Source organism: Loxodonta africana, chromosome 11 (genome assembly GCF_030014295.1).
Source record: "Loxodonta africana isolate mLoxAfr1 chromosome 11, mLoxAfr1.hap2, whole genome shotgun sequence".
In the NCBI taxonomy this organism is placed as follows: domain Eukaryota; kingdom Metazoa; phylum Chordata; class Mammalia; order Proboscidea; family Elephantidae; genus Loxodonta; species Loxodonta africana.
Genome location: NC_087352.1, coordinates 22809847 through 22879947, shown reverse-complemented (window position 1 = coordinate 22879947; position 70101 = coordinate 22809847). Strand labels below are relative to the sequence as shown.

Below are 70101 nucleotides of genomic sequence, written 5' to 3'. Positions count from 1 at the left end.
CTGAGATACGCTTTAAGCCTTAAACTGAAATTATCCCTTAAGGTCACCTTGTAGCTAAACGACAGATTGGCTCATAAAATAAAGAATATCACCCACGAGTAATGAGCACATTTAAGAAATCATCTATGGTCAAAAATTACTCTAAAACAAAGACAAGAAGGTGAGGGGGCAGGGAAACTAGAGTATTGGAAATGGTACAACCAGAACGGAATGAATGAGAATGACGACACATTGTGAAAAATGTAACCAATAACACTGAATAATTTGTGGAGACATTGTTGAATGGAAACCTAAACTGCTGTGTAAACTTTCACCAAAAACACAGTACTAAAAAAAAAAAAAAAAAAACAGTTCACAAGAAAACACAGGGATTAGAGAAACATATGGAGTCCCTGGGTGGTGCAAAAGATTAAGGAACTTGGCTGCTAACTGAAAGCCTGGAGCTTTGCGGCCACCTAGAGGTGCCTCAGAAGAAAGGCCTGGCAATCTACTTCTAAAAAAAATCAGCCATTAGAAATCCCCGTGTTTAGGAAGCAGTGAGTTTTTATTTATGGTTATGGGAAATTCAGCAACAATTACGGGTTATGGCTGCCCAACATGATCGCTGTCATTGATATCACTAAATTGTACACCTAAAAAATGTTGGACTGACAAATGTTGTGTTATACAGTAAAAACTTGTGAAAACCAGAACCTGTATAAGGCAGAAACCTGTCAGAGAAGGAAAACTCAAATGTTTTCCAGTTAAACAAGCAATAGAAAAGTGGTAAGATTGCACCCTGTCAAAGGCAGAAAACTTGTGAGACCCAGGAAAACAAGGCAGTCCTGTTGAGTTCTGGCTGTACTATATATATTTACAATAATGAAAATACATACACCTACCCCACACTGCACTGCACAGTGGTTAAAGTAATTGATTGCTAACCGAAAGGTCAGCAGTTCGAAACCACCAGCAGCATCCTGGAAGAAAGATGTAGCAGTTTGCTTCCAAAGAGATTTACAGCTTCGGAAACTCTATGGGGTCGTTATGAGCTGGAATCAACGGCAGCAGGTACTCCACACTGACTGACTATCTTATTGTCCAACATTTCACATTTGCAGCAATAGTAAAAAATCTACTATCTGACTGTTTTGTGCATTAACAACATACATCTGGAAGTACTAATGCCGAGGTGTAAGGTGGAAGTAATACTGGCTTTGATGGTTAAGGTTATGTGTCAGCTTGGCTAGACCATGATTCTCAGTGGTTTTACAGTTATGTAATGATGATGTAATTTGGCAGTTATGTAGTGATGTTGTCATTTTCCATTTTTCTGATCTGATGTAGTCATCCTCCATTTTCACATAATGCCGATTTTTGCAAAATGACCTGGTCTTTGGAACCTAACCGTGTCAGTAATTGAGGAGTGGGTGTTAAACCCAAAAACCTATGGAGCACAGTACTATTCTGAGACACACGGGGTCACCATGAGTCAGAGTCAACTCCATAGCAGCTAGTTTTTTATACAACCACAAAGAAGCCCTGGTGGCACAGTGGGTAAGCACTCAGCTGTTTACCAAAAGGTTGGAGGTTTGAACCCACCCAGTGGCTCCCCAAGAGAAAGACCTGGCAATCTGCTCTGCTCCTGTAAAGATTACAGCCTAGAAGAACCTATGGGGCAGTTCTGCTCTGTCACATAGGGTTGGTATGAGTCAAAATTGACTTGACAGCATCTAACAGCAACATTAAACCATAGCACAGAAATGGCACTAGGGAAATACAGAATGTGAAAATTCTACCAGACAAATGACCAAATTTCTTTACAAATAGATGGCAAGAAAAAAAATTTAAAAAGTAGAAGGAGAGGGGCCCTTACAGATTCAAAGAGGCTTAAGACATTTATCCACTAAACACATGTGTCGAATTTGGATCCTGATTTGCAACAAACTAACTGTAAAAAGGCATTTATGGGACAAGTGGGGGAAATCTCACCACTGCCTGGATATTAGGTGAGATTAAGCAATTTCTCTTAATTGTTTTGGCACGATAATGGCATGTGGTTATGTTAAATAAGAGTGCTGTTTAGCTTAACTAGTAAAGAATGTCTGCCTTGAGCATCGTGCTCTTTAAAGAACTATCTATATGGGATCAAGATGACAAAAGCAACTGGAAAGAGTAGACAGGAACCTTAGGGGGCAGTGAGTTTATGTTAATGGGGGAGGAACAACTCAGAGAAGGAGGGTGAAAACGCTTGCACGGCTCTAAGAATGTAATCAATGTCAATGAATTGTACATGTAGAAATTGCTGAATTGGTGTGTGTTCTGTTGTGTATATCCTCAGCCACAAAAAAATAAAATAAAAACTAAAACAAAATAAGTAAAAGAGTAGTTATTTCTCAGAGATACACTGAAATATTTGTGGATAAAGTGGTATGATGTTGGAGACTAGCTTTAATATAGTAAAATGGAGATGTTATAGGGTATGACTAAAAATGATTAGCTGTATGTTGATAATTGTTGAAACTGATTGATGGGTATATGGGATCTTATTATACTAGTCTATGTTTTTGTATGTTTATAAAATTTCATAATGAAAATGTATTTAATAAGTTCAGTGTGGTCAAAAAAAACTGGGGGAACTATTCCAGATGAAAAGAGACTCATTAACTAAATGCAATGCATGAACCTAGATTGAATCCTGATTATGGGGAAAAAGCAATAAAAGACATTCTTGAAACTGAAGCAATCTGAAAATGGACAAAAGTGTATTATGGAATTATTGTAAAATTTCTGGGTGTGATAATGGTGTTGTAGTTATGTAGACATCTGTCAGTTTGTTGCTGTGGTGGCTTGCATGTTGCTGTGATGCTAGAAGCTATGCCAACAGTATTCAAATACCAGCAGGGTCACCTGTGGTGGACAGGTTTCAATGGAGCTTCCAGACTAAGAAACACTAACAAGAAAGGCCTGGCAATCTACTTCCAAAAATTAACCAACGAAAACCTTATGAATAACAACAGAACGCTGACTTGCTTGCTTTGGACATGTCATCAGGAGGGATTAACTGCTAGAAGAGTACATCATGTTTGGTGAAGTAGAGGGCCAGCAAGGGTAAGGGAGACCCTCAGTGAGTTGGACAGTAGCTACAATGATGGACTCAAACATGCTGGTGATCATAAAGGTGATGCAGGACCAGGCAACGTTTTGTTCTGTTGTACATGAGTGGTGTTGACTCAACACCAGTTAACAAAAACAGTTATATAGAAGAATGTCCTCATTCTTAACAGATGCATACTGAAATTTTTAGAAATGGACTATCATGATACTTGCAACTTACTTTAAATGGCAAAGCCAAAAACCCTGTGTATGTGTGTGTGCACAGACAAAGACAGAGAGAAAGAAAATATGGCAAAACATTAACAAAATGTTCAGTCTTGGTGGAGGAAAATATACCTGGGTTCATTACACTATTCTGTGGGTTTGAACATTTTCTTTTAAAAAATTGGAGTGATTGAGATGGGATAAAATAATGACCCCCATCACTCTCCTTCCCTTTAACCTGCTATATTTTAATTCATAACCTTATTTCTATAACATTATATTTTCTATCTATTTGCTATTCTTTTTTATCATGCATCTTTCCCAACCCCCACCAGGGTATAGTCTCCATGATGCTACGACCATTTTGTCCCCTGTCTCGTTTCTAGCTTCAAATGCAATATCCAGCACATAGTAAATATTAATTGAATGGATGAATCGATGTAATATTTATAATAGCTGCAACAATGGGCTTAAACATACCAACTATTGTGAGGATGGCGCAGGACCGGGCAAAGTTTTGTTATGTTATACATAAGGTCGCCATGAGTCAGAACCACCTCAGCCTTAGGCCACAATAACAAACAACTGGAACTTCCAGAAAAGCTCATTGGCTGCTGTCTCCTTTTTAACCCACACTGAAGCTTACCATTCTTCCATCCCTTCTAAAAATTAATCTTTTCTTGCTCTGAACTTCTGTAGCACTTTTGACTTCTGGAATTCCATCATTTTGACACTCAAGAAAAGGGAGCCATGCTGGGAAGCCACCTGAGATGGGTCTTAAAGATGAGCAGGTTTATAGGAAAGGAATATTGAAGGAAGCCCAGAAACCATCACTCACTCAAATGCAGGAGAGTCACCTCTCTCTCTGTCTCTGTTTCTCTGTCTATTTCTCTCTCTCACCCATCATGGAGAATTAGCCACCAAGTCATGTCTATTTTGCTTCCTGAATCCCTCATAAATCTGAACCCCTTTTTGTATCCCCAATTGCCTTCCCCCAGCTAATTCCTTATTCTCTGTTCCATGGCCCCCAAATTCTTCCTGCTTCAGGTATTAGTTCTTTCTAGACTGTATCTCTCCCTGCTCAAAATTCTTCCTTGGCTCCTTGATGTCCACAGGAGAAAGTGTGTTTTTGTTGTTAATTGTTGTCACCTTGGCTCCAATTCATGTTGATCCCATGTAAAACAGAATGAAATGTTACCTGGTCCTGTGTCATCTTCATGATCATTGGTATGCTTGAGTGCATTGTTGCTGCCATTGTGTATTTTGAGTGCTTTCCAGTCCAGGCACTCATCTTCAGCATTATATCAGACAATATTCTGTTGTGATCTACATGGTTTTCACTGGCTAATTTTCAGAAGTAGATTGCCAGGCCTTTCTTCCTGGTCCATCTTAGTCTGGGGCTCCACTGAAATTCACCCACTATGGGGGGAACTTGCTGGTATTTGAAATACCAGTGGCATAGCTTCCAGCATCACAGCAACATTCAAGCCACCACAGTAACAACAAACTGACAGATGGTAGTGGGGAGAAAGTATACTTCTAGGCTTTATATGATCTAGTTCCTGCTGACATTTCCTGCCTCATCTTCCACCCCAACCCTAGACTTGAGTCCCACAATCACATTATTGGAGTTCTAAATAACAAACACACATTCTCCACAAGCAAAGTGTCAGGAGTGGTGGTTGATGAGAGGGAAACAAAGAAGGCAAAATGTTTTTTAGTAATTGCAAAATGCCAAAATGTAAGATCATTTCTCCTTCCTGGTCATTTAACAGTGGTTCAAATCAGAGCCTTATGGAGAAGTTCTACTCTGCACATATGGGGTCCTCATAAGTTGGAATCAAGTCAAAGGCAACTAGCAACAACAACTGGTTCTCCAAAAATAACCTTCTTTTTCTTTTTCCGTCTCATTCTTTTTCTCTGTCCCTCCCCCTTCCTTTCTTTGCAATCCAACTCTTCCTCCACCACCCCCACCCAACTACATCTGCTTCTGAATTCTTAGAGCACAGTAGGCAAGGATTACCTACATTCCAAACTGAATGGAAACAATCTGGCTCTAGAGCAATACGATTTCAGGACCATGGAGAGCTGCCCAGGCATCTACCTCCGTTTTAGACTCTTTCTAGGGCTTTAACACATGCTGTGAATTCCCCCTCCACACCAGGAGCCTTTCTTTCTTCACTTGAAAAATTCGCCCTCACCGTTTAAAGATCGACTTAGACATCAGCTCCACCTGGAAGCCTTCTCTGGTTGCTTCCACTCTCCCTACACCTCCCTACTATGTCTGATTAACATATCTTCCTTTACCCAAAATGCCCCGAGTTGTCCTTATCATTTCTCCATTCTACAAGTATTTCTTTAAATTGTTAAAAAGCAGAAATGTCACCTTGAGAACTAAGGTGTGCCTGACTTAAGCCATGGTATTTTTAATCACCTAAATTTTTTTTTTTAATATGCATGTGAAAATTGAAACATGAATAAGGAAGACCCAAGAAGAATTGATACATTTGAATTGTGGTGTTGGTGATGAGTATGAAATATACCATGGACTACCAGATAAGAATGAACAAGCCTGTCTTGGAAGAAGTGCAGTCAGAGGCTCCTTAGAAGTGAGGATGGCTAGACTTTGTCTCATGTACTCTGGACATGTTATCAGGAGGGGCCAGTCCCTGGAGAAGGATATCATGCTTGGTAAAGTAGATGGTCAGCAAAAAAGAGGAAGACCCTCAACGATATAGACCGACACAGTGGCTGCAACAATGGGCTCACACATAGCAACAATTGTGAGGATGGCGCAGGACCAGGCAGCATTTTGTTCTATTGTTCATAGGGTCACTATGAGTTGGAATTGACTCGATGACACCTAACAACAAGAATTTCAGCATGTAGTTTGTACCAACAATTACTTTAGACTCTACAGATACAAATGAGAGCTGGTTTGAAAAGATTCCTGTCACATTGGAGCTTATATCCTTGTAGAAGGGGTTGGAAGTTCAAGTCCACCCAGAGGTCCCTTGGAAGAAAACCCTGGCAATCTACTTCTGAAAAATCAGCCACTGAAAATGCTATGGAGCACATTTCTACTCTGACACACCTGGGGTCACCATAAGTTGGAACTGACTCAATGGCAACCGGTAGTGTGGCTGAAGTTATAAGCAATGGGCAGTGTAACACCTTAAGAGATGAACTCAGAGATCTGAGCAGCAGCCAAATCATGGGGAAGACGCTACAGGCCAGAGTGAGGAGCTTGGATGTATCCTAAGTGCAATGGGAATCCATCAAGGGAATTTAAAAATTGCAGGTGTGTGGCAAGCTTAGGAGCAGCAGTTAAGCACTCAGCTGCTAACTGAAAGGTTGGTGGTTTAAACCCACTAGTCACTCCATGGGAGAAAGGTGTGGCAGTCTGCTCCTGTAAAAATTACAGCCTAGGAAACCCTTTGGGGCAGTTCTACCCTGTCCTATAGGGTCGCTATGAGTTAGAATTGACTTGATGGCAACGGGTTTTGTGTCTCCAATGCCCAGCACAGGGTCTTCCATGAAGGATGTCCCCAGAAATGTCTGATGAGTGAATGAATAAGCAAATGCACACAGCAGCTTTGAGGATTAGGGCTTAATCTGGGTCATGGATGGGGAGAGTGCCTCTTATGGCCCCTGCCTGGGAAAAGAAAATCAATGTTACTCTAGCTTCTCCCCCGTCTGTCACCAATCATATCCACTCATCTGGGTCTATTGATTGTTCTGTCATTATCCCTCTCTCTCTCATCTGTCTCCATTTGCTTTATCCTCACAGCCCCAACCACTGCTCAGACCTTATCTGCTATTGCTTGGACCACTGCAGAAGCCTTCTCCTGGGTTTGCCAATTATCAATCTCTTTCCTTCTACTCCATCCCCAAAACTGATCCCTGGGGATGTGTAACACCTCCAGAACAAAACATCGCCTGGTCCCGCGCCATCTTCATGATCACTGGGATGTTTGAGTCCATTGTTGCTGCCTTTGTGTATTTTGAGTGCCTTCCAACCTAGGGGCTCATCTTTCAGCACTATATCAAGCAATATTCTATTGTGATCTATAAGTTGTTTTCTTTTTTAATTTTTATTGTGCTTTAAGTGAAAGTTTACAAATTAAGTCAGTCTCTCACACAAAAACTTACACACACCTTGCTACATACTCCCAGTTGCTCTCCCCTAATGAGACTGCCCACTCCCTCCCTCCACTCTCTCTTTTCATTTCTATTTCACCAGCTTCTAACCCTCTCTACCCACTCATCTCCCCTCCAGGCAGGAGATGCCAACATAGTCTTGAGTGTCCACCTGATGCAATCTACAGGGTTTTCATTGGCTAATTTTCAGAAGTAGGTTGCCTACAATGGTAGGAAGCCAAATGGACATGGCCTGGTGACCCTGTCCCTCCCATTTCTCCTCCCAGGGTGGAATGTCAGCTCTACTATTTTCCAGACCTCAGACAACTCCTGTCTCTTTCTGAGCCTTTGCATCTTCATTGGAAACATGGAGTGATTGGTCCACAGACCATTCCTTTTCCAGATCTAAAATATTGGTTCTATCTCTGTCCTTAATCCCTCTCTCTCTTTCTCTCTTTTTTAATCTCCTTCATTTTATGGTCTCTGGGTGGTGCAAATGGTTTGCACTTGACTACTAACCTAAAGGTTGGCAGTTCAAACCCACCCAGTGGCACCATGGAAGAAAAGTCCTGGCACTCTGCTTCTGTAAAGATAACAGCCAAGAATACCCTATGGAGCAGTTCTACTCTATAAAATATGGGGTCACCATGAGTTGGAATTGACTCCACAGCAATTTTTTAAAAAATAATTAAAAAAATTTGGTGGTACAATATACTGCCTTGATGAAGAACCTGGGTTAGAAACCTGTTTCCACTGCTGAGTGAGTTAACCTCGGAGTGCCTGTTTCCTCAGCTGTAAAATAAGGATAATAGTTGCACCTACCCTGGTGGCCTGGTGGTTAAGAGCTATGGCTGGTAACTAAAAGGTCAGCAGTTCGAATCCACCAGGCGGTCCTTGGAAACCCTACGGGGCAGTTCTATCCTGTCTTGTAGGGTCGCTATGAGTCAGAATTGACTCAACAGCAACAGGTCTTTTTTTTTTTTTTTTTTACCATACCAGATGAAGAAAAATAAATAATTTATGCGAGGCACTTAGAACTATTCCTGACCCCGTCACTTAACCAAATGTCCTTTACTACTATCATCATCATCATTATTACTGCTACTACTACTATTTCTTTGTTGTTGACGTTGTCATTGCCTGCCGTTGAGCTGGCCCCAACTTATGATGACCACATGCACGATGGGGTCAGACTATTACTATTACTTACTTACTTGCTTATTTATTTACAACTATCACTTATTGAACAAGGAGCCCTGGTGGCACAGTGGTTAAGCACTTAGCTGCTAACTACTTTCCCACAGTGGCTCTGTGGGAAAATGACCTGGTGATCTGCTTCTATAAAGATTACACCCTAGGAAACCCTATGGGGAAGTTCTACCCTGTCACATGGAGTCAGTATGAGTCAAAAATTGACTGGACAGCATCCAACAACAACAACAAATTGTTGAGCAGCTATTGTTATAGGCCAGGCATTGGGTTGGGCTCATGATCTAGATTAGGAGTTGGCAAAATTTGATTTGGCCTACTGTTTATTTTTGTATGGCTTGCAAGCTAAACATGGTTTTTACATTTTCTAATGGTTGAGAAAAATCTTTCAAGACACATGAAAATTACATGGAAATCAAATTTCAGTGTCCATAAATATTGGAACATAGCCACACCCATTCATATCATCAGTGGCTACTTTAGCACTACAATGGCAGAGCTGAGTAGTTGTATCAAGAACCCTATAACCCACCATAGACTCGGGGGACATCTACATCAATTGGCACGACATAGTTCATAAAGACAAAGTTCTACATCCTACTTCGGTGAGTAGCGTCTGGGGTTTTAAACACTTGCGAGTGGCCATAGAAGAAGCAACTATTGGCCTCTAACCATCCAGAGCAAAGGGGAGTGAAGAAAACCAAAGACTCATGGGAGTAATTAGTCCAAAGGACTAAGGGACCATGTGAACCACAGACTACATGATCTTGAGACCAGGAGATGTAGGTGGTGCTCGGCTACCACTACCAACCACTCTGACTGAGATCACAACAGAGGGTCCCAGATAGAATGGGAGAAAAATTGTAGAACAAAAAATCAAATTCACAAAAAAGACCAGACTTACTGGTCTGACAGAGACTGGAGGAACCCCGAGACTATGGCCCAAAGACACCCTTCTGAGCTGGAACTGAAGCCATTCCTGGAGACCACCTTTCAGCCAAACCATAGACAGGCTCGTAAAATAAACAATAATAGCCGAGAGGAACGTGCTCCTCAGAACAATGAATTATATGAGATCAAAAGGGCAACATCTGCATAAAAGCAAAGATGAGAAGGCAGGAAAGGGTAGAAAATCAGGATGAAAGGAAACGGGGAACCTAGGACGGAAATGGGGAGAGTCTAGAAAATGAAAAAAATATCATGCAACACTTTATGTACAAACTATCAGACGGGAAACGAATTTGCTCTGTAAACTTTCACCTAATGCACGTGAAAAAAAAAAGAGGACCTTATGATCCCATCTAAGATACAACTATTGGTCTCTACTTGTCTGGAACAAAGGAGAATGAGGGAAACCAAAGACTCAAAGAAGAAACTAGTCTACAGGGCTAATAGCCCACATGAACCATGGCCTCATCTAGCCTGAGACCAAAAGAACTAGATGGTTCCTGGCTACCACTATTGACCATTTTGACCAGGGACACAATAGAAGGTCCTGGATAGAAAGAGAGAAAAACATAGAACAAAACTCAAATTCCTAAAATAGACCAGACTTACTGGACTGATAGAGACTAGAGGAAGCCCCAAGGCTATCGCCCTAAGATACCCTTTGAACTTGGAACTGAAGCCACTCCTGATGGTCACCTTTCATCCAAATAATAGATTGGCTTATAAAATAAACAATATCACCTGTGAGCACTGTGCTTCCTTAAATATTCAACTGTATGAGACCAAAGAGTCAACATTTACCCTAAAACAAGGATGAAAGCTAAGGCAGGGCAGGAAAGCTAGATTAACGGAAATAGAACAAACAGAATGGAAATAATAAGAACGTTAATACAGTGTGAAAAATGTAACCAACGTCAGGGAAACCCATTGCCAAACCCATTGCTGTCAGTTCTGACTTTTAGCAACCCTATAGCACAGAGTAGAACAGCCCCATAGGGTTTCCGAGGAGCATCTGGTGAATTTGAACTTCTGACCTTTTTGGTTAGCAGCTGAGCTCTTAACCACTGCACCACCAGGACTCCCATATGATGGAGCAGTTTGTATAAAAATCATTAAATGGAAGAACAATTTGCTGTGTAAATTTTCACCGAAAACATAATTTTTTTTTTTTAAAAAGAACAAGAACCCTATGATTGCCAAGGCCTGAAATATTTACTGTCTAGCTCTATGTAGAAAAAGTGCAGCAACCCCTGACCAAGATTTGTCTTCCCAAAAATTCCACAAAGGAAGAATTTAGCCCCATTGGCTCACCCAGAGAATAAACGGTGCTGTTGTTGTTAGCTGCCATCAAATCAATTCCAACTCATGGCAACCTCATGTATGCAGAGTAGAACTGCTCCATAGGGTTTTCAGAGCTGCAGACCTTTCAGAAGCAGATCACCAGGCCTTACTTCTGATGTGCCTGTGGGTGGACTCGAACCTCCAACCTTTCAGTTAGTAGTTCAGCTTAACCATTTGTGCCACCCAGGGACCGGTAGTAAGTGGTAGTGGTAGGATTTGAACCCAGGTCTTTCTGAGTTCATAGGGATGAGCTCAGCCACAGCCTGCATCCACAACCCTGAAAGCACACAACTGAATACGTTGGGGTGGCACGCATAGATCGTAGTCTATGAAATGAACCCAAGGAAGAGGTTCTGGCAATAGGGTTCAATGCTAAAAAATTACTCTATTGTCACATGTGAGCTCTGACTTCCAGTCTTTATCACTGGTCATGTATCTTTGATCCTTGGCTTGAACTTGGACAGTCAGTTCCTGGTACAGTGGTATGAGCATAGCGTTTGGAATCAGAATACCCTCCATTCAAATCCCAGCTCTGCCACTGACTAGGTACGTCACCTTTTGAAACCCCTTGTTTCCACACCTGTAAACCACAAGCAATGGCGCTGTTATGCATTGAATTTTGTCCCCCAAAAACATGTGTTGTAAATCTTAGCCCCTGGTGATGCAATGGTTGAGCCCTCAGCTGCTAACTAAAAGGTCAGTTGTTTGAACCGTGAAGATTTATCTGTTGCCAATTCTGACTCATAGTGACCCTACAGGACAGAGTATAACTGGAAGGAGGCTGACACATCTTTCTCCCATGGAGCAGCTAGTGGGCTTGAACCACCAACCTTTCAGTTAGCATCCAATCGCTTAACCACCGCACTACTAGGGCTCAGCCTAGAAAGCCCTAGTTCTACTCTGTCCTGTAGAGTCACTATGAGTTGGAATCAACTCAACCTGCAAGGCTTTTAGTTTTACCTGAGTATGTAATCCCATTTGGGAATGGTTTTCTTTGTTATGTTAATGAGGCCGTAGTGGTGTAAGGTGTGTTTTAAACCAGTGACTTTTGAGATATAAAAGGTGCAGATTAGGCAGAGAAACAAGCCAACACAGATGGAAGACCAGTGTCTGAAGACCACGGAAGCAGGCCAGTCTACAAGGATTGCTGGCTAGAGAAGCTGAGACAAGGATTTTCCTCCAGAGGGAACAGAAAGAGAATCTTCCCCTAGAGCTGGTGCCCTGAATTCAGACTTCTAGCCTCCTAAACTGTGAGGAAGAAGCCCTGGTGGCACAATAGTTAAGCGCTCTACTGCTAACCGAAAGGTCTGTGGTTTGAACCCACCAGCTACTCCTCCGGAGAAAAGACCTGGCGATCTGCTCCTATAAAGATTACAGCTAGGAAACCTTAAGGGGCAGTTCTACTCTGTCCTACAGCATCACTATAAGTTAGAATTAACTCAATGGCAGACAACAACAAATCGTGAGAAAATAAGTTTCTGTTCATTAAAGCCATCTGCTTGTGGTATTTTTGTTACGGCAACCCTCCATAACTAAGAGAGGCACTTTCCTTACAATGTTGCAGGTAAAGTTGAATAATAGTCCCCATTCTGCCAATCCTTGCCCCACTTTCTCTCTCTAGGCCACTATTTTTCCTTCTGAAAACTGAAGAGAACTTTCAGCTCTGACAGTCTGGGATTGTGATATTCTACATGTCTTATTTTAGCTTGGCGTCTGGCTCCACACACCGTGATTCAAGTTTGCACGGAGATTGCACCCTGGTTTCCCTGGAAAAGGTCTCGTCAGGTTAGGTTGCAGGCACGGGGGAGGTTTAGCCTGGAGAAAGCTGGGTGAGGAGCAGGGAGGAGCCTGGGGGAGGGGATATTTGAAAATCCATCTTCATCTATTTGCACAGCCAGCTTGGGAGAGACAGAGCAGAGAGCGGCCCCCAAGAGACGGGATTGGGATGAGACACGCAGAAGGGTTTGCTTGTAAAATATCAACTGAAATAAAAGGGCTTGAATTGAGTTGAATTAAATTAAGTTGAATTAATTTGAACTGGACTGAAGAACTGAGTTAGTACCTTGTGAGGTTAGTTGTGCTGAACTGAGCTAAACATGTTTGAACAGAGGTGAGTTTGGGCTGTGCTGAGCTGAGGTGGACTGAATAGGAGCGGACTGAGTTGAGACTTCAGAGTCCCTGGGTGGTGCAAAGGGTTTATACACTCAGCTGCTACCTGAAAAGTTAGAGGTTCGAGTCCACGCAGGCGTGCTTTGAAAGAAAGGCCTGGCAATCTACTTCTGAAGAACCAGCCATTGAGAACCCTATGGAGCACAGTTCTACTCTGACACACGTGGGTTCACCACGAACTGAAGTCAATTCAAGGGCAACCGGTTAGTGCTCTAATGGAGAGTCCCTCAGTGATACAGTTAATGCACCTTACCTGCTACGTGAAATGGTGGTTCGAGTCCACCCAGAGGCACTTTGGAACAAAGTCCTGGGGATTTACTCCAGAAAAGTCAGCCACTGAAAACACTATGAGGCACAGTTCTACTCTGACACACATGGGGTTGCCATGAGTTGGAATTGACTTGACACCAAATGGTTTTAGCACTTCAGAAAGAACTCCACTCTGGGACCCTGGACACTGGCACAAGCTTACTCTAGTGTCTTGAACAATTTCCTGCTTTCCTCTGGGCCCATTTTTATCAAGTGAGTGGTAATAATAAATTCCTTGGCAGGGATGTTATGAGGAGGGAGTGTAATAACACATGCAAAAGAGCCTTGTACCTCAAAAGAAGAAGAAGGAAAAAAAAAAAACTGCAAACAAATATTGAAGCCTAGCTAATAACATGCATAGGGAAGTGTTCAGGGTGAAGTGTCCTGATTCCTGCAACTTACTCTGAAATGCATTAACAAGTAAGATAGATTGATGGATGATTAGACATACAGATAGATGGACAGATACAGGATAAAGTAAGTCTTAAAAAATAATAATAATACAGTTGCCATCGAGTTGATTCCTACTCAGAGTGGACCTGCACTCCACAGGGTTTTCGATGGCTGTAATCTGCTGGCACAACATTTAAGTGCTCAGCTTCAAACCGAAAGGTTGGCCGTTCAAACACACTTAGTGGCTCCATAGGAAAAAGACCTGGTGATCAGCTTCCCCAAAGATTAACCAAAAAACCCAAACCCATTGCCATCTAGTCGATTCCAACTCACAGAGACCCTATAGGACAGAGTAGAACTGCCCCATAGGGTTTCCAAGGCCTCAAACCCTTTACATCTTTCCCCCTTTGCTGCATCTTTCTCTTGGGTCCCTAGGAAACCCTATGGGGCAATTCTACTCTGTCACATGGGGTCGCTATGAGTCAGAATTGACTTGATGGCACCCAACAAGAACAATAATCTTACGGAAGTTGACCAGAAGTAAATCACTAGGCCTTTCTTCCACAGGGTGGATTTAAACCACCAGCCTTCTGGTTAGTAGCCGAGCACATACGTTTGTGCTACCCAGGAACCTTAAAGTAAGTCTAGTGATACGTTCATGGTTGACCCTAGGTGGTGGATATATGGATGTTTGCTACAAAATTCAGGTTTTCTGCACTTTTTTAAAAAAAGAATTTTTATAACAAAATGTTGCACAGAAAATTAAGAGCCTCGTACACCGGAAATTGCTAAAATATCAGTAATGGTTAAAAATATAGCCTCTGGAAGCGAAGTGGATGAAATTTGATTCTTAGCTCAGTCTCTCACTAGTTGTAGGGCCTTGAGCAAATGACTTCATCCCTCTGGAGTGTTTGTTTCCATATCTGTGAAATGGGCTATTAATAGTATTTACCTCACAGGGCTGTTGTGAGTATCTGAACAGAGCCTGGTCCATAATTAGCATGCAGTAAGCATTAGCTAATAGTTTGGTCCTCAGAACAAATTCTAAGATGGGCGTTGCTATCTCCATTTTACTGAGAGAACAAAAGTGGGTCTCAAACAAGTTGTGCAACCCCTCCAGCATCGCAAAACAAGGAAGTGGCCCACAGGGGCCCACGGGTTCTTGAAACTTGAAATAGCCCCCCAATCCATAAGTGCTTTCCTTGGGCTCACCCGACAGGATGAAAAAGATGCCAGAAACGAAGGCCAGAATGGTCCTCTGTGGGCGGATGTGGCCGATGTTGCTGATGACGAAGGCAGTGAACACAAGGAAGAGGCTGACCATGGGGAAGGGGGTAGCCGTGCGCACTGTCTCTGGAGGAGGAGGCGAGAAGAGGCAGGAGGTGAGAGGGAACCTAGGGTGGGGCATCTCCCCTTTCCTCTGACCTCTCCCCTTCCACAACTGCCTCCACTTCACTTGGTTCATCCCCTTTCCCACCGACTTCTCCCCTTTCATCTGATAAGTCCACCTCTGACCTCATAGCTTCACGAGGCCACACCCACTTTGATTTGACCCCACCTCTTTCCCCTCCAACCCCACCCTTTACCCAGGCCCCCGCCCTTTCAACCTAGCCCCACCTCCTTATCCAATGACTCTGTCTCCTTTAAAGCCTCCCTCCACTCCTACCTTTTAGCTCCATACTTTACCTACTGACTCCGCGCACCACTCAGGCCCCATCCTTTCAACCTGGCCCCTCCTCCTAATCCAATGACCCCGCCTCCTTTCAAGCCTCCACAACTTCCCTTCGACTCCACCCCTTCTCTAGCCCCGCCCTTTTCTCCAACCACCTGCCCTGTAATCCAGTCCCCTTGTTGCCCAGGCCCGGATTCCCCTCACTCAGAATATTCTCCGTGTTTTCCGTCACCAAATTGATCTCCGGTTCCAGGAAATATTCCGAGGCCACGCAGCGACCCTTCTCACGACCTGGGGAGAAGGTAATGAGGCAGGGCTGGGGGAGAGACTCCTAAGCCCCAGGGAAGTTGTCAGGAACAGGACGGACACTGGGGAGACCCCAGGATGAGGGCGGGAAGCTGAACCCAAAGCTTATGAACAGCACTACTCTTTGGGGTGGGGGAACGGGGTAGGCAGGATGTCTGGGAGCTCCTCCTGGGAGCTGCCCTATAGTCTCCTGTTTGGAGGAGGACAGGGTTGGAACTCAGAGTCCTAAACAAGAAGGGAGTATGGGCCAGGACTCCTGAGTCTTTATAGAAGATGAAGTCTGGGGCCCAAGATTCCTAGAAGGAGGCCCTTGGTGATTACTAAACCAAAACCAAACCAGCTGCCGTAGAGTCAATTCCACTTCATCGCGACCCCATGTGTGCAGAGAACTGAGCTCCATAGGGTTTCATTCATGGCTATGACCTTTTCTGGAAACAGATCACCAGGTCTGTCTTTCAAGGCACCTCTGGGTGGACTGGAACCTCCAGCCTCTCAGTTAGCAGCTGAGAACTTAATCATTTGCATCACCTAGGGACACCTTTGGTGATTACCAGGAGGTATGAATTCTTTTATCCTGCCCATTCTGCCTTGAAATTGTCCAGGGAACAAAGTTTGAACCTAGACTACTGGTTCTAAGGGAGGACTTCAGGGTTCCCCCAGGGAAGCAGGGGTTAGGAACCTGGAGATTTTTTTTGACATCGGGGCTCCTAGGTGCAGGGAATAAATGGCTAGAAATTTGGACTCCCGGTTCTGGAATTGTGTTAGCCACTGGGGTACAGGATCCTGAATCTGAATCTCCAGGAAAGAAACCGAATCAGTGTCTGGGTTTCTGGAATCAAGAAATGGGACTGTGGAAAAGGACTCTTGGGCTTCAGCTAAGGTGAGGACAGGTGAGCAGAGAGCAGGTGAGGTCTGTACCTGCAAAGAAGCAGACTCTCCAGAGGCCAGCGTGTAGTGCCATCTTGACCTCGGTGGTCTGGTTCTGTGGCAGCACTGTACCCTCCTCCATGTATAGCCAGTAGTCGGTGCTGACCGCAATGCCCACAAGGAGCAAGCCGCAGGCACCAAACACACTGCTCAGCAGGGTCAGGGCGCGGCTGCTACAGTGACTCATTCTTAGCGGCGGGGGGCGCCCTGCGGGGCCTGGCAGAGCAGAAGCTTCAGTGGAGAGCCCAGATAGGACCCACCAGAGCCCTCAACCCTATGCAACAACCTGGGTCATTGGACCCTGGCTTGAGAGTCCAACCCCAAAATGGCAATCTCCCAACTCTGACACCAGCTCTAAACCCTGACCAAAAGCTTCACTTCTAGAATGAGATCCCCTAATCTTGACCTCTGTTTTATGGCCCAGAACTCCAACACTGGACTCCAACCAGAGGCACCAACTGTCGACCCCCAGCAACAGAACTGAGCTACCCAATCCTGATGCCTGTTCTCTGACTCTGGACTATGGCCAGAGACACCATCTCCAGGCCCCCATTTCCAAGATAGGATTTTCAACCATGACCCTTGGCCCAGACCCAGAACTCCAACCTTGATTCCAATCATGTGACTGGAACTAGGTCCCAAATATCTTTGCTCTGATCAGAAACTCTAGTTCTAGATTAACCCCAAAACAAGGACTCCCAACCCTAGCCTCATGCCCTGACCTGAGACCCCCAACCTTGGACACCAGACCTCCCCCACAACCTTGAACCTGGGCCCCTTACTCAAAAACTATTACTTTGATCTGAGACCTCAACTCCAGGACCAGGCATCCTCCAACCCTGACTGTGCCCTGATCTAAGACCCAAGCCTTGGACATCGGATTCCAACAAGGGCCCCTAGCCTCGGCTCTGACCAGGACTTAGGTCCCTGAACTCTAGGTTTGGGGCCTTGAACACTGGATGCTGACTTGACCTGTCCAGAAACTCAGACTACCAAATTCTGACTCCATGCCCTGACCTCTTTCCTTTGGACTCTGTCTGTGGACTGAAGGCTCTGGTCAGAAATCCTCAAATTGGGTCACTAGCCAAGGACCCCTAACCCTATACCCTGATCCCAGACCCTTGATCACAGGCCCACCTAAGACCTTGAGACAAGACCTCTACCTAAGTTTAAACCCTTGGACTCTTATCTTGACCCTTAGCACCCAATTCTAACACCAAGAACTTGACCCATGAGCTTCTAACTCTGAACTGCGCCTTGACCTCAATTTGGGATCCCAGTCTGAGATCACAGCCCACAATCCAGATCCAAAATCCCAGAACCTTAACTTGCCCCTTTTCCCCCCAGATCCAGGCAGGCTTCTCATGCTGGAATAGTGGGAGCAAGAGACCTGGAGCTAGAATCTTGACTAGAGACTCCAGAATGTCAAAACCGTAACCTGGGACCCCTTCCCTCAATCCAGCATCTCAAACAAAGCACCCCAGTCAAACACGGGATCCCCCCTTCAAAACCAAGAGCTGGTGCTCTGGACTCTAAAGCCCCAATTAAGAAGTCCAAGACTCCCGTCTTCCACCACATGTTCCCCAAATCCCCCACCAGAGATTCTGGACCCCAATTTCCCATTCTAGGACTTCCAATCACAGACCCTCCTCAAACATACAACCTGGAACCCCAACCCTCCCACAACACTGGACCCTCAAAACAAGATATCTCCAGTTCACAGATGTGAAGTCCCAAATTACAATCAGGTACCCAGATATTACAACTAGAGAGCCCCTCAACTCACGACTCAACAACTACAAATCCCTTATCCACAGCCCTCACCTCCCACCCAGGAACTTTCTCCCAAAACACACAGTCTCATGATTTGAGGGGATCCAGCTCAGGATCCTCAACCTATCTCAATCAGAGGCCTCTAGATCACCAATATCCTTTTAATTATGAAGTTTGGGACCCCTCAACAGTCCCTCAACAACCAAGCCCAGACATGAAACTCCGCTGTCTTTAACCAGAATTCCTATAACCCTGAAAATCTGTCCCACGCTGGTAAGGACCCTGGAGCCTGAGACAACTCCCATCTTCACTCAGCATCCACCCAACTCCCTACCCCCCAGCCTTCTGGAGGACTCGAGGATCCAGTCCGGCAGAGCTCCTGCCAGCTTTTCTCCCATCCCCCGCCGGGTGGCTCCAGGGCTTGAACGCCAGCTGTCTGCTTCTCTTCCAGTCCACTCAGCTCGGAAACAAGCTCCCAAAACCCAGTGGCCTGACTGCCTTAGTCCCAGGTAGTTGACCTCAGCGTCACACATTTGCCCCTAGGATCCCCGGCTGCGACCCTCGAGCATTCTCACCCTTCTCACTTCCCCTTTCGAATCTACCCTATTCGTTCTAGTCCTTCTCTCTAAACCGCCTGCCCAGACCTCCTCATCCTCCTCCGGATCGGCGGCTCAGCCCTTCCTCCTTTGGGACCCGCCATCCAGCCCTGGAGCGCCCTCCTTCTTTTCCTTTTTTATCCCAGCTTCTCCTGGATTCTGGCATTCCGCGTCCCCCGGGTCCCCATTCTTCAAGCCCCAAGTCCTAACTCCATCGCCCTTCAATCTCTTGGGAGTTGGAACTCCCCCTTTCTGGGGACCTGCTCCCATACTGACGTCCTGCCCTTACCGGGCCTGGGCCCTCCACCCCATTCGGGACACCCAGCACCGCCTCCCTCAAGGCCCCGGCCTGGGCCCTCCCCAGATGTCTGAGATCCAGACCTCAAGAGTATAGTTTCCCGACTCCGGGACCCTCGGGTCTCCTTCTCCGGGAATCCCCAGGCCACAATGCCCCTCCATCCCCCATTTGCCTCCAGAGCTCGGGCGTCCTGACCGCCAGAATCCCACCTCCCGAGCCACTCAGGCCCTTTTGAGCCCCAACCGGGGCTCCCAGCCCCCTCCTGGGGCTCCCCCCTTCTTTCCAGGACCCTCCCGGGGCGCTCACCTCTCTCAGGGCTGGGCGGACGCTCCGGGCCGCGGGCCCCGCAGCCGCATGACCGGCCCCGCGGCTTCCCCCGGCCGCCGCCGCCGCCACCGGGGTCGCAGGTGCCCGCGCCCCCCGCCCCAGCCCCGGAGCCCGGCGTCCCGGCCCCCTCCCGGCCTCCCACCCCCCACCCCCCGCGCCCGCGGCCTCACTCGGCGGATGGAGCCGGGAGCAGGGCCCGGCGGCCGCTCATTGGTTGCTGCGGAGGAGGGGAGGGGCGGCGGGGGGGGGATGCAGGGAAGGGAGGGAGGGAGCTAGGCCTTGAGGATGGGGGAGACAGGGAGAGAGAGAATAGAAACCAAGGCAGAGAGCCCGAGAGGGGACAGGGCTCCCAGAGAAGCAGACAGACGGAGCGGACACGCAGAGTCACACCGAGACCTCGAGGCTGAGAAATTCCAGGACTCACAGGTCTGGGGACTGAAGGAGACACAGAGACTACCACAAAGAGACAGAGAGAAAAAAGGGGAGACAGGCGGAGTCTGAGCCCCTTCGAGGCTCAGAGATTGTAAAGCCCTGGGTAGGGAGGTCAGAGAGAGAGACAGAGAGAGAGAGACAGAGAGACGCTCAGAGGCCTTGGGCTGAGAGATGTTGAGGCCAGAGACCTTGAGCTTGGGGAGGAGACAAGAGAGAGAGACCCTGGAAAGAAGAGACAGCAGTGGGCAATCCTAGGGGTCCCCGGATGAGGACTAGGGCTCTGGCCTCGCCTGAGGCGGAGCCTGGGGTCTGGGCGGCCTGAGGAGAAGGAGGAGATGGGAGGGGGCGTCCCAGGCTGGGGTCCCCGAAGCAGCGGGCGGGCGCAGAGCGGAGCCGGGTCCTGCAGCCGCCGCGGAGCCGGGAGCCGGGCCAGTCCCCCCCCCCCCGCCGTGATGTCAGCGGGGCCACTCTTAAAGGGGCAGGCTTCCCGCCGAGGGTCGGAGGGGGTGCTGGGACCCGCGGGCACCGGACAGGGGCACTTCTGCTGTGCGGGGGGGAGATAGGGGCAGCCCTAGCATGAGGCTGGGCTGAGTGGCGGGAACCCAGGAGCCTGCAAGGACGTAGAGACGCCAGAGCCCCCGAGTGAGCCTGTGAAGCTTTGGGGCTCATCCCCTCCAAACACACAGACACGGACACACCGCTCTGCCTTCCTGCCGGGCGCTGGGGACTACATTTCCCACTGGCCGGGGCGGCGAGGGGCCACACTTGGAGGAAGGGTCCGCCGCGGTGTCTGCTGGGAAGTGTAGTCTACTTGGACGAGCCCCTCCACTCCCCCCTCCCGCCTTGGCCTACCCCGCCCCCCTCCCCACACGCACACGCAAGTGGGTCAGAGAGGAGACGCCGGAGAGCACCGTCGTCTGTCTGCTGCCGATCCCCGAGCTCAGGGGTTCTGGGGGTTTCTGTGGCAGCGGCGCTCTGATTGAGTCTCCAGGTCTCCCAATAGGAGAGACCTGCCTTTCATCTCCCCTCTCAGGGCTTCCTCCCAGTCCCCGGGTCTCGGTGTGTGTCCGCCTGTCTCTGGAAGCTGGTATGTGACTCGAGGGTGACTATGAGCGTGCTCTAAGTGCCCGTGGCCTCCACTTGACACTCTCTGTGGTCTGAGTGCACCTCTCTGCCTCATTGCGCGGTCCCCTTTGGTCCCCCCTCTGTGGCCCTGCACTGCTTCAGTTTGTGAACCTCTATCTCTTAAGCTCTGTGCTCTGTCTCTTTCCTTCTCTATTTTTGGGGTTCTAGTCTCCCATCCCTCTTTTCTATTCTCTCTTTGAGTCTCCTCTTTCTCCTTCTGTCAGAATTTCTGCTCTTTCACTCATGCTGTGGGTCTCTTTCTCTGGGTTCTTTTTCCTCTCTCCCCTCTTTGTTTCTCTGTTCTCTCTGTGTGTCTGCTCTCTTTCTCACTCTCTGGGTTTCAGTACTCTCTTTGAGTGTGTATGTGCCTGCTCTATCTCTCGGGGGGTACTTTTTCTCTCTTGCTCTCCCCTCTCTGTTTCTCTCTTTCCCTCCGTCTGCTCTCTATCTCTTTGGGGTCTTTTTTCTCTCTCTCTCTACATTTCTCTGCTCTCTATCTGGGTCTCTGCTCTCTCTCTGAGCCTCTGCTCTCTTTCTCTCTAGGTCTCTGCTTTCTCTGAGTTTCAATACTTTCTTCTTTTTCTCTCATCTCTGCCCTTTCACTCTGTCTCTGGGTCTCTGCTCGCACTGTCTCTCTTTCTGAGTCTCTGCTCTCTCTGAGTCTCTGCTGTCTATCTCTCTGAGTCTCTGCTCTCTCTCCCCCTGGGTTTCTATACTCTCTTCTCTCTCCCTCTGGGTTTCTATACTGTCTCCTCTCTCTCTCTCTGGGTCTCTGCTCTCTCATTCTCTCGCATGGATCTGCTCTTACTTTGTGAGTCTCTGTGCTTTCTCTCTGTCTGTCCCCCAGCCCCATCTCTGTTTGTTTCTATGTAAGTCATTGTCCCACCTCCACACCCCCTCCACTCTCCAAGCTTAGAAGAAAACATCCAAACACACTTCAGCATCAGCATCCCAGATTTATTCTTCAGCAGCTGTGGCCGGTGGGAAAGGCAGAGGGAAGAGGAGGAAGAGAGGAGAGTCCCAGAGAGTGGCAGGCATAGGGGCAGGGAGGTTCCGAGCAGGACAGGAGCCATGCACTGGCGAGCAGTGATGGGTTTAGGAGGGGGGAGTCTAGAACAAAAGCAGACTGAGAACAGTAGGGGGAAGAATCCTCCATATATCCCAGGAATCCCCAGGGCAGAGAAGAGGGGTCACTGGAGCTTGGGGGCACAGCCTCCCACTTACTCTAGAAATGGAGCAGAGGTGGGAGGGGCCTTGGAGGTGGGTTTGTTTTGGAATCCCAGTCTGGAACAGCCCACCCAATGAGACTATTTCCCAGGGTAGGTGGGAGGAGAGACATAGAACCTATCAAGGTGGAGTCTAGAACCCCGTGGAGTTGGGATAGTGGTGGTGGTAGTTCTGGAACCCATTGGAATAGAGTCCAGACTGCTGAGAAAGGATGGGGAAGAATCTAGGGTCCACATAGCACAATCTAGAACATGGGGAAGCTCTAGAACCTGTTTGGAGGCTAGAATGCCAGGAATGCTGCTGGGGGTGTGTCTAGCAGAGGCCAGAATGCTGGGCAGGAGGATCTAGAATGTGAAGGGGGTGGTAGTCAAGTGGGTGCGACAGCTAGTACGGCAGAGGGGGCAGTGGGGACACCTACTGGCAGATGGTGGGATTACATGACTTGCACGGGCACTGGGCTGGTGGGGCTGCGGGCATCTGGGTGCACGAAATCAGGGTTCACATAGGTGAAGCCCTGAAAGTCGGCCTGGTCGATGCTGGCCAGGACCAGGCGGTCTGGAGGGGTCAGCGCTGGCGCTGCCCGTGTGAAGAATTTGTCGAAGTTCTCACCACTGCGGCCGCACTGTGAAAAATGGGGAGATATGAGGTTCTTCCTACTCCTTGGGTCTTGTCTACGTTTCCCTGTAGGGAGTCCCTGGGTGGCGCAAACGGTCGAGCACTCAATTGCTATCAGAAGGGCTGGTGATCGAACCCACCCAGAGGCCCCTCAGAAGACAGGCCTGGAGATCTGCTTCTGAAACGTCACAGCCTTGAAAACCTTAAGGAGCACAGTTCTACTCTGCATACATGGGGTCACAACGAGTTAGAATCAACTCAACAACAACCACCCCTTTCCTGTCTCTTTCAGAATCTGTGCACACCCTTTGTGCTCTCTGTACACCCTTTAGGGGGTTCCCGAAGAGGCAGCCCCCATCCCACCTCCACACATAGGTAGGTATTGGCTCTTGTGGGTGTACCACCCCCTAAGGACCAAGGTTTTGTTCCTAGAGGGTGACTGACCGGGCGGGGTCTGAACGGAGGTGCAATCTCCAACCGCTCCAGCCGTTCCCAGTCGATCCAGCGGAAAAATCCATGAGCACGGATGGTGGGCTCCCCATCTGGCCCAGAGCCCAGGCGCTTCCCCGGGTGCTTGGTCAGGAACTGTGGGAAACACAGAGAGAGACAGACGGACAGACAGAGTCCCAGACAGGGAGACCAGGAGAATGAAGAGGAGGACAGAGAAACCAAAAGATACAGACAGATGCAGAGAGAGGATAACAAGTAGGGACAGAGATGGAAGAGGAAGGGAAAGAAGAAAGGGAGATAGAAAGAGAGAGGAGGGAGGTTAAATGAGAATAGATGAAATCCAGACCCAGAGACCCAGGGACAGATGGAGAGAGAGAAAGCAGGGCATGGGGGTAGGAGGAGCAGAGAAGCCCAGAGAGAGAGGAGGAGGGCAAGGGAAGAATCCCAGAAAGGGATGGGGAGAGAGAGAAAGAAAAAAGAAGGAGGGGGAAGGGAAGGGAAGGGAAAGAGATGGTAAAAAGAGGAGAAGAAGGGGCAAGAAGGGGGTGAAGGAGGAAGAGGAATGAGAAGGAGGAGAAGATGAAGGAGAAAAAGGAAAAGAAGGAAGAAAGGAAAAAAGAAGAGGCAGAGACCCAGAGAAAGAAACGGTTAGAGAGCCAAATACCCAGCGTTAAGAGAGAGACCCAGAGAAATGGGAGAATAGAGAGCCAAAGAGAGGGGAGGACAGAGACTCAGGGTGGGAGGGAGGGACACATGCCCAGAGAGAGGTGCAGAAACTCAGGGTGGTGGCAGATACCCAGAGACAGAGAAGGATAGAGGCCCAATAGACAAAATACCCAGAGAGACGGACAGAGGCCCAGTATGAGGGCAGAGACATGGAGAAGGGGGAAGACAGAGACCCAGAAACAGAGGATGAGAGAGATCCAGAAAGAAGGAGACAGAGATCCAGTATGTGTGAGTGGGGGGAAGAGGTAACAGAAATCCAAGGAGAGGTGGACGAAGACCCAGAGACGGAACAGAGATGCAAAGGGATGGATAGAGACCCAAAAGGTGACACAGAGAAAAAGTTGTTGTTGTCATTAGATGAGGTTGAGTTGCTTCCCAGGAAAAGCAGAGACACAGAAAGCCCCCATCATATGTAAACTGAGGCAGAGGTATGAGGCAGAAACCCAGAGAGAGACAGTCAGAACCCAACAGCTAAAAGCAGAAGTGCGCTAACATTTGTTGAAACCTGCTGCAGCCCAGGAACTTTCTCCTGCATTAACTCCATAACCCCAGAATAGGAGACTGAGGTTCAGAGTCTCGGTGAAAAGTGGCAGGAGTTAAGTTCACCTGACCCACCAGATTCTGGTGAGACAGGCTCTGGCTTTCAGTACTTCCTCAGTGAACTGAGGTGGGAGGCTACAGGAAAGGATAGGATACAGGTCACCCTTGGAATCGAAGTGGCGGCAATGCCATGAATTACCGTTCTAGCAAAATCTTTGTGTTATATAAACTTTTCCAGCAGATGGAAGTGAAGTGACTTGAGGAAGGGAAGCCTTTTTCTAATGTGTGCAAAGATGCTGTGTGGGCTAAGGGCAGCCCTGGGTGGTAGCAGCAGGGCATGGGTTGTGAGTCTGGAGAAGTTTGGGGTTAAGGGCTCTCACCCCCTTGCAGATTGCCACAGCTTCCCGGGAGAGCGACTTGGGGTAGGTGACAGTTTGTTCCATGATGGCCTGAAACAGCTCCTCTTCATCCTCCCCGTCAAAAGGGGGCTAAGGAAGTAGGGAGGAGGGGTGAAGAGTCAGAGACTTGAAACACTACCACTCCCACACCTTCAATACTCCCATCGCCCACCGCGAACACTAACTACCACCCCCCAACATCCTAGTGGGAAAACCTGACCAAACTACCAAAGCTTTATCTTCTCTTCTCCCACGCTCTTTTTTTCCTATCTCAGATGCCTCAGCTCTGTACCTCCTTGCTGTCCTGTTTCTCTTGATCTGCTATGTAAATCAGCAAGGTGTTAATTAGGTGATATGGCATTGAAATAGAAGAGAGAAAGGAAAACCCAAGAAAAACAAAAACAAAACAAAACAAAAAATTCTCCAGGTTGGATCAAGGCCCCGGTCTTGTGGGGTTAGGAAAAGCATTACCGAGGAAGGGTTGTTAATGTGAAGTTTGTGAGCCTGTATATACAATCGAAGGGTGGCCCATGAACTTGGATGAGGAAAAGGCTGCATCTTTATTTTTTTAACCTCTAACTGAAATATAGCATTTCTTCGCTAATGAGCGTAAGCAACAAACCACAGCTGCAGTATCTGTCACTATGTCACCAGTAGAAACCATAGATGTTCTCTTATCACACCAGAGTGACAGTGGTTGTTGTTAGGTGCCCTCCAGTCTGCTCCGACTCATCTCAACCCTGTGTACAACGGAACCAAATACTGCCCAGTCCTGTGCTGTCCTCACAATTGTTATGCTTGAGCCCATTGTTGCAGCCACTGTGTCAATCTATCTCGTTGAAGGTCTTCCTGTTTTTTGCTGATCCTCTACTTTACCAAGTATGATGTCCTTCTCCAGGAAATGGTCTCTTCTGATAATATGTGCAATGTACATGAGATGAAGTCTTGCCAACCTAGGTTCAAAGGAGCACTCTGGCTGTATTTCTTCCAAGACAGGCTTGTTCATACTTCTGGCAGTCCATGCTATATTCAATATTCTTCTCCAACAACATAATTCAAAGGCATCAATTCTTTGGTCTGCATTATTCACTGCCAAGCTTTTGCATGCATATGAGATGATTGAGAATATCATGGCTTAGGTCAGGCACACCTTAGTCCTCAAAGTGACATCTTTGCTTTTTAACACTTGAAAGAAGTCTTTTGCAGCAGATTTGCCCAATGCAATACACCGTCTGATTTCTCGACTGCTGTTTCTTTCACAACTTCAATCTTCTCTCCATTTATCATGATGTTGTTTATTGGTCCAGTTGTGAGGATTTTTTTTTTTAAATACTTTAGATGAAGGTTTACAAAACAAACTAGCTTTTTATTAAGCAATCATATGCATATTGTTTTGGGACATTGGTTACCAACCCCATGACATGTCAACACTCTCCCTTCTCGACCTTGGGTTCCCTATTACCAGCTATCCTGTTCGCTCCTGCTTTCTAGTCCTTGCCCCTGGGCTGGTGTGCCCCTTTAGTCTTGTTTTGTTTTATTGGCCTGTCTAATCTTTGGCTGAAGGGTGAACCTCAGGAGTGACTTCATTAATGAGCTAAAAGGGTGTCTGGGGCCATACTCTCAGGATTTCTCCAGTTTTTTTTTTCTGTCAAGCCAGTAAGTCTGGTCTTTTTTTGTGAGTTAAAATTTTGTTCTACATTTTTTTCCAGCTCTGCCCGGGACCCTCTATTGTGGTGATCCCTGTCAGAGCAGTCAGTGGTGGTAGCCAGGCACCATCTAGTTGTGCTGGACTCAGTCTGGTGGTGGCCATGGTAGTTGTGGCCCATTAGTCCTTTGGACTAATCCTTCCCTTGTGTCTTTGGTTTTCTTCATTCTGCCTTGCTCCAGACAGGTTGAGATCAGTGGAGTATCTTAGATAAGATTTTTGTTTTCTTTATGTTGAGATATACTCCATACTGAAGGCTGTAGTCTTTGATCTTCATCAGTAAGTGCTTCATGTCCTCTTCACTTTCAGCAAACAAAGCTGTGTCATCTGCATATTGCAGGTTATTAATGAGTCATCCTCCAATCTTGATGCCCCGTTCTTCTTTATATAGTCCAGATTCTCCAATTATTTTCTCAGCATACAGACTGAATCAGTATGGTGAAAGAATACAACCCTGATGCACACCTTTCTTGATTTTAAACCATCCAGTATGCCCTTGCTCTTTTTGAGTTCTTGGTCTATGCACAGATTCCACATGAGTACAATTATGTGTTCTGGAATTCCCATTCTTCCTGGTGTTATCCATAATTTGTTATGATCCACATAGTTGAATGCCTTCGCATAGTCAATAAAACACAGGTAAACAACTTTCTGGTATTCTCTGCTCTCAGTCAAGATCCGTCTGATATCAGCAATGATATCCTTTGTTCCATGTCCTCTTCTGAATCCAACTTGTGCTTCTGGTAGTTCCTTGTCGATGTACTGCTGCAACTATTTTGAGTAATCTTCAGCAAAATTTTACTTGTGTGTGATATTAATGCTGCAACTACTTTTGAGTAATCTTCAGCAAAATTTTACTTGTGTGTGATATTAATGATATTGTTTGATAATTTCCACATTCTGTTGAATCACCTTTCTTCGGAATGGGTGCAAATATGGATCCCTTGCAGTCAGTTGGCCAGGTAGCTGTCTTCCAAATTTCCTGACATAGACAAGTGAGCACCTCCAACACTGCATCAGTTTGTTGAAACATCTCAATTGGCATTCCGTCAATTCCTGCAGCCTTGTTTTTCACCAATGCCTCCAGTGCAGCTTGGACTTCTTCTTTCAGTACCATCCGTTCTTGATCATACGCTACCTCCTAAAATGGTTGAACGCCAACCAATTCTTTTTGGTATAGAGACTCCGTGTATTCCTTCCAACTGCTTTTGATGCTTCCTGCATCATTCAATATTTTGCCTATAGAATCTTCAAAATTGCAACTTGAGGCTTGTTTTTTTTTTTTTCCTTCAGTTCCTTCATCTTGAGAAATGCTGAGCCTGTTCTTCCCTTTTGGTTTTCTAACTCCAGGTCTTTGCACATTTCATTATAATATTTTACTTTGTCTTCTCCTGCTGCCCTTTGAAAGCTTCTGTTCAGCTCTTTATTACTTCATTTCTTTCATTCACTTTAGCTACTTGATATTCAAGAGCAAGTTTCAGAGTCTCTTCTGACATCTATTTTTGTTTTTTTCTTTCCTGTCTCTTTAATGACCTTTTGCATTCTTCATGTATGATGCCCTTGATGTCTTCCCACAACTTGTCTAGTCTTCAGTCAATAGTGTTCAATGCATCAAATGTATTCTTGAGATGATGTCCAGATGCAGGTGTGAGATTCTCAAGTTCATATTTTGGTTTTCATCGACTTGTTTTAATTTTCTTCAGCTTCAAATTGAATTTGCATACAAGCAATTGATGGTTTGTTCCAAAGTCAGCCCCTGGCCTTGTTCTGACAGATGATAGTGAGCTTTTCCATCATCTCTTTCTACAGATGTAGTTGATTTGATTTCTGTGTTTTGCATCCGGTGAGGTCCACTTGTATAGTCACCGTATATGTTGTTGAAAAAAGGTATTTGCAATGAATAAGTCATTGGTCTTGCAAAATTCTATCATATGATCTCTAGCGTCATTTCTATCACCTAGGCCATATTTTCAAGCTACCAATCCTTCAACTTCCACATTCCAAACACAGTACTTATCAATGCATCTTGATTGCATGTTTGATCAATTTCTGACCGCAGGAGTTGGTAAAAATCTTCAGTTTCCTCATGTTTGGCATTAGTGGTTGGTAGATAAATTTGAATAATAGTTGTTATTAACTGGTCTTCCTTGTAGGCGTATGGATATTATCCTATCCCTGACAGTGTCGTACTTCAGGATAGATCTTGAAATGTTCTTTTTGATGATGAATGCAACACCATCCCTCTTCAATTTGTCACTCCTGGCATAGTAGACTATATGACTGTCTGATTCAAAATGGCCAATGCCTGTCCATTTCAGTTCACTAATGCCTAGGATATTGATCTTTGTATGTTCCATTTCATTTTTGATGACTTCCAATTTTCCTAGATTCATACTTCATACATTTCATGTCCCCATTATTAACGGATGTTTGCAGCTGTTTCTGCTCATTTTTGAGTCACGCCACATCAGTAAATGAAGGCCCCAAAGCTTTACTCCACCCATGTCATTAAAGTTGACTCTACTTTAAGGAGGCAGCTCTTCCCCAGTTGTATTTTGAGTGCCTTCTGACCTGAGGGGCTCATCTTCTGACACTATATCAGACAATGTTCTGCTGCTATTCATAAGGTTTTCACTAGACAATTTTTTCAAAAGTAGATTATCAGGTCCTTCTTCCTAGTCCATCTTAGTATAGAAAAAAAAGCTCCCCTGAAACCTTTCCACCAAGGGTGACCCTGCTGGTATTTGAAATACTAGTGGGAAGGCTTCCAGTATCACAGCAACAGGAGAGCCACCACAGTATGACAAACTGACAGACACGCGGTGGCTGAGACTGGCAGTTATGTCAAAATATCAGTCATGCTTATTTGAAAATTACTGTTAGATCCTCCAGTGGATCCTACTATTTAATGCATTAATTAAAAAAAGCACATATATGTCCGTATACCAATACTCAATGTTCAGACAATACTGTATCCATTTAAATTAAATGTATTTAGTTGGTTAAATTAGATTAAATGTGAAAGTTTTTTATCAGTATATTTCAATATGGTTGGTTTCTTTCGTAATCCTATGGTTTCTGTTTTGTTTTGCAGTTTTTTTTTCTTTGCTTTTTACTTGTTTTTTTTTAATTATTTCTTTGTGTTTGCATTTAAAAATATTATCTGGAGAAGGGGTCCATGGCACACACATACACAAAAAAGACTGTTGTTGCTAAGCGCCGCTGAGCTGGTTCCAACTCATAGCGACCTTATGTACACCAGAACAAAACACTTCTCAATCCTGTGCCATCCTCACAATCATTCCTATGTTTGAGCCCATCGTGGCAGCCATTGTATCAATCCATCTCATTGAGGGTCTTGCCGTTGAGTCGAATGCGGCAAATAGAGACCCTATAGGACACAGTAGAACTTCTCCATAGGTTTTCCAAGGCTGAAATCTTTACAGAAAGCAGACTGCTTCATCTTTATTTCAGAGTGGCTGGTGGGTTCAAACCGTCGACCTTTTGGTTAGCAGCCAAGCGCTTAACCGCTGAAGCACCCACCAGGGCTTCTTAAGAACTGCGGCCAATGGTAAAATAATGCTTCAGGACCATGGACAGCGCTGTTCTGCCACCTACAGACCTGTATAGTTCTAACCTGCTCCTCCTGGGATAAAGACCAGTCACTCCACGTACCATTTCCCCATTTCTCTAGTTCCAGGCTTTGCAAACTGAAATCATAGCTTAACACCACCACCCTGTGGTCTGAATTTATTCCCAGGTCACACCTCTTCATCAAAATCCTGCACATACTCCTGACCCCACCTTCAGAAGGCTGATCTCAGCCCAAGCCACCTTCTCCCCAGCTTCTCTTACCTGTCCCGCCAACATCTCATACAGTAGAACCCCAAAGGACCACCAATCCACGGACTTCCCATAGGGCTGGTAGGCAATGATCTGGCAGGGAAAGTGGAAATCAGGATTTTTGTTTTGTTTTTCAGGAAGCCTAGAAACCCTTCTGACCTCGCCTACTGGGAATCTTGTCCATTTTAAGTGTTCTCAGCAAATGCTGCTCCCATTCTGAATATTTTGGCCAGAGCTGCACCCCTTGGAAAAGTTGGGGAACACGGCTTACCTATTTTGTTGTTGGTTTAGTGACTTAGGAGACCCCATGTGTTACAGAGTAGAACTGCTCCACATGGTCTCTTGGTTGTAATTATTACAGAAGCAGGTCACCAGATGCTTCCTGTTTCCACATGCTGCTGGGTGTGTTGGGACCACCAACCTTCTGGATACCAGTCAAGTGCAAACCATGTGTGCCACAAGGGACCTTGCCTTATCTGTTTTGAATACTCCTTTTGTCTGAAGCATAAAAACTACCCAAGGGCCAAGTCAAAAGTTGCACCCGCCTAGAATATTTGAGTAACAGAAGCCTCTCCTTGGAACATCAGATGTATAGGGCCAAATTTCAAAGACCAATTATTCTTAAACCTGGGTGCATACCAGATTCACTTGGGGAGCTTTTTAATATTAGATGTTTCCAGCCCTGGAGAATTCCAGCTTCAATATGCCAGGGTCAGGAATATGTGTATTTTTTCAAAAGTTTCTGATTTTGTCAGGTTTTATAACCACTGGCATTGATTACTTGGATACTTGTTGTTAGTTGCCTTCAAGTTGATTCCAACTCATGGTGACACCATGTGTGCAGAGCAGAACTGCTCCATAGGTTTTCAAGGCTGTGACCTTTCAGAAGATCACTGGGCCTGTCTTCTGAGGTGCCTCTGGGTGGGTTTGAACTGCCAACCTTTTGGTTAACAGCTGAGTGCTCAACCATTTGTACCACTCAGGGACTTCTTTGGTGCTTACTGGGCTGCATAAATTCTTCTATCCTGCCCATGCTGCTCTGGAATTGTCCAGGGAACAGGTTTGAACCTAGGGTTACTGGTTCTAAGGGAGGACTCCAAGTTCCCCCAGGGAGGCAGGAGTTAGAGACCCGGAGGTTTGTTAATATTGGGGCTCCTCGGTCCAGGGAATAAATGACCAGAAATTTAGACTCTGGGTTCTGGAATTGTGTTAGAGGCTGGAGGTGCAGGATCCTATCTTCTGAGGCACTTCTGGGTGGCTTCAAACTGCCAATCTTTCAGCTGGTGATTGAATGCTTAATGATTTCTGCCATCTAGGGACTCCTACTTGGGTACCAGCATTGATCATTTGGAAAACTTACTGGACAGCACCACAACCACCACCTCCTACTTCAATTCAGAAAACTCAGGACATGGACTCTATCCAGTTACATGTACATTCAGAATATCAGTTCCACTCCCTAAGCAAAGTCAAAGCAACACTTTATCCACCCAAAATACTCATGACGCAGCATCTGCCCTTCCGGACATCTTAAGGATCTGACCCCCCCTTCTTAGAATGTTCAACACAAAAGACTACCCCACTTGGATCAAAGAAACCATCTAATATACTTATAGGACCAGCTTTCATTCCAATTAGAATACTCGAGGACAAGTCCCACGCACTTAGACTACTCAGGGGACAACCTCCATACACTTTTTTTTCTGGAGTGCGTGTGTATGTGTGTGTGTGTGTGTGTGTGGTGAGGCCCCACCCACTCAGAGTACACTGAAAATAGTCTCCACCTCCTTAGAATAGTCCAGAAACAGGCCCTGTTCAGTTAGAATTTCCACGAGCTGGTCCCACTCTTTCAGAATTTTCGCCCACAGGTTCCACCTACTTTGGCTATTTAGAATCCCAGCTCCACCTACTTAGTATGCTCAGCACTCAGGCTTCTATGGTGGGATGTTGGAATGAGTCCTCACCTGGTTAGAATGTCCAAGACTTGTTGGAAGACCCCAGCATCAGGACCCACCCATTTGGAATACTAGATAACCAGCCACACTAGCTCAGCGAACTTGGACAGCACCCAGCGCAGTGGAGTTTGGGTTACCTCGGGGGCTATGTAGTCCGGGGTCCCGCAGAAGGTGCGCGTGGTGGTCCCAGGGAAGACGTTCTCCTTGCACATGCCGAAGTCAGTAATTTTGATGTGTCCTTCTGCATCTAGCATTACGTTGTCCAGTTTCAGGTCCCTGGAGGTGTGGGAAGGGTCTCATATAGACAGTTTTTTAATGGAGTACTGTACTCCTGGGTAATATCTTTTATTTTGTGTGCCAAACTGTTATTTCCCTAAAAGGTGATCTCAGGGGATAGTTTTGGTTCAAGGTTTAAAGAGTATCTCAGGGCAATAGTCTCAGGGAGTCCTCTAGTTTCAACTTGTTCAGTAAGTCTGGATTTTTTAAGAATTTGAGTTCTGTTCTGCATTTTTCTCCCAGTCTATCAGGGTCCATCTATCGTGGCCCTGATCAGAATGATTGGTAGTGGTAAACGGGCACCATCTAGTTCTTCTAGTCTCAGCATAGAGGAAGCCATGGACCACAGGGTTTTCAATGGCTGATTTTTCAGAAGTAGATTGCCAAGCTTTTCCTCAGAGGTGCCTCTGGGTAAACTCGAACTGCCAAACTTTCAGTTAGCAGCCAAGCATGTTAACTGTTTGCACCACCCAGGGGCTCCTGTTTCCTCTCTGAGGGGCCTGATTTCTCTCCATTGAAAGGCCTAGGGCTGCTCACCGGTAGATGATGCCCTGATTGTGAAGGAAGAAGAGGCCAATGGCAATTTCTGCTGCGTAGAACCTGGAGGAGGGAGTGGGGAGCCAGAAGTCAGTGGCTAGATCCCACTTGCTTCCAGTTCCCCTCACTCCCTTCCTGGCTGAGACTCACGCTGCATGGGGCTCCTTAAATTTGCCCAGTTGCTGAATGTGGTACATCAAGTCGCCCCCAGTGACATACTCCATCACGAAATACAGGCGATCCTGGGGATAAGGGGGGGCAGGGCTTAGAGGCACAAACACACCCACCAGTGGGGGGGAAACATTCTTTCCCGCCCACTTAGGTTAAATGTGGAAGGCTCTGAATCCACCCAGTCAGAACTCCAGAGCAACTGGCGATGTCCAGTGGGAAGTCCCAAAGGTTCTAACCCCGCCAGCTCAGAACTCCCACTCACCCAATCACCAGTCACTCCCAACTATCAGGTGTTTTGGTCCCACTCTCTCAGAACTGAAGATTGAGATCCACCATCCACTTGAAACCGGGGACACTAAAATCTCTCTCCACACCCGCTCACACACATGTAATTCTGACCACATATTAGGGACCAAAAGAGGCCCTGGTGGCACAGTGGTTAAGCACTCAACTGTTACCAAAAAGTTGGCAGTTCAAACCCACCCAGCAGCTCCTCAAGAGAAAGGCCTGGTGATCTGCTTGCGTAAAGATTAAAAAGAAAACCAAACCCTTTGCCACTGAGTCCATTCTGACTCAAAGCGACCCTAGAGGACAGATCAGAACCACCCCAAGGGTTTCCGGGCTGTAATCTTTACAGGAGCAGACTGCCACATCTCTCTCCCTGTGCTGGCTGGAGGACTGGCACCACCGACCTTCCAGTTTGCATCGGAGCGCTTAACCACTGCTCCAACAGAGGCTCCTTCCGCATAGAGTACAGCCTAGAAAACTCTATGGGGCAGCTGTACTCTGCACATATGCGGTCACCGTGAGTCAGAATGGACTGAAAGGCACCTAACGATGACAACACTTAGGGACCAAAGTTGTTCATGCCCCAACTGCAATGAAGGGGGGAAAAACCCAGGAGGTGGTCACGCTCCTTCAGAACTCCTGGATGTAGAGCCACGCCCTCTAAAACCCCAGAAGGTTCTGGGTTCTTGCCTCATTTCACAATCTTTAGGAAACTCTCATTTCTCACATGCCTTTCCCATCGGAATCGAAAAGTAATGACCCCACCCACCACTCAAGCCTCAATTCTGAGGACACCCACTCAGAAGACATTCTCCTTCACAGGATTTTTGAGAAATACAGGGCGCTGGCTATACTCACTGGAGATCCAGGCAATCTACCCTGCTCAGCCTGGAACTACACATTCTGGCCACGCCCACTCAGGGCCCCATCGATCTGGCCACCCAAACTCAGGACCCAACCCTCTGCCACGCCCACTCAGAGCCCCATCCTTCTGGCCACACCAACTCACAATCACATCAGTCTGACCAGACCACACCCAGCGTGATCCCATCAGTCTAGCTACGCCTGCCTACTCGGGAGTCCCATCCAATCTGGCCAGGCCCACCCATGACTCCATTCTTCTGGGCAAGGCCATCCAGGACCCTGCCCTTCTGGTCACGCCCACCTAAAAAATCCCATCCATCTAACCACTCCCATTGAGGTGTGCAAAGTTTTTGCCTTCCCTTAAACTCAGAATCCCAAAGCAGATGGCTAATCCATCCAAGGGGGATGCAGCAGGGCCCTGGGGCCAGCCTGCCCCCTGATTTCGTACCGGGGTCTGGAAGGTGGAGTGCAACTGGGTGAGAAAGTGGGGCCGGCCGCCTGGGCCTCGGCCCCCTAGCGCCAGCACGCGCTTTTCCACCAGGGTGCAGTCCACGTCGTCATCCTGGACAATCACGTCCTTCTTCAGGATCTTGATAGCGTAGAGCTCATCTGAGCCCCTGCGCTCAGCCAGCATCACCTAGGGAAGGAAGGCCTGAAGGTCCAGTTTGCCTTGGGAACCCAGTAGTGCAGGTTCCCGATCCCCACCCCTCTTCAAGGGCCTGGAAGAACAGCACCTCAGGTCCTTTCTCTCTCTCAGGGAGCCAATCTGAGACTCAGAGCACCAGGTTCCTGATTTGGGTGCCCACCTTCTCAGGGAAAAGTATCCCCAAATGTTTCTCCTCCGCAGAGGGACCCAATCTACCACAATTTGGGGACTCCGAAGCCTAGTCTTCCCCTCCCCCCTATACTTACTCCTTAAGGAACAGAAATCTGCCCACCCACCCCACCCCCCAGACATCCTCCCCTTTTCCCGGAGCCCCGTGGAATCCAACCTTCCCGAAGCTGCCTTTTCCTAGAACCATGAGGAAGCTGAAGTCTGAGATGTGCAGGCGTCCTGGGCTCACTCCGAAGAAGCAGCGTTTGGAGTCAGTGGGACTGGGGGATGGAGAGGGGATGGGGGAGGAAGACGGGCCCATCCGCACCCGCTGTGGGAAAGGGGAGAGAGATCAGGAGGGAGTCAGACTCCAGATGGGGATAAGGAGATGTCCCTGAGACCAACACCATTCAAGAATGGAAGGATGTGGTAGACATGGGAGAAAGAAAAGTTGTACTTCCCCTTCCCGGCTTAAGAACTTTCTCTGGCTCCCCATAACCTGGAGGGTTTACTTATTATTTAAACAACACTTAGCTTACAAGGACCCCTGGTGGTGCAGTGGTTAAGAGCTCAGCTGCTATTCAAAAGGCTGGCAGTTCGAATCCACCAGCCGCTCCTTGGAAACTCTGTGGGGTAGTTCTACTCTGTCTCATAGGGTTGACAGGAGTTGGATTCAACTCAACAGCAACAGGTTTGGTTTTGGGTTTTTAGCCTACGATATGCTATTGTTGTTGTTATTAGCTGCCATCCAGTTGGCCCCTGACTCATGGCGACTGCATGCACAACAGAATGAAACGCTGCCTGGTTGTGCACCATCCCCATGACGGGTTGCAGATCTGACTGTTGTGATTCATAGAGTTTTCACTGGCTGATTTTCTGAAGTAGATCACCAGGCCTTTCTTACTAGTCTGTCTTAGGCTGGAAGCTGAAACCCGTTCAGCATCATAGCAACATGCAAGCTTCCACCGACAGGCAAGTGGTGACTGTAGATGAGGTGCGCACTGGCCGGGGATCGAACCCAGGTCTCCTGCTTGGATGGTGAGAATTCTAACACTGAACCACTAGTGTCCCCACTATATGCTATTAATCCTCTGGAAAACCCCCATTTTACAGAAGAGCAAACTGGTACGGAGACATTAAGTAACTTGCCCAACATCACACAGAGATCCAGAAATCAAACCCAAGCAGCTCAGCTCTAAAGTTTCCATGCTCTTAACATCCAAGCCAGAATGCCTTGGAAGGCTCGGTAAAGCAAAGATTGCTGAGCCGCATTCCCAGGTTTTATGATTTGTAAATCTGGCAGGGGGGAACCTGAGAATTTGCATTTCTAACAAGTTTCCAGATGGTGCTCATGCTGCTGGTCTGGGGACCACACTTTTCTCTGAGCTACAGTGCCTTGTCCACCCTGTGGCCCACAGGGGGTCCAGGGACCCAGTTGCTGTAATAGTGTCCACACTTGTCCCTCTCCATCTACTATCACCCTTCTTAATGCATTCTCCACACAACAGGCGGAGAGTCCAGTTTAAAAAAATAAACCAGGTCTACAGAAGAAAGGCCTCGAGAGCTACTTCTGAAGAGTCAGCCACTGAAAACCCCATAGAACACAGTTCTCCTCTGACACACATGGAGTCACCGTGAGTTATAATCAACTTGGCAGCAATTGGCCTCTTTTTTTTTTTTTTGGTTTAGATGGAAAACGTGCTTTTTTCTATTTTGCTTTTTATGATTTATGAACTGTAGAGTGGAAAGAAGGAGCCTTTGTGGTGCAGTGGCTAAAGTGGTCAGAGGCTAACCAAAAGGTTGGTGATTCAAACCCTTAGCTGCTCCTCGAGAAAAAGATGTGGCAGTCTGTCCACTTCTGAGAGTTTACAGCCTTGGAAATCCTATGGGGCAGTTGTACTCTGTCCTATAGGGTCACTATGGCTTGGAATCAACTCCACAGCAACGGGTTTAGAGTAGGGAAAAAACTGATCTGATCAATTCAACCCTGTTCCGTCAAGACTAGGATTTTGTTTTTATGCTATTATCATGGTGGAATCCAGTTCCTTCATACAGCACTATGTAATTCTTTCACATCTGTACCTCATATATGCAATACAGTAAAACCTGTGAAGTGTCGGAACCTGTGTAAGGCAGAGAAATCTGTCAGAGCAAGAAAATTTAAATATTTTCCATTAAAAGGAGAGATAGAAAAGTGGTAAGACTGCACTCAGTCAAAGGCAGAAAAATTGCAAGACCTGGAAAAACAAGGCAGTCCTGTCCAGTTCCAGCTCTCACAAGTTACACTGTATATAAAAAGGAAAACATTTTATTGTTCTATAATCAAAGAAAAATAAATAAATAAAGAGATAAATAAATCAGGTCATGTCTCCCTCATGCTTGTAACAGCTTCTCACTGTACTGAGATTTCATTCCAAGTGGCTTGCGAGACCCTTCGGGCCACTCTCTTCCTTGCCCCTCTGTGGTCCAGCCACCTGGCCTCATATACACTGTACACCTCAAGGCCTTTGCACATACTGTTTCTCTTTCCTGGAATGCTTTTCCCGCCCCATTCCTCCTAGTTACGTCCCACTCATCTTTTAGATCTTGGGCTCAAGCATCTCTTTGGAGAGGCATTTTCCAACTTCCTTTAACCAGGTCAGCAGCTTCTTTCATTGTTCCTTGCCACCACGGACAGCTCCTGCTTGTTGTAGTGCTTGTTGTTACCCAATGCTATGGAGCTGCCCTAGAGTAGAACTGCCCCATAAGATTTCCAAGGCTGTAATCATTATGGAAGAAAACTGCTATATCTTTCTCCCAAAGAGCAGCTGGCGGGTCTGAACCTCCGACCTATTAGTTCGCAGCCCTCAAGTTGGCTCCAGCTCATGGTGACCCTGTGTACAGTAGAATGTTCCCTGATCTTGTACCATCTTCACAATTGGTGATATGTGTAAGTCCATTATTACAGCCACTGTGTATTTTGCAGGCCATCCAACCTAGAGTGATCATCTTTCAGTGCTATATTAGCAATATTCTATTGTTATCCATAGGTTAGATTGGCTAGATTTTGGAAATAGATCACTAGGCCTTTCTTCCTAGTCTATCATAGTCTGGAAGCTCTGCTGAAACCTGTCCACTATGCGGGACCCTGCTGATACTTGAAATACTAAAGGCATAGCTTCCAGCATCACAGCAACATGCAAGCCACCACAAACTGACAGATGGGTTGGTGGTCACAGCACTTAATTGGTTGTAAGCGACATCTACTTGTGTGATTATTTGATTAAAGTCCATGAGCTGGGGCCTGTGTCTGCTTTGTTCTCTGAGACACAGTAACAATGTCTAATGCATACTTGGGGCTCAATGAACATTTATGGAACAGTGCAGAGGGCCAGTCTGGAGACTGACCACCTGGGATCAGACTTGTTGCTGACTTATTGCAGAGAAATCATTTTAATTTTCCTGGAATCCAGATTTCTGGGGTTTATATGGAGTTGGGGCGACCATCTGGGCCATTTGCCCGTAGGTGTCTTTTTGAACCTTGAGTCTTAAAGAAACTGGTTTCTAAAAAGTCACATTTGAGTCAAATAATGGTCTGGATAACTAGTAAGGCCATTTTGCCTTGGGCATTGTGCTCTTTTGAAGAGTTAAGTCAGTTTCGGAAACAGGCTCCAAAGGTCAGAGTGGGAGCTATGTTTTAGGGTAAATCAGTCATTACTTTAATTGTTCTTCAAGACAATGCTGTATGAAATTCTTCCTGACCACAAACTGTTTACCAGTTCTCTTCAGGCTCTTTTTTCTATGGCAATGCCAATAAGATGAGGTATAAGAATTTTGGAAGTTCTCATCTTCCAAACATTTTTTTTTTATTGTACTTTAGATGAAGGTTTACAGAACAAACTATCTTCTCATTAAACAGTTAGTACACATATTGTTTTGTGACATTGGTTACCAACCCGTGTCAACATTCTCCCTTTTTGACCTTGGCTTTCTATTACCAGCTTTCCTGTCTCCTCCTGCCTTCTAGTCCTTGCTCCTGGGCTGGTGTGCACCTTTAGTCTCGTTCTGTTTTATGGGCCTGTCCAATCTTTGGCTGAAGGGTAAGCTTCACGAGTGACTTCATTCATTTTCGGAACATTTTTGACTCTCCAGTTGAAATGTTGGAAACCCTGGTGGCATAGTGGTTAAGAACTACATCTGCTAACCAAAAGGTTGGCCGTTCAAATCCACCAGATGCTCCTTGGAAACCCTATGGCAATGGGTTTGGTTTTTTTTTTTTCTGGTATTCACTGCAGTGACGAGGAACCGTGTCTGGCACATGGAGATGCTCAACAAGGTTTTTTTTTTTTTTCTTTTTTTTTTGAAAGAATAAATACGGAAGACAGCATTCTTCCTTCTGCTGGAATTCTTGTCTCCTCTTTACCTAGGAGCTTTGGTGGTGCAGGGGTTAAGTGCTCGGCTGCTAACCAAAAGATCAGCGGTTTGAACCCACCAGCCACTCCTTGGGAGTAAGATGTGTGGCAGTCTGCTTCTATAAAGATTATAACCTTGGAAATCTTATGGGGCAGTTCCACTCTGTCCTCTATGGTTGCAATCAGTTGGGATTGATTCCATGGCAATGGCCTTTTTGGTTTTCTCTTTATTGGAAAATCCTGAATTTCCTTCAGGATTCACCTTTCTGGAAGATTCCTCTGACTTTCAAGGGCTGTGCTGGGACTCCCTGGTTCCCAAGGCTGTCACCATTATCACACACATTTCTTCCTGGTGTGAATATATTAATCTCTCTCCTCCATAAGAAGAGGAGCCCCCCCCTTTCTCCCCCATGGAACTGCCTGAATCTACTCAAGGCATCACCCACGGCAGGGCTTGGCTTACCCAACACCTCAGGAAATAGGTGTTTAATGCACCCACTGCCATCGAGTCAAATTCCTTTAATGAGTGAGTGAATAAATGGACAAGAGAAAAGCCACCGTGATAGATACATAGACCCGAGGATCAATTCAGGTGTCATCTCCCACTCTGGGAAGTCCCTCCTGACCACCTTCCCCCTAGCTGGGTTAGTGCCCCCTCCATACTCCTCCAGTGCCCTGGGCCAAAACCAAAACCAGTCGCTGTCCAGTCCAATCTGACTCATGATGACCCATGTGTGCCCTGAGCTGCTTTGAATTTAGCTCATCAACCTGTATTTTAAGTATTTGTCCCCTTGGGAAGCTTCTAGAGGGCAGTAAGAAGGCCAGATTCACCTCTGAATCCCTAGGATTGCTGAGCAAGAAACAAAACCTGGCACAAAGTACACGAGTCAACCAATGTGCATGGAACTGCAGACAGAAAGCAGAGGGGGGAGAAATGGAAAGAGACCATAAGATTGAAACTGCCTCCATTCAGTATTTCACCTTTACTCACCTCATATAGTTCCAGGGGATAGTTACAGGCCTAGGAAAGAAGAAACCTAGAGTCAGGACTCCAAGAGAGCAGGGGGTAGAGGCCCACACTACCTCCCAGCCATGGGGATGGACAGGAACTATAATTCCCATCAGGCCCTGGGATTAGAGCCCCCTAGAAGAACAGAGGAAGGAGCCCCAGGGTCTCCTGGGAATTGCAGTCCCAGGACTTGTTGGTACCCTTGGGTGGTGGGAGGGACCAGCTCTGAGCTTTGGGAGGCTGCGCTGGGTGCCCCAGGGGAAGCTGGGGTTTGGGTACCTCAAACTTCTGGAGGAGGCTGCAGTTGTCAGCGTCGGCCACCGGTACATTATAATATTCGCCCTCCTCCTGGTTCAGTAACTTGTACCTAACACGCAGTCAGACCAGAGCAGGGCGGGGAGGGGGGGCACCCACGGGAGGGGCAGAGACATCCGAAGGGAGTAAAGAGACACAGAAAGACAGACACAGAGATGGAGAGAGAGCAAGAGTGAGATAAGGGGAGAGAGAAGAAGAGGAAGAGGAGGAGGAGGTGGAGAAGAGGAGGACGAAGGGATGGGAAGACACAGATGGAGAGAGGAAGAGTGAGGTAAGGGGAAAGAGAGAAGAAGGAAGAAGGAGAACGGGGAGGCGGAGGAGGAGGAAGGGAGGACGGGAAGAAGGGAATTACTGTAGGCGAGTAGAGGGAAAGAAAGTGGCAGAGAGAAGAGAAAGGGCACAGACGAAGGTGGAGAGGCTGAGGCCCGCCCCCGGCCCCGGCCCGGCCCTCACCAGCCGTCCACTGGCGCCTTGAGAAGCTCCGACACCCCAAAGGACATGGCCCCCATGAAGTCGTTGCGGGAAGTGCGGTCCCAGTCCCACACCTCTACGCTAAGCCGACGCTCCACGTCGCCGGGCTTCAGGTTGCTGCGGGAAGTGGGGGGGCGCAGTGAGGGACGGTAGTCATGGCTTCCCCCACTTACACATCCTGGTGTTGAGGGTAGGACCCACCCGGCGAGCTGGGGTCCTTGGGCGTCCTTTGCCTGCTCTGTAAAGGGCCTTCCCTCCTCGATTCCTTCTGAAGGGGGTCTCTTTCCCTTTATGGGGGTCTTAAGGAAACCTAGACAGTTCTCTCCTTCTCTCCCTCATTTCCGGTCCCCTCTCCATTCTTGTCTCCTGGTCTCACCTATTCTGAGTCTCTCCCTCTGGGTCCCTGTATTTGTGTCAGTTGCCCCCTTTCTCTCTCTGTCTCTTTCCCTCTCTGCCATCTGCCCACCTCCGCACCCCCCACCCCCACCCATCCACCGTCCCCACCCATCCACTCACCAACACCCATCCACCCACCCCCACCTCACCAAAACCCCTTCCCCCCCACCCCCGCAACTCCCTCCCTTCTACTCTGTGTCTCTGTGTTTGTGACTCTTCTTTTAAGACTCTCTCTTTCTTGTCCTTGGGTCTCTCTCTCCTTTTTCCCTTGGTAGTTGCATTTGACTATCTGTCCATCTGTCTCTCTCTTTCTGCACATCCACCCCCACATCCATTTCTCGTTACCTCCTCTGGGCTGTCTTTCTCCGAGTCTCTTTTCTCTCTGAGTCTGTCTCTCTCTCTGTCCCTCTCCCTCCACTGTACACCTCTCTGGGTATCTATGTGTCTATCTGTGGTTCCGCTCTGAATCTCTTTGTTTTTTTTTGTTTTTATGGCCTATTCCTCTTGCTAAGGAGTCCTGGTGGTGTAGTGGTTAAGCACTTGGCTGCTAACCGATGTGGCAAACAGATGTGGCAGACTGCCACATCTTTCTCCCATGGAGAAGGCTGGTTGGGTTCTAACCACCCTCCTTCTGGTCAGCAGCCCAACACTTTTAACAACTGCACCACCAGGGCTCCTCTTTCTGTAAAGATTACAGCTAGGAAATTCTATGAGGCAGTTCTACTCTGTTGTACAGGGTTGGCAGAAGTCGGAATCAACTTGATGGCAATGGGTTTCATTCGAGGGGGCTCCTCTTGCTCTCTCTGATCTGTCTCACTCCAGAGAACTCTCAATCTCTCTCTGTCTTTCTCCTTCAGCCTTTTCTGTCTCTCTCTTGTTCTCTCTCCCCCTCTCTAGGCCTCTTCCTCCAGCCCCACCCCCAATTTCTTTGCCGCTGTGGATTTTTTTCACTGTTTGCATCTCTCCTTGCATCACTTCATTTGATCTTTTTTTTTTTCTCATTCTGAGTCTCTCACTGTCTCATCCCTATCTTTCTGCTTATGTCTCTCTGCCTCTATGTCTTTCTCTGGCTCTCTGTTTCTCTAGTTCTCTTTCAAAGTCTCTGCCTCCCGCCCCCAGGTCTTCATCTTTCTTTGCATTCATGCCCCCCATTCAGGTGTCTGCTTTTTTAGGCCTCTTCTCGGCCCCTCCCTCATCTTTCTCCTCCCTCATCTCCCACTTGGAGATCTCTGTCCCTTTTACCTCTTCCTCTCGATCTGTTTTTCCCTTTCTTTGTCTCTTAGACTCCCCCTCTGGGTTCTTTTCTGCCTATCCTTAACCAGGTCTCTCTCTAGATCTTCTCTGTTCCCATCCCCTCTGAGTCTGTCTGTCTGTCTGTCTGTCTGTCTGTCTCTCTTTGAGTCTCTGGTCTCAGTCCCACCCTGGATCTCTGTCTCTGGCTTCCCCTGAAGTCAGCTATTACTACAGTAAAACCTGTGAAAGCCAGAAACTGTATAAAACAGATACCTGTCAGAAAGGAAAACTAAAATATTTTCCATTAAGATGAACAATAGAAAAGTGGTAAGGCTGCACTGTCAAAGGTGGAAAAAGGTGGAGACCCAGAAAAAATGGGGAAGTCCCATCGTCAAATTCCAGCTCTCACAGGTTTCACTAGATTACTATTATTACTACCCTGCTCCAAGCTTGGAAAGGCTTGGAGGGCAGGGAACAAGTCGTTTTCAGAACCATGTCCCCAGGCTGGTGGGCTTTGAAGAATGTTAAATATGCAAATGCATACCTATTTCTCTTGGCTTCTGTATCTCTTTCCCTCAATCACTCTAACCCCTTCCCCCTCCTCCTTTGCCCCCTCCCCCTCCCCCCCCTTTTTTATTCCCTCTAGCCTGACGTCTCCCACCAGCTGCTGTCTTGGGGCTTGTGGGCCACCAAGACCCCTCAGATTGTTTTCTGTCAGCCGTCACAGCCTCCCCTGCACCAGAGGCTCACAACACGAAGGTCTCATTCCACACGGGGTTTAGTGTGGCTTTCACTGTCCGGGTCTTCTGTTTTGTCAGGTTCCGGGGGTCTGGGATGAGCTTCAGTTTCACATAAGGATCCGATAGACCATTAGGGTCCATTGGAATGAGGTTACGGGCCTCGCCCACTGAGGAGAGAAACGAGGGAGGAAAGAGTGGGTTAGCCATCTCTCTAAACAGCAAACAAAAACCGTGTCTTCTTCCTCAGGATCTAGGATTCTTGATCCCCTGCCTTCTCCCCAACCAAGGACCCGGGAGTCCAAGTCCTTATCTCTTACCTCTCCAGTACTCAGAAGAAAGGGCATACAGAAATCAAACCCACGTTAGGACCCAAGAGTCTGGATCCTGCCCGTACTACCAGTAGGAAGCCTGAGCCTCCCTAGAACCAGGCCCTCCCAATTCACCCAGGCAAGAATCCTGATACCCAGAATAGCCCACTAAAAGGATCTGACAGAAGAAAGAAGCAAAGGCTGGTAGTGTGGCTTTGTGCTGGAAGGGGCCTCGCTGGCTTGGTGCTCAACCTGGGGAGGTGGGGCTAGGAGCGTGGGTGTGACATCCTAAGGGGCGTGGCCTCCCCTTTAAATTTGAGGCAAACAACAAGACAACAAAAACACCATTGCCATGAAGTCAATTCTGACTCAGGGCGACCCCTATATATTACAGATTAGAACTGCTCCATAGGGTTTTCTTGGCTGTAATATTTACGGAAGCAGATCGCCAGGTCTTTCCTTTGCAGCACCACTGGGTGGATTTGAAACACCAACCTTCATGTTTGTAGTCTAGTGCAAAGCGATTTCTACCCAGGGACCTGGTGTGGGACAGGCCATAGGTGAATTCAGTTGGCTCCGCCCCACACCTGGGGCAAGAGGCGGGGCCAGACGAGAGGGCGGGGCCTCACCCGTGACGTGAATTTCATCGGAAGTTGGGGCCCGGATTTCCAGCTGCAGGCGCCCACGGCGCTCGGTGTGGTCCACTCCACACAGGGAGGGTACGCTTCGCACACAGCGACGGTGCACGTTCATCTCACAGCCTGTAAGGAACAATGCTGGGGAGTTGCGCTGCAGGCCCCGGCCCCAATCCCAGACTCCACCCCCAACATTTGCTGGATGGGGCCTGGAAACGCCCAGTTCTTGCGTGGGCAGCAGGCTTGACACTCACACGAGCATTTCATGCCCTGGTGCACCAGCCCGTAAAGGAGGGAGCCACAGTGGTCGCAGAAGGTGGGGCTGCTGTAGCTGTGCAGGCGGAACTTGTGCTTGTTCCGGGGGTCCTGGGGGCGAACAAGAGGCTGTCAGTCGCGCCATTGGGAGGAAAGGGTCTTAGGTCCTTTGGACAGGAGCACTGCTTCTCTGTGTCCTTCTGCCTTGATCTCTTAGTCTTCCTGTTGCACCCTTTCACCCACTCACTCTACAAGGATTTATTGAGCCCCTCCTGTGTGCCAGGCACTGTTCTTGGCGCAAGAACCAGAGGTGGACAAAACAAATAAAAACCCCTGTCCACGTGGAGCTCACGTTCCAGGAAAGGAGATGGGAAATAAGCAAGGTAAATAAATAAAAAAATAGTATGACTGTGCTCAGGAGATAAATGAAGTAGAGAAGAGGGACTGGGACTCCAAGGTGTTGTTGCTGTTAGGTGCCCTTGAGTCAATTTTGAATCATGGCGACCCCATACGACGGAGTACAACTGTCCCATGGGATTTCCTAGGTTGCAGCCTTTAGGATGAAGAGCCCTGGTGGCGAAGTAGTTAAGCGCTGGGCTCCTAACCCAAAAGCTGGCGGCTGGAACCCACCAGCAGGTCCGTGGGAGAAAGATGTGGCAGTCTGTTTCCCTAAAGATTACAGCCTTGGAAACCCTCTGAGTCAGTTCTACCTATAGGGTCGCTATGAGTAGGAATCTACTGGAAGACAATGCGTTTGGTTTTGGGTTGAATCTTTACTGGCGCAGATCACCAGATCTTCCTCCCGCAGAGTCACTTGGTGGTTTGAACCTGGCGACCCCATGTGACAGAGTAGAACTGCCCCATAGGGTTCCCTAGGCTGTAATCTTTACGGAGCAGATCGCCAGGTCTTTTCCTTTGCAGAGCCGCTAGCTAGGTGAGTTCCAACAGTCAGCATTTCAGTTGGCAGCTGAGTGCTTAAATATTATGCCACCAGGGTTCCTTGGGACCTCGAGGGGTGGGAGATTGAAATTTTAAAGTGTAGTCAGTGAAAGTCTCATGGACAAAGAGCATTTGAGTAGACCCTAAAGGAGGTGGGGCTTTCATCATTCTATAGTCCCCACCTTCCATGGTTCTGGAAAGCAGTTCTCTGAGGACTCGAGGTCCACCCTGAATTCTACATCATTCACTGCCAACCCATGTTTGCGTCTGCACTGGGTTCCAACCTTTGCCTGGTGTCTGATCTGCCTTCTCTGGGTCTCGTGTAGGATGGAAATATGACACCTCGGTTACAGAGACCCAAAAACCCATTTGCAGTTGAGCCACCGAGTTCATTCCGACTCATAGTGACCCCACATGACAGGGTAGAACTGCTCTATAGTGTTTCCAAGGCTGTAAATCTTTATGGGAGTAGACTGCCACATCTTTCTCACGCGGAGCTGCTAGTTCAAACCTCCAGCCTTTCAGTTAGCAGTCAAGCGCTTTAACCACTGCACCACCAGGGCTCCTCTACAGGAACCCAGGAAGCCTAACTGAAACAATAGCAGGGCCTGGCACGTTAATGGTACACAGTTGGACAGTACTCTTACTGCTGCCTTTGTTTCTGTGGTTATGATTTGTGATTTTACTGCAACCTCCACATAGACCTGGCTGTAAATAAAAGCTGAGCCACTTCCCAGCTGTGTGGTTTGGGGCAAGTTCCTTCCCAGTTTCAAGCCTCGGTGTCCTCTGCCAAGTGAAAATAAACAATCCACATCTTGAAGCAATGTTAGATTTCCAGAGTTTGATTAAGCATGAATTTAGGATACCAACAAAGCAGACCTCCTCCCACCTCCCCACCCCCAGCCTAGTCTGGTTGTTAAATAATTTGATCTTTGCCTTTTTTTCCCTCAAGAATGCATTGAAAGACTTATGATAGGGTGAAAATTCAGAACTTTCTTAGACTTTCACTTATTTTGCAGTTTAATGTGCTTTCTGTTTTTGAACTACATTGGGTGGGGGGATGATGATGGTGGTTACCTTCATCTCTTTCAATGCTCTGGGTCTCTAAAGATCTTTAGCTGACCCCAACTCAAAGGTTCCCGTGGGGCTAAATGACATACAGTTTGTAAAAGCCCTCAGCAGGGTGCCTAGCACATAAGCTTTGGTAGTTGTTGCTCCTATTCTCAAGGTGAAAGTCCTTATTAAAAAGGAGACAGTATTGGAGCTCCATTGGATCAGGGTCCAAATTTCGACTGTGTCCACTACCTAGCTGTGTCCTCCCTTTTCACAGACTCAGGTTTCTCCTCTGTAAAATGGGGCCATGGACCATCACTCAAACGGATCTTGGGAAGACTAAACAAAATCGTGTTTGTCAAACCCTGAGCACTTCTTAATCACCTGATCCAAGACCACAAGCAAAACACCAAATCCATCGCTGCTGAATTGATTCCAACTCATAGAGACACCATATGTTACAGAGTAGAACTGCTCCACTGCTTCATGGCTGTGATCTTTACAGAAGCAGATCACCAGGTCTTTCTTTCACAACACCTCAGGATGGGTTCAAAGAATCAACCTTTAGGTTAGTAGTTGAGCGTAAACCAACTGCACAACCCAGGGACCTTTACAAGACCAAAAGCATTAAAAATGAAAAAGCCAGAGAGAGTGATGCAGAAGACCCCCTCCTCACAATTTGCCTTCGTTTCCTCATCAGTAATAATAATTTTAACAATAATTAATGTCTTAGCTCTTGCTGTGTGCCAAATACCATCCCCAGTATTTTACTTGTTTAGTCCTCAAAACAATCCTATAAGATGGGTGCTACTGTCATTCACGTCTCAGGGTGGTGCAAATGGTTAATGAACTGGGCTGCTAACCAAAAGGATGGAGGTTCGAGTCCACCCAGAGGCATCTTGGAAGAAAGCCTTGGTAATCTACTTCTAAAAAATCAGCCACTGAAAACACTATGGAGCACAGTTCTACTCTGACACACCTGGGGTCTCCATGAGTCAGAATCAATTCGATGGCAACTGGTTTGGTTTTGGTTTTTGGAATCCTTATCAGTGTCTTTCCCCAGAATACTACAAATAAACACACCAAAAATAAAATTCAAATTCCTTTCCTTGCCTACAACAGAAGTGCCTTGGAAGAAAGGCCTGGCGATCTACTTCTGAAAAATCAGCCACTGATAACCCTGTGGAGCACAGCTCTACTCTGACACACATGGGTCGCCATGAGTCAGATCGACTCAAGAGCCACCAGCACTGGTGTTACCATCCCCATTTTATAGACAGGAGCTCCGGAGATGCGGAGAGGTAAATTAGCTTGCAGAAAGGGCACAGAACTCTTAAATGGTGGAGGTGGGATTTGAACCTAGGTATTCTGGATCTGGAACCTGTACTCACATGGGTACCTAACCTTGTAAGGTGGTGTGCAGATTCAGCCCTATACTGTATATATGATACCTGGTGAGTGCATGCAATGAGCATTTGATAAATGAGAACTAGTGTTGGTGGTATGAAGCCCTGTTGGTGCAGTAGTTAAGTGCTCAGCTGTTGTCCAAAAAGTTGGCAGTTCAAACCCACACCCAGCAGCTCTTCGGGAGAAGGACCCGGCATCTGCTCCCATAAAGACTAACCATTCCCACTCATAGCGACCCTACAGGACAGAGTAGAACTGCCCCATAGGGTTTCCAAGACTGTAAATCTTTACAGAAGCAGACTGCCACCCACATCTTTCGCCCTCAGAGCAGCTGGTGGGTTCAAACCACCGACCTTTTGGTTAGCAGCTGAGTGCTTAACCACTGTGCCACCAGGGCTCCTCCCATAAAGATGACAGCCTAGAAAACCCCAGAGGGTAGTTCTACTCTGCCACATGGGATCGCTATGAGTCAGAATCAAGTCCACAACACCTAACAACAACAACAACAGTGTTGGTGGTGAAGGTCAGCAGGTAAAGCAGCTACCGGTAAAAATCAATAATGTATTTAGATGCTGGTAGGCAGTAGTGCTCAATAAATGTCACATCCCCTATGTGAACTTTAATTTTGTTCATCTGACAAACTAGCAAAATGCCTCATGGACTTCTGTGGGTCTCTCTCACTGTTTCTTTCTCTTTGTCTCTCACTCTTGTCTGCCTCTTTCTCCATCCACTGATCATAAAACCATCCCCAATCCTGCGTCAAACCTCAGGCTAAACTCTTAACCCATGTGACTTCATTGACCTTTCAAAAGAAGCCTGGGGATGTCCCATAGATAGCCACTAGCCACATGTGGCTGTTTAAATTTACATCAATTCCAATGAAATGAAATTTAAATTTCCTTTCCTCAGTGGCAATAGCCACATTTCAAAAGCTCAACAGCTACGCGTGGCTCGTGGCCACCATATTGGACAATGAAGATATAGACCATTTCCACTGTTGCACAAAGCTCCGTTGGTCAACACTAGACCATCAGCCCCATTTTATGGTAGTGGAAACTGAGGCTCAGAGAGAAGACCCGACAAGTCAACTGTTTGCCTATGGCCAGACAGAAAGGGAGGGAAGGGATAAGGATGGGCACCCAGGGGTGACTATTCTTGAAAGCCACTGATATGTCTTTGGAGAGACAGAGAGAGAGACAAAGAGAAACTATGTGTGTGTGTGTATGCAGGTGCACATGTGTGCTTATGTGGCAGGGTATCCCTGTTGGCATACACGTGTGTGTGCATGTGTATTGCAGGATCTCTCTGAGTCCCCCTGTCTCAGCATCTCCCAAGCCATTCTCCATATCCATTCTTTTCCATGTTTGTCTCACTCTTCAGGTATCAGGATCTCTCTCTCTCTCTGTTTCTCTCTCTCTGTCTCCCTTGGTCATTCTGGATCCCCGTTGCTTTCTTCCTGTGTCTTCCTCTCTGTCCCACTGGACTTTTTCTGTTGCTGCCTCACTCTCTCCCTCTGGGTCTCTGCCTCTTAATGTATCTCTGTTCCTTGCTCTGAGATGCTCTCTCTCTTATCTCAGGATCTTAGCGTGTGCATCAGCATTTCTCTCATTCTGTCCCTTTGCCCTCTTTCAGGGTCCCAGCCCACCCCCTTTGGTGCCTGTCTTTGGTCCCCTCACCCCTGCCTCCTCTTTGTCCCCCAACTGTGTCCCCAGACTGTCTCAGTCCCCCTCTCATTTCCCCTTTCCAGGCCAAGGGCAGGGAATCTGGGCCAGATGAGCTCCCCCTATCTCCCCAGCCCCCCTCCCCTCCCAGCCTTAAAAATAGCAGAAGAAATTGGGACGGACGCCCAGGGGGTGAGGGCGGGGGCGAGGTCCAAAGAGGAGGAACCAGGTGTTTGGGCACTCACGTCCGTCTGGGGGCCCTTCCCAGCGCCTGGACACTCGAAGGTCACAAATTCGTGGCATCGCCGGTGCACCACAAAGCTGCAGACTGCAGGTGATGACCACAGAGACCCAGAGACAGAAAAAGACACGGGTAAATCCAGAGACAGATACCAACAGACAGGAACTCAGAGAGCGAGAAAGAGCCCAACACAGAGAAAGAGACCTCAACACACAGACATCAACAGAGAGAGAGACCTCAACAGACAGAGAGAAGGGAGACAAAGGAGAGAGATAATTAGAGGAGAAACCCCAACACACAGAGACACAGAGAGAGACAGAGACCACCAACAGAGAGAAAACCAAAGAGAGAGAGAGAGACAGACAGACCCCAGGAAATGGAAACCCATGAGACAGACTCAAAGAGAGACAGAAACAGAGACCCAGAGAATCACAGCACAGAGACACCTCAGGCATACACAGCCAAAAAGGGAGAGAGACAGAGAGAATAGGGACCATAGACAGACAGACACAGGCCCACAGACAGAAATAAGAAAGCAAGAAGGAGGGAGACAGAGGTTTGAAGAGAGAAAACACAAACAGAGATACCCTCAGACAGAGCAAAGAGAACAAACAGCAACTTGGGCAGAAGTGAGTCTGGGGGTGCCACTGCAGGACGCCCCCCTCCCTGACTCACTCTGTTCTCAGCAGTGGCAGCTGGTGCTGTAGGACTCGCCCCCCTCTACCGCCCCCCATCACCGCCGGCCCCGCCTGAGCCCCCCACCCGCCCATTGGTGACCCCACCCGGCCTGCCCCTGCCTAGGACAGATCCGGTTGCCATAGAGACAACAGCCTGGTGGGGGGGGCTCTGACTCTGCATCTCCAGTCCCCCCCCTTCAGCTCCCCTTTTCCAAATATCTTTGTTCCCATGGCAACAGATTCTCCAAATATCTGTCCCCACCTGGTGCCGGCCGAGGGAGGGGCCCCTGGCACCACCTCCGCCTGCGGCCCCGCCATCAAAGCTCCCTCCACACGGCAGGCTGTGTCTCTGCCACACCCCCCGCCCCGGGCTCCCCCGCGCCTCTCTGGGGACCGGAGAACACGTGTGTCGAGCAGCCTCAGCTGTGGGGCCCCAGCCTCCACCCTCTGGAGGGTCCCGGGAGTCCAGGGCCCCTGCTCTTACCTTGACATTGCAGGCCCTGCTTTCCTATGCCCCTGGAAGAGCCAAGGATTCTGAGGTCAGCGCAGAAAGGGGCGCCTGGGCCCCCGCCCCCCTCCACCCCCCCACCTCTGCGAGCCATAGGGCACCTGTGTCCTCGGACCCTCGGTCCGCAGGACCCAGGAATCTGAGACCCCGGCCACCTCCTCTTCCTAAACCTAGAAATTCAGGCCCCCTGTTTCTTTCCTCCCCCAGACCCAGGAGTCCAGACTTCCTACCCCTTCCTCCCCCAGGACTCAGGAGTCTGCGTCTGAAGCCCCCTCTTCCTTCAGATCCAGGAGTCGGGGCCCCAGCCCCCTCTTCCTTCAAACCCAGGAGTCCGAACCCTTGCCCCCTCTCTCTCAAGCCCTAATCCCCCTCCTACCACAGGACCCAGGAGTCCTGACCCCCAGTCCCCTCTTCCTGAGTCCTAGAAGTCGAGGCTCCCAGTCCCTTCTAACCTCAATCCCCCAACCTCAGGGCCCAGGAGTCCAGGTTCCCAGCCCCCCTTCCCCAGCCTAGGAGTCCAGACCCCTCCTCCCTCAAGCCCCCAGTCCCCTCCTACCCCAGGACTCAGAAGTGCAGCCTGCGACCCCCTCCTCCCTCATCACTCGGGGTTTGGGTGTGCCAGGCGTCTGCGCCCCCAGCACTCACCAGATGAAGTCGGTGCAGTGGCTGCAGAAGGTTGGCTGCTTGAAGAAGCGAGCGGTGAACTTGTGGCTCTTGACTTCGTGAACCACCTTCTGCCTCAGAGCACCCTTTCTGCAAAACAGGGGCCGGGGTCCCCCCTCTGAGTCGCCCCCGCCGGGGCCCAGGCCCGCCATGGCCCCAGAAAAGGAGCAGGAGGGACCAGGATCCTGTCTCTGGGGGGGGAACAGGTGGAAGGGGAAGGAGTCGGGGACACGGGAGATTGGAGGAGCCGCAGGGAGATCCCGAGATGGGGTGGAACGGGGTGAGGCACCTCCGGGTGCAGGGCGCGCAGCCCGGGGCGCACCCGATCCGCCAGGGGGAGCGGGCGAGTGCGGGGACGAGCCCCAGGAAGGGACGCCGCGGAGCCTGAGGCACGGGCGGCGCCGGCGGGAGCTCTGGCACCAGCTGAAATGTGGGAGCCCCGGGTGGGGGGAGGCGTTGCCATGACGACTGAGGGGCGGGGTTTCGCCTTAAAGGCACCCCCCCCCCGGAGACGCGGGACCAATGCCCTCCCCACGCGCACACGTGCGCACGCCCACTCTGGAGGCCGGCTGGAGAGAGCCGGCATCCGCAGAGCCTTGCCCCCACTCCCCACCAATCTGTCGTCCTGCGGTCTTCTTCCTCCACCAGAGTGCTCCAGTGGGTCCTGTGAGCTCACTGCGTCTTCGTTCGGATCTCTGTGTCTCTGACGGTCACTGTGTCAATCAACAAACCTTGTGTTCTAATGGTGACCAGGGAGGCTTGGGACCTCGTTTTCTCTGATGCTATCTGCGACTTTATTTCTCTCTGGGTCTGTGAAATTTCTCTGTCTCTCTCTCTAAAGGTCTCTTTCTCTTGGTCTCTGTTCCTCTTCTTGTGTTTCTCTCTCTGGCGGTAGATCTGTTTTCCTCTTCTTTGGAAATTCGTGTCTCTATATCTCTAGTGCCTTCTCTGCGTGTTTCCAACTATGCCTATCACTCATCCTGTAACCCTCTCTGGGTCCTTGTGTCACTGCCCTCCTGGGGTCTTGGTGTCTCTGTCTCTCTCACTCTCTGTCTCGCTGTGAATCAGTATCCCTAGGTCTCCCGTCTTATAAATTCTTGTGTCTCGGTCTCTCTGAGTCTTTTTCTCTCCCTGACTCTGTTTGCCTCCCTGGCTCTGTGATTCTCTAATCTTTCTCTGCCTCTCTGAGGCTGTGACTCTGTAAGTCTGTTTCTCCCTCCTTCTGTGTCTCTTTGAAATTCAATTTCTCTTTCTTCCTTCCTCTCTCTATATCTCTCCCCCATCTCTATCTGTATCTCTCCCTCTCCCTGTCTCTGTATGTATTTCTCCACCTGTTTCTATCTGTATCTCTCTCTCTCTCTCAGGCTCTCTCTGAAGGGGGGAGTCTCTCTAAATGTTTGCTTCTCTCTCTTATTTGTCTCTGGCTCTGGCAATCTCTCTCTCTGTCCTGGGGGTGATCGCTCCGAACACTTGCATCTGTTTTTTCCTCCCTCTATGCCTCTCTGTGATTCATTCTCTCTCTCTGACCCACTATTTGTCTTTCTGGCTCTGTAAATCTCTCTCTGTGTTTCTGGAGGGCCTTCCTACCTCTATGTCTCTCCGTGATTCAATCGCTGTCAATCTCTCTCTTGCTGGCTCTGGAATTCTCTCTTTGTATCTCTGTCTCTGGAGTTTCTGGGTGGTGCAAATGGTTAATGCGCTTGGCTGCAAACATGGAAGGTTGGAGGTTCCAGAGGTGCCTTAGAAGAAAGGCCAGGCGATCAAACTTCCAAAAAATCAGCCCCTGAAAACCCTATCTTGGCATAGATGAGTGAGCACCTCCAGCGCTGCATCTGTTTGTTGAAACATCTCAATTGATATTCCATCAGTTCCTGGAGCCTTGTTTTTCGCCAATGCCTTCAGAGCAGCTTGGACTTCTTCCTTCAGTACCATCGGTTCCTGATCATATGCCGCCTCTTGAAATGGTTGAACATCGACTAATTCTTTTTGGTGTAATGACTCTGTGTATTCCTTCCATCTTTAGACAGCTTCCTAGCCAACTGACTGGAAGAAATCCATATTTATGCCTATTCCCAAGAGAGGTGATCCAACTGAATGTGGAAACTATACAACAATGTCATTAATATCACACGCAAGCAAAATTTTGCTGACGATCATTCAAAAACGGCTGCAGCAGTATATCGACAGGGAGCTGCCAGAAATTCAGGCCAGTTTCAGAGGAGGACGTGGAATCAGGGATATCATTGCTGATGTCAGATGGATCCTGGCTGAAAGCAGAGAATACCAGAAGGATGTTTACCATTGTTCTATTGACTATGCAAAGGCATTCGACTGTGTGGATCATAACAAACTATGGATAACATTGCGAAGAATGGGAATTCCAGTACACTTAATTGTGCTCATGAGGAACCTTTACATAGATTAACAGGCAGTTGTTGGGACAGAACAAGGGGATACTGATTGGTTTAAAGACAGGAAAGGTGTGGGTCAGGGTTGTATTCTTTCACCATACCTATTCAATCTGTATGGTGAGCAAATAATACAAGAAGCTGGACTATATGAAGAAGAACGGGTCATCAGGATTGAAGGGAGACTCATTAATAGCCTGTGTTATGCAGATGACACAACCTTGCTTGCTGAAAGTGAAGAGGACTTGAAGCACTTACTAATGAAGATCAGAGACCACAGCCTTCAGTATGGATTGCACGTCAACATAAAGAAAACAAAAATCCTCACAACTGGACCAATAAGCAACATGATAAATGGAGAAAAGATCGGAGTTGTCAAGGATTTCATTTTACTTGGATCCACAATCAACAGCCATGGAAGCAGCAGTCAAGAAATCAACAGACGCATCGCATTGGGTAAATCTGCTGCAGAGGACCTCTTTAAAGTGTTGAAGAGCAAAGATGTCACCTTGAAGACTAAGGTGCGCCTGACCCAAGCCATGGTATTTCCAATCACATCATATGCATGCGAAAGCTGGAGAATGAATAAGGAAGACCAAAGAATTGACGCCTTTGAATTGTGCTGTTGGCGAAGAATATTGAATATACCATGGACTGCCAAAAGAACGAACAAATCTGTCTTGGAAGATGTGTGGCCAGAATGCTCCTTAGAGGCAAGGATGGCGAGACTGCGTCTTACATATTTTGGACATGTTGTCAGGAGGGGTCAGTCCCTGGAGAAGGACATGATGCTTGGCAGAGTACAGGGTCAGGGGAAAAGAGGAAGACCCTCAGCGAGGTGGATTGACACAGTGGCTGCAACAATCAGCTCAAGCATAACAACGATTGTAAGGATGGCTCAGGACCAGGCAGTGTTTCGTTCTTCTGTGCCCACTCTAGGGCACATAACAACAAGGAAAACCGTATAGAGCAAGCAGTTCCAGTCTGATACACATGGGGTCGGCATGAGTCGGAGTGAACTCCAGGTCAACTGGTTTACTGGTATCTGTCTTTCTCTGAATGTCAGTCTCTTCCTGTCTCTCCCTCTTCCACCCGCGTTTCTGCCTCGCTGGGATCTCTGGCCCTCCCTCAATTCGCTAGCGTTTCCCAGCCCGGGTCGGAAGAGACCAGCTTGTTGCCAGGGGCAACTACAGCTCGCTCGTGCTGCTGAGCGCAATGCATCCCCGGACGTGTAGTCCACATATGTGGGTCGGCTATTCTCCGGACGAGGCCGAGAACTTCCTTTCCCGGCGTGCCCCAGCGGCGTGGGCGGGGCGCTGGGTGGTGCCGCGGGACTCCAGACGCCCGCCTCGCCTTCTCCTAGAGGTTTTGGGCTAAGGGTTCCGGGCTCAGCGAAGCCGAAGTGGAAGTGGGGGAATCCCAGTCCTTCCCTGCCCCCACAAAGGAGGCGTCTTCCGTCTACTGTTCTTCCAGCCACCTCCAGACGTCCGACTCTGCCCCAGGGTGCGGGGGTGACCCCGGAAACTGAACTAGGACTCCTGCGTTCTCTTCAGCTCGCCTTGGATTCTGTCTCAAGTCGCCAGCATTTCGCCCCCTACTTCTGTATCTGTTCTCTCTGGTGTCGTCCAGAAGAGGGTCAAGCACTGAGTGGGGGGTGGGGGGGCGAGGCGCCCTTTGAAAAGGCAGGGCTTGGGCTTGGTGCAGGTCAAAGCTATGGGGCGGACACTGCAGAGACTAATAGGAGGCTTTTCTTCACCAAAAAGGAGTGTGTGTATTCCAGGTGACCCCTCCCTCACTTGCGATGTCGTTACTGGGCGCTATTGAGTTGATTTCTTTAACCATAGTGATCCCATGTGGCAGAGTAGAACTGCCCCATTGGGTTTTCTAGGCTATAATTAAATATATATGTATATATATATATATTTTTTTTTTTACTAAGTTTTTGGTGAAAGTTTCCCATTTAACAATTTCTACACGTATCATTCAGTGACCCTGGTTACATTTTTCACATTGTGACAACATTCTCATTTCTGTTCTTGCTCCATTTCCATTATTCTTGCTTTCTTGCCCCTCCCCATCTTCTCATCTTTGCTTTAGGACAAGTGTTGACCTTTGGTCTCAAATAGATGATTTTTTTTTTTTTTAAATGTATAAAAGGACCACAGTACTCACAGGTGATATTGTTTATTTTATAAGCCAATCTTATTTAGTTTCAGTTCAGAGTTTAAAGAGTATCTCAGGGTGATAGTCTCAGAGGTTTCCCAGGTCTCTGCTGGTCCAGTAAGTCTGGCCTTTTTTCAAAATTTTGAGTTTTGTTCTACAATTTTCTTGCATTCTATCTGACGGCCATCTATGGTGACCCCAGTTAGATAGGTTAGTAGTGGTAGCTGAGCACATCTAGTTCTTCTGGTTTCTGTCTAGGCTGTAATCTTTATGGGAGCAGATTGCCAGGTCTTTCTCTGGTACAGCCACTGGGTGGGTTTGACCCTCCAACCTCTCGGTTAGCAGCTGAGCACTTAACCACTGTGCCACCAGGGCTTCTTGCAATACCTCATCCCAGTTGCTTTTGGAGGTGTAGGTGTGGCAAACAGGTTGCATGATCCTTGATTCCCCTCAGCTTGGGAAAAATAACACTGCAGGGCCAGATTTGTTGGTAGGGGTAATTCATTTGATCTGTATCAAGGTCTTCTGTTGAGCAGGTATATCAGGGAGCCTAGAGCTCCTGGCAGGTGGAACTAACCGTGGAAACGTAGGCAGTGTCAGATCTTGTTGTAGTTGCTCTCGGGTTGACTCTGACTCATGGTGACCCTATGTGTGCAGACTAGAACTGCTCCATCGGGTTTTCAAGGTTGTGGCCTGTGAGAAGCAATCACCAGGCTTGTCTTCTGAGGTGCCTCTGGATGGGTTTGAACCACCAACCTTTTGGTTAGTAGTTGAACATTCAACTGTTTGCACCACCCAGGAACTCCCAGGCCAGATCCTGAAGGTCTTGAATGCCAGACTGAAGGGGCTTTGATACTATCTGTAGGCAGTGTGGAATGGTATATGGAAAGGTTTGAGCAGAGGGGCAGAATCGAATGTGGATGCTGGAAGAACCCCTCTGGGACCAGCATGGGCTGGAGGTAGGATGGTCAAGGAGGAAGCTGGGATAATAGCTCAGGTGAAAGAAAATGAAACCTGAGCTGAGTCAGGAGCCAGGAGAGAAGGGGGCAGACATGAATGGTATTTAGGAGAAAAAATGGACAATGTTTGATGAGTAGCTGACTCAGGAGAGGTTGCAGGTAAGATCAAGTTCCTGGGTTCTCAGTTCTGAGAGACTATTACTGAGTAGGGGAACTCCAGAGGAAGGGTCAGTTTTGGAGGAAAGATGCTGGACTCACATTGGGACACTATTTCTTTTTTTAAATTGTGATTTAGGTCAAAGTTTACAGAGCAAGCTAGTTTCTCAAAAATTTATACACAAATTGTTCCATGCCTCCAATCCCACATTGTGTCAGCACTCTCCTCCTTTCCCTTTCCAGCCCTGGTTCACTGTTCCATTTGTCCAGCTTTCCTGACCCCTCCCACCTTCTCATCTTTGTTCCTGGGCAAGTGTTGCCCATTTGATCTCGTATGCTTGACTGATCTAAGAAGCACGTTCCTCATGCGGTGCTATTGTTTATCTTATAGGCCTGCCTAATCTTTGGCTGGAAGGTGAACTTTGGGAGTGGCTTCAAGTCTGAGTTAGAAGGGTGTCAGGGGGCCAGAGTCTTGGGGATTCCTCCAGTCTGTCAGATCAGTAAGTATGGTGGGACACTATTTCTGAGGTGGAGTCCCTGGGTGGTGCAGACTGTTAACCTGTTCAGCTGTTCAGCGAAGGCCGGAGGTTCAAGTCTACCCAGAGATGCCCTGGAAGAAAGGCCTGGCAATTTACTTATGAAAAATCAGCTATTGAAAACATTGTAGAGCACAGTTCTACTCTGACACACATGGGGTTGCCATGAGTTAGAATCAACTCAACGGCAACTGGTTATTTCTGAGGTGCTCATGGGATCCAAGAGGGAAGAACTCTTGTTCATGTCTATTCCGCCCATTTCACTTGGAAGACCCAGACTCACTAGCTAGTTATTTTCTGACAAAGCCAAGATTGTCTTGGCCCCAACCCCCTTCTCCCACCTGACCCAGAAATCTGGGCCTTGCTCCCATCCTGGAGCCCTCCCCAATAATAATGAACACACAAGTCCTTCTTTAATCTTATATTGAGATAAAAAAAAAAAGAACATTATGGATTTGGGAGGAGGGGAAGGGACAAACATCCTCCTATGAATGACAGCAGGAGCTGATGGGGAACCAGAAGGTCCAGGGAATTAAAAAAAAATAAAATATATATTTATACATTTATATATATCACGTCATGCAGGTGAGTCCCAGAAAAGCAGGAAGCAGCAGCAGGAATAACTAGCACACCAAAACACACGTGCGCACACACCACACACTCAAGCGATGCAATTCTTTTGGCTATGGTGGCAGCAACTCACCCCTCCTCTCCTCCCCCGCAAAAGTAAAGAAATTGAAAAGAAACATCCATTTTGAAGAACAGGACTACCCAGTCAATTTTGCCCTCATGACCAGAAAAAGAAAAAAAAAAAATCAGGCTGATAATGCCTTTAAGGCCAGCAGTGGCCATTTCTTCTCCTCCTGAAAAAGCAGGACAAGTTATTTTTAATACTGAGGCTTCAAGGCCATATCACTGCCCCCATCCCCCCACAAGTACTTCAGACAGTTGTCTTCAAAACAATGTGGTTCTTCACTTGGCTTTTTTTTGGATCCCACAGACGACAGCATCCACCCCTTGCTCCCTTTAAGATGGCCTCTAGGCAGTGGGTTTTTTGTAAGCCTGACAAAAATCTGGGAGCCAGACAGGGGCCTAGGCACTGAAGGTCTGTGCTTAAAGCCCCTGCCCACTGGAAATTATTGACCTCCAGAGTTTTTTAACTTGAAAGGGAGGTAAACTGTATACCTTCTTCCACTGGGAGAAACGGGGGTCCAATCCCTAGCTATCCGACCCCTCCAAACACACACACATACACACTAAGGCACAGCTAGGGCAGGCAGGCATGCTTTGGCAATGAGGCCCCTTGGGGGACCCAGGGCATGAACAGCTACAATGAGGGGTGGTGGGATGTGTGAGCTCAGCACCTTTGGAGGTGGAGAGGAGAGAAAGAAGTCTCAGAGCTCCTTAGCAACAGGAAGAAGGAAGATGGGAAGAGGAAACAGGAAGAAGGAAGATGGGAAGAAGAACTTGGGAGAAGATGGGAGGAAAAGGAAACCTGAAGAAGGAAGATGTGAAGAGGTAACAAGAAAAATGGGAAGAGGAAACAGGAAGATGGGAAGAGGTGGGTGGGAAATAGGCAAATGAGAAAACAAACAGGAAAAGCCAGAGAACAGACAAAAAGAAGAAAAAGTAGTGAGAAGAAAAGAGAAATGGCTCAGAACAAAACAGATGTGGGCAACAAAACAAAACTGGAAGGAAAGGGAACAGTAAGAGAGGAAAGAGGAGAAAAAGAGGGCAAGAAGAATGAAAGAGGAAGTGAAGAGGGTTGAGGAAAGGGGAGACACAAAGTAGAAACCAGAAAAAAAGAAGATAAAACCTAGGAAGGTGAAAAGAACAAGGTTGGAGAGAGGGGAAACGGGGAGCCCCTTGTCAGGTCCTTCAGACCCTGACAAAAACCAGGCGGGCAGAGTACACCAGGTCAGCCACATAGGCCAGCAGGTTGACGGCTGTCAAGATGGCAATGGCCAGCCGGCGGTCCCAGCCACAGATATAGTAGTTGTGTGAGCTGCCACAGGACCTATCCTTGCGCCGCTGGGGCTGGCCACCATAGCGCTCATCGAATTGGTAGAGGGGCCAGAGGACAAGGGCGGTGGCATAGAGGAGGACGGAGAGCAAGGCCAGCCCTGAAAGAAAGCTGGGGAAGGAGATGGGCAGCGCATTGGTGCAGTCGCCCAGGTTCAGTAGGATGGCCACGGCTGCCAAGATGAAGCAGATGGCGTACACAGCCACGCACCACTCCAGCGCCCGGTGGTGCTGGTACAGACCGGGGTCACTGAGAAAGGCGAAGATGACACAGGCCACAAAGGTCTCCAGCACCTTGAGCAGCCCTGGTACAGTAGCCATGTATCCTGTGATCTCACCAGGCCGGGCCCGGGTCCAGGCCACTTCGGTGGCATAAGCCACGAAAGCTATGCAGGAGAAGACAGTGGCGGCGATAGCGTGGTCCCGAACACGGCCGTGGGGCTGGAACTGGACGTAGGTGGTGGGGTAGATGATGGAGGTGGAGAGGCAGAAGAGGGCAGCGTAGCAGGCGTACGTGATGGGGAAGTTGCGCCAGGACAGGGGGAATCGGGGCTGGAGGCCGCCGACCTCGACGATGAGAATGATCAGGGTCACGGCAAAGCAGAAGCACCAGGTGAACATGGACCAGTCACCCATGGGCCCTGTCCAGGCGTTCACACTGGCCACCAGAGAGAAGGCGACACAGGTGGACAGCAGCTGCAGCAGACGGAGGAGGCCCAGGGGCTGGGTCAATGCCCGAGGGGACCCAACAATGGTGTGGGAGCCCAGGCCCGAGGACGACGATGTCGTGGTCGTGATGGTCGTGCGGGTCACCGTCACCGGCATGGCTGGGAAGGGAAAAATGGGAATAGTCTATATTTGCTTTTACTTTAGCATTTTATTAATTCTATAGATTCTCAATTTTTAGAAACTTATTGTTAAAACAAGGAACCCTGGTGGCGCAATGGTTTAGCGCTCAACTGCGAACCAAAAGGTTGGTGGTTCGAACCCACCCACGGGTCCTGTGGAACAGAGGCCTGACAATCCACTTCCATTCAGTTACAGCCTTGAAAACCCTACAGAACAATTCTAGAGGTAGTCCCCAGGTTATGAATGAGACCTGTTCCTACATCTGTCTTTAATTCGAGTTTGTAGGTAAGTTGGAACACGTACATTCGGTTCTTATTTACTGTCAGTTAGTCAAATGTTTGTCTTAGTATATAGTGTATATTTTACCTTTTTACGCACATAAAACACTTAAGAAACACTTCCAAATATACTAAAACATCTTAATAACACAGTACCTAATAGTAATAATACCAAAAACCAAACCCACTGCCGTCGGGTCGATTTCGACTCATAGCGACCCTATAGGACAGACTAGAACTGCCCCATAGAGTTTCCAAGGAGCGCCTGGCGGATTCGAACTGCTGACCTTTTGGTTAGCATCCGTAGCACTTAACTACTATGCAACCAGGGTTTCCAATAGTAATAATAATGCATTAATAATAAAAGCAACTATATATAGTGCAGTACTGAAGACAGAGAATCGGTGTGTGTGTGGTGTGTGTGTATGTATTGTAAAAGAAACAGTTCTTAAAACAGTTGAGATAGAAAAAAGATCACGATTAAAGGTTAACAATGTCCTTCCACAGATGTCCTGCATACTGAAAGGAGCACTCCTGAGGAAACAGTAGGTCCACAATGTTAACATTAATAATTGGATGATGCGTGTGTGTGTGTTTGTTATTATCAGCCACTGTGTTTAACTCAAATAGGCTTTATGGCAGTCTGTTCTTAAGTATGAGCTGTCCGTAAATCGGATGTTCTTAACCCGGGGACTGACTGTACTCTGTAACACATGGGGTCAACACGAGTCAGAATCCAGTCAACGGCAACTAACAACAACAACAGCACACACCAGATGACTCTATGAGCCAAAGTGTCCTTCCCTCCTGCTACAGACTCAATTGTCTATCCAAAAAATATGTGTTGTAAATCCTAACCCCTATACCTGCAGTTTAAGGAGCCCTGGTGACACAACACCTAAGCACCAGGCTGCTAACCAAAAGGTCAGTGGTTCAAACCACCAAAAGCTCCTTAAGAGAAAACACCTGGTGATCTGCTCCCATAAAGATTACAGCCTTGGAAACCCTATGGGACAGCTCTGTTCTGCCCTACAGGGTCGCTGAGTCGGAATCGACTACATGGCACCCAATAACAACATATCTGTGGTTATAATTCCATTTTGGAATGGGTTTTCTTTGTTTTGTTCATGAGGAAGTATTAGTGTAGGGTGTGTCTTAAATTAATCTCTTTTGAGATATAAAAGAGCATTAAACAAGCAAGCAAGGAAGCAGATGGGGGAAAGTAGATACCAGGTCACAATAAGATCACCAAGGAGCCAAGGAACAGAAGCTAAAAAGAGACAAGGACCTTTCCCAGAGCCCTCCCCTAGCGCCAGCACCCTGAATTCGGACTTCTAGCCTCCTAAACTGTGAGAAAACAAATTTCTGTTTGTTAAGGTCACTTAGTTGTGGTATTTCTGTTATAGCAGCAGTAGATAACTAAGACATCTCCCTACCTACCCTCCACTCACCCAGGTGTCAGATCAAGCAACTCTGCCTCCCTCCTCTTTCTCTCCCCTCCCTAAAAAACACCATCTCTCAACTTCCTCCCTTTGAATACCCAGGGTTCTTCACCCAGCCCCTTTGCCCAACTTCCTTCTTTCACCGAATAGGCCTAGACATTTCCTCCACAAACCCAAGAGTCCAACCTCCACTTTAACTTTCTCAGAGACCCACAGCTGTTGGGAAAGCCTAACCTCTCAATCTATCCCCTCTCATAGAGCAGGTTTCTACTCTCAGCTCCTGGAAGACCAGGATCTCCCCCTCCTTCTGGGCCATGAAGACCATTCCAACAAATGGCGACCCCACATGTGTCAAAGTTGAACTTTACACCATAGCATTTGCAATGGCTGATTTTCCAGAAGCAGATCGCCAAGCCTTTCTTCCGAGGTGCCTCTGAGCGGATGCAAACCCCAACCTTTCAGTTAGTAGCCAAGCACTCAACCGTTTGTGCCACCCAGAGACTCCTAACTCCCACCAGGTAGAGTATTTTAACCCAAAAGAAGCACAGCTTTCTCCTCCCTGCACTCCCTCCCCCAGACATTGAGTCCACCACCCCCCAGAAACCCAGGCAGCTGCTTCCCCAACTTCCAGGAAACTCAGCTCTGAAAATTCCAGACCCCCCCCCCATGCCGCAGCCCCCTCCACTGAACACTCTAGGCCCCCGATGTTCAAGTTATCCAGCTTCAGACCTCAGGACTCTGGAACCTCAGCCTTGAGTATCCCAAATGCCTCATACTCTGTGAACGAACTTCTTTCTCGTGTCCCTCAAGACCCTCAGCTATCCAGTAGTCAGCCTCTTAGGAATCAGGCGCCCAGATCCTTTCTAAGGCCCTAAAATGTTTAACCTCTCAGCTGACACCCCTAAAAGACTCAGGAGGCCTACCGTGGCCACAGGGAAATAAAACTTCCTTCTTCCAGAGCTCAGCTCACAGGTGTGCAATAGCACAGGTTTAACCCCTTCAAGGCCCAGTTCGGTATATACTTCTTCCTTAGATTCCAAAATGTCTGGGTCTCTCTCTTGGAACCCAGGCTCCCAAGTCCTTCTCTTTAAGGGTCTAAGAATCCGGGCCCCCAGCACCTCCTCCCTCAGACCCAGAGTCCAGGTCCCAGACTTCCTACCTCAGACCAGGTGTCCTGACCTCCAGCCCCTCCTCCTTCAGATGCAGGAGTCCAGACCCCTAAATCTCCTCCCTCAGACCAGGAGTCTAGGCCCCCAGCACCCTCGTTCCTCAGATCCAGAAGTCCAGGCTTCCAGACCTCTTCCAGGCTCCCAAACCTCTTTCCTAAGACCGGAAGTCCAGACACCTCCCTTTCGCCCCCCCTCCCCCGTTAACTCACCAGCGGTCTCAGCTCAGGACCCAGACAGGGAAAGATCGGGCGGTGCAGGCGGATTATGTCAGATATCTGGAAAAAGCTGGTCAGAAGACAGGAGGGGAAAAGAAGACGTCAGCGTCCAGCGTAGCCTGGGCTCCGCCCTCCAGGGACTCAGGCGGCGCAGCCGGTGGGCTCACAAGGAACCCGCGACTACCAAAGCTCCGCAGGCGGGGCGTGGCTCCCAGCTAGGGCAGGAATTTGGCCACAAAGCACCAAGGGATCCAAATGGTGACTTCCAGGAGCCCCGCCACGCCCCTCTCCCCGTCCAGTAGCACAAACAGCGTGGGCAGCATTTAGGGAACAAGGCGCAAGGGTGCGCCCTGCAGGGCAGCGCGGGGGCGCGTGTGAGTTTAACCCGAACGCGACCAGGGAGCCACATGGCTGGAGGGAGGGCGGAAGGCCCCGGGGCGGTGGCTGTGGAGGCGGGCAACCGGGCCAGCCCCGGCGGGTCCGCGCCATATAAGGGCCTCCAAGCTCTAGGCCCAGCCATCTGGAACGTGGCGGAAACCGGGAGGCGGCGCCGGGACCCCCTCCCCGCCCCGGCCTCCGGGATTGCGCGCTCCTCTCCTGGATTTCTGGAGGTTGGGAGCCCCAATGACTCCCAGGTCGTAGAAGGAGAGGGCTGGGAGCCTAAATTTCTGGTTACTTTTTTTTTTAAAGTGTAAGTTTTGGGTTATTTTTTTATCTAATAATACGGATGGGCAGGAACCTGAGTGGTGCGAGCGGGTTGCTAATCCAAAGGTAGGCGATTTGAATCCACCCAGCTGCACCGCGGAAGAAAGGCCTGGGATCTGCTTCGGCAGAAAAATGTTGTTAGGTGCCAGTCAAGTCGTTTTGCGACTCATAGCGACCCCATATGACATAGTAGAACTGTCCCATGGGGTTTTCTAGGCTTTAATTTTTTACAGCCTAGAGCAGATCGCCAGGACTTTCTCCCTCGAAGTGGCTGGGCGGGTTAGCCGCTGAGCGCTTAACCGTTGCCACTACCAGGGCTCCTTCATAAAAGATTACAGCCATTGAAAACCCTATGGAGCACAGTTCTACTCTATCACGCGTGGGGTCTCTATGAGCAAGATGCAATTGGACAGCAACTAACAACATAGGGTTGGGCTCTTGGATCTCTAATAGTGGGTTGGGAACCCGGCCTCCTGGGTGCACCTTGTCCCCACCCTTCACCCCCCTCCACGCTGAAAACTGCCCTTACTGTTGGAATGAAGCCCTGGGATAAGTGGCCACATTTCACACCCTGTCCTGACTGGAACAAAGGCTGGGCCTCCGGGACACCTGGGAGGTGCCACAAGGGGGTCGGACACCTCCTCCTCCCCCACCCCTTCCAGAATCCATTAGGAGGAAGTCGGAAGAGGGAGGGGCATAGCTCATTCCATGTCGGTGGGAGGTGGGTTAGCAGGGGGACCCCTGGCTCATCCCCTCGGAGGGGAGTGGTCCATCCCCGCCCTCACGGTCTCCAGCTGCGGTTAGAGCTCTGGAACGCATAGGCGGAGAGGGAGAGGAAACAGCGCCCCCTTCAGGCGTCCTCTCACGAGCCACACCCAGAACCTGTACATCCTCCCCATCACTACACCCCGATTGCTCAGGAGATTGAGAACCTGGCCTCGACACCCCAGCCGCCGCTCTCACCACCCCGCCTATCGCTCGGGAGTGCAGGGTTCTATCTCGTCCTCTCTGGGCTTCAGGATGTGATCACCTTCCCAGCTCCATCCTCACTTTAAGATCTCAGGCCTCGGCCTTTCTTAGAGTCTAAAGTTCAGATTCTGCCCCCCTGGGTGGGGAGGGCATCAGTAATTCTGAACCCTTGTCGCTCTTTTACCCAAAACCAGGACTCCACCCCAAACTCCTCCCCACTTGAGGACCGCGGCATTCCAGATTCCAATCCCCTTCAACTTGGGACCTAGGAATCTCAATCCCCTTATTCCCCCAGACCCAGGAGTCCAGACCCCCAGCCCCCTCCTCCCTTAGATCCAGGGGTCCGAGACCCAGCGCCTCCCCTCTCAGAACTAGGAGTCCGGGCCGCCAGCCCCTTCCTCCCTCTGATCCAAAGTCCGGGCCCCCAGCTTCTCCTCCATCAGACCCAGCAGTCCAGGTCCCCATTCCCCTCTTTCAAACGCAGGTCTAGGTCCCCAGCCCTCTCCTCTCAAAACCCAGGAGTCCCAGCCCAGGCCGCATCTTTCCAGGGACCCAGGCGCTCTGAATCCCAGCTCACTCCTCCTTCCGGACCCAGACATTTCTGGACCGCTACTGTACCCTCTGGGGTCCCCGAAGCCTCACCTTGTAGGCAGTGGCGGCAGCGGCGGCAGCGGCCAGAGACAAGACGGCGACAGCTGCAGATTAGAAGGGTCTGCAGGCTGGGTGGGGTCGGCGGGCTGGGGAGCGGGCGGGCGGTGCCGGGGGCGGGGTTGCAGCCTGGACTTTGAGGCCCAGGCAAGGGACTTCCCCAAGCCAGGGCTATCCCGGCTCCGCCCCTTGGGGGGACGGGGCCGGCACCAGACCACGCCCACTCTACCATAACTGTACCTCGGATCTCCCGCCTTCCCCACCAGCAATGAGGGTGGAGGGCTGAGGTCACCGTTGCCGGGGTGACAAAACAGGAAGACACAACAGCTGGCGGAGTAGGGGCTCCTGGGGGCTGCCCTCCCTGACACAGCCTTGGAGAAGTCTCCAACCAAGGCCCCGGAAGGCCGTTGCCGTAGCAACCTGCCTGTATAGGGTTTGTTTAGAACCGAGCCCCCAGCCAACGCCCGAGCCCTCCTTGTTCCCTCGTCTGCGCCGGTCCCGCTCGGCTTGGATGACTGACCCCTTGGACACTTGGGTCTCAGCGGGGTGGTGGACCGGGATCCTCAGTTTTATGGGGTTTGTGGGCCAGAGTCTCTGTCTTCTGGGTCCCTGAAAGAGGGGAGGGTTGAGGGTGCTGATGCCTGGGCTTTAAGGGGCTAATTGGAGAGGGAGTAGAATTCTTGGGCCCCAGAGGGTAGGGGCTGGGGACACGCACTCCTGGTTTCACATGGTACCTAGGATGGAGGCCCAGATTCCGGGCCTCCAAGAGCAAGAGAAGCTGGCGGCTCAGATCCTGGGCTTCGAGAGATGGGGTTGCAAGCCCAGCCTCCCGCGTCTAGGATGGAGAGATATTTTTGGACTGCATTCCTGGCTCCTGGATCAAGGGAGGGAATCGGGGCCTAGATGCCTTTAATGAGGATGGGGCTAGGGGTTGGAGGCTCTTCCAAGAAAGGAGAGGACCCCCGTCGGAATGGATGCCGGCGCCCCAGAGCAGGGGTGGCGCTCAGGGCCGGGCTTCGGGGATGCTGAGCGCCTATGCAAGGCATTGCTGGGGCGAAGAAGGAAGAGAAAGCTAAGATTGGGATGCCAGGCCCTGGGCAGGGCAGGGCGGGGAGCCGGGAGGCCTGAGTCCTCCTGGCCGCGCTACTCACCGCACTCTGCAGTCCTCGCGGGCGCGGCCTTCCTGGCACTGCCTCGGGGCGGGGCCTGGTGGCGGCTGTGGATGCTGGGAGACACTGAGCTAACCGGGCGCTGTCTCCGCCCCTGCCTTTGGGCTCCTTCCAGGCGGACAACTGAGGAGGCTTTGAGGCCGCGCCCCTGGGTGGAAGCCGCGTGAGCCGCCAAGGGAGGGGTCCGAGGGGAAACGGTTTACCCGGGGACGTGCCCTACGGAGATGGGAGGGACTGTGTGCTCCGCAGAACGTGTTTGGGGGGGGAGGGGAGGGAAGAAAGGAGGTAGATCCTATGTGCTCACTTATGTGTCCCTGCAAAGAGGGTACAAACGGTTTGCACTCCACTACTAAGCTAAAGATGGACTCCTGGTGGCATAGTAGTTAAGAGCAAGGGCTGCTAACCAGAAGATCGGCAGTTCGAATCCATCAGGTGCTTCTTGGAAACCCTGTGGGGCAGCTCTGCTCTGTCCTATAGAGTCACTATGAGTTGAAATCCACTCCACCGCACTGGGTTTGGTTTTTGGTTTTGGTACTAATTTAAAGGTTGTTGGTTTAAACCCACCCAGCAGTGCTGTGCAAAAAAGGCCTGTCATTTGCTTCCAAAAGATTAGTCAAGAAAATCCTATAGAGCAGTTCTACTCTGTAACATGGGATCACCATGAGTCAGAATCAACTCAAGGCAACTGATAACAACTAACCTAAAGGTTGGCACTTGGAACCCACCCAGTGGTGCCACAGAAGAAAGGCCTGGTGATCTGCTTCTCTATAGATTACAGCCAAGAAAATCCTATAGAGCAAAGTTTCTGTAAGGATTACAGTCAAGAAAACCCTTTAGAGGCTGTGGGGACCATGGCCTTGGGGAACATCTAACTCAACAACTAGTTTATAAAGAAATTGTTCTACATTCTACTTTGGTGTGTAGCATCTGGTGTCTAAAAAGCTTGTGAGCAGCCAAATAAGATACTCCACTGGAGCAAGGGAGCAAGGGAGAATGAAGAAAACCAAAGACACAGGGGAAAGATGAGTCCAAAGGACTAGTGGACCACATCTACCACAGCCTCCACCAGACTGAGGCCAGCACAACTAGACGGTGCCTGGCTACCACCAACTGTTCTGACAGGGATCACCACAACAGAGGGTCCCGGACAGAGCGGGAGAAAAATGTAGAACAGGATTCAAACTCACAAAAAAGGTCAGACTTACTGGCCTGACAGAGACTGAAGAAACTCCGAGAGTATGGCCCCCGGACACTCTTTTAGCTCAGTAATGAAGTCACTCCTGAGGTTCACCCTTCAGCCAAAGATTAGACAGACCCATAATACAAAACGAGACTAAATGGGCACACCAGCCTAGGGGCAAGGACGAGAAGGCAGGAGAGGACAGGAAAGTTGGTAATGGGGAACCCAAGTTTGAGAAGGGAAGAGTGTTGACGTGTCATGGGGTTGGCAACCAATGTCACAAAACAATATGTGTATTAATTGTTTAATTAGAAACTAATTTGCTCTGTAAATCTTTATCTAAAATACAATAAAAACAGAAGACCCTATAGAGCAGATCTACTCTGTAACACATAGGGTCACTGTGGGTCTGAATCAACTCGCCAGGCAATTAACAATCATCACCACCAACCTCAAGGTTGGCAGTTGGAACCCACCCAGCAGTGCCATGGAAGAATAGCCTGGCAATCTGTTTCCGTAAAGATTGTTGTCATTTGGTGCCCTGGACGGATTCTGACTCACAACGACCCCATGCGACAGCCTAGAACTGCCCTGAAGGGTTTCCTAGGCTGTAATCTTTATGACAGCAGATAGCAAGGTCTTTTCTCCTAGCCATGA

At 48.7% G+C, this 70101-nt stretch overlaps 3 protein-coding genes across 5 annotated transcripts in view; all 3 read right to left on the bottom strand.

Annotated features, from left to right (window-relative positions):
• Window positions 1-16901, bottom strand: part of CACNG7 (calcium voltage-gated channel auxiliary subunit gamma 7) — a 20635-nt gene extending 3734 nt beyond the window's left edge. The window contains exons 1-3 of the mRNA XM_003406853.4: window positions 16706-16901; window positions 15686-15772; window positions 15022-15162 (exon numbers count right to left, since the gene is read on the bottom strand). Coding sequence (XP_003406901.2) covers window positions 15022-15162; window positions 15686-15772; window positions 16706-16901 — 424 coding nt within the window. The remainder of the gene's footprint in view (window positions 1-15021; window positions 15163-15685; window positions 15773-16705) is intronic.
• A 6024-nt stretch (window positions 16902-22925) lies between these two features.
• Window positions 22926-52824, bottom strand: PRKCG (protein kinase C gamma). Its single transcript, XM_064294223.1, has 18 exons — window positions 52559-52824; window positions 51890-51921; window positions 50733-50815; window positions 45427-45538; window positions 45167-45298; window positions 44240-44396; window positions 41843-41977; window positions 41354-41441; window positions 41057-41086; window positions 35853-36005; window positions 35309-35497; window positions 33688-33779; window positions 33538-33600; window positions 32862-33000; window positions 30782-30862; window positions 25204-25311; window positions 23552-23692; window positions 22926-23114 (listed from the first exon to the last, which is right to left on the bottom strand). Exons 1-18 carry the CDS (start codon window positions 52726-52728, stop codon window positions 22926-22928), a joined length of 2094 nt encoding a protein of 697 aa, XP_064150293.1. The 5' UTR covers window positions 52729-52824.
• Window positions 52825-59204: 6380 nt separating this feature from the next.
• Window positions 59205-68364, bottom strand: MYADM (myeloid associated differentiation marker). 3 transcript variants are annotated; one of them, XM_010586603.3, is made up of 3 exons: window positions 68247-68364; window positions 64768-64843; window positions 59205-61647 (listed from the first exon to the last, which is right to left on the bottom strand). In XM_010586603.3, exon 3 carries the CDS (start codon window positions 61643-61645, stop codon window positions 60677-60679), a length of 969 nt encoding a protein of 322 aa, XP_010584905.1. In that variant the 5' UTR covers window positions 61646-61647; window positions 64768-64843; window positions 68247-68364; the 3' UTR covers window positions 59205-60676. The 3 variants fall into 3 exon arrangements, with proteins under 3 accessions (XP_010584905.1, XP_003406899.1, XP_064150292.1); XM_003406851.4 differs by lacking the exon at window positions 68247-68364 and adding an exon at window positions 67090-67222; XM_064294222.1 differs by lacking the exon at window positions 68247-68364 and having other exon boundaries at window positions 64768-66749.
• Window positions 68365-70101: the final 1737 nt, after the last annotated feature.

What these genes read in the sequence shown, in the direction of transcription:
- MYADM (XM_010586603.3), bottom strand. Translation starts at nt 61,645, where the DNA reads ATGCCGGTGACGGTGACCCGCACGACCATCACGACCACGACATCGTCG.
- PRKCG (XM_064294223.1), bottom strand. Translation starts at nt 52,728, where the DNA reads ATGGCGGGCCTGGGCCCCGGCGGGGGCGACTCAGAGGGGGGACCCCGG. An exon ending in ACTCCACCTTCCAGACCCCG is followed by an intron (nt 33,780 to 35,308) that starts GTACGAAATCAG and finishes CCTTATCCCCAG; the next exon opens with GATCGCCTGTATTTCGTGAT. An exon ending in CGGACTACATAGCCCCCGAG is followed by an intron (nt 30,863 to 32,861) that starts GTAACCCAAACT and finishes TTTCCCTGCCAG; the next exon opens with ATCATTGCCTACCAGCCCTA.